We start from the raw sequence: 67,749 nt of genomic DNA, 5'->3' as shown, positions 1-67,749 counted from the left end.
ATTTAGAGCACAAAAAAGTTATTTTGATAGCAAATGAATTACGTCCCTTTTTCTTTCCTTTTAACTAAAGTAGAACATTAGAGTGAATATTTGGCAGTAAAAGCTCTTGAGAGCTTTCTGTAACACTTTAGGTGGAAAATGTTATCAATAGTGGCAAGTGAGTTGGAGATAAAAAAGGTGGTAGTTGCTCGATGAGGTCTAGTTAAATATTTAAACTTCCAGGAACAGTGTAGGTACCTAAATACCATATACTTCCCTCATCCCCTTTTACCTTTTTACTCAGGAGGGGGTGTGCTTGTCGTACTGTGTACATTTTTGACTATATTATCCCAGACAGGAGCCATCAACTCGTGCCTGGGCTTCTTCCCCTTGCCATTCTCTTGCCCACTCCCATCATTTCTTCACCATCCGTGTGTGGCCCATTTCGAAAGAACATGCACGTAGTCACCCCACTCATGGGAAACGTACCCGTCACCTTCTAGAGATGTTGAAGCTTTCAGGGTTCCACAGAATACAACGGGAGTTGCGTTTTGTGTGTGGTACAACTCTAGAAAACCGGAAGAGAGCGGAAATAGGAAGTTGGAAACGCGATAAAGCGTATGGTTTTCACCACTTTATGACGACTTCATACTAACATTATATATTCACACCTCAAACCACTATATATGTATGTATATCAATTTATACTTTCACATACCTACATATCTATAGGAACTGAACTGTAAGTCGCACGAGAGATGATGAAAATGAAATATTCGAGTTTGGTTGTACATAAAATTGTTCAGAAAAAAATTATTGAATTATTCCTTGTTAAGGCTACGAACTTTTTTAATTGTTTCGTAAGGGTAGTATATGATAAAAAATATTTCTTATATTGGGATTGAGTAAAGGCATTAAAATAACCCACAAAAAGCTCATAAAAACTCATTTCCTTTAGAATTAAGGACAATCGACCTTAAACAGAGTTATTTTATACAAATTGATCAACTTTATCCCATCTTCCCCTATTATTTAAAATCATATTTACTCAATAAACTTGCTCAACAAACAGGATAGTAAGTCAATAGTTTTGTTATTATTATATTCAAAGAGCAATTTATGTTTGTATATTATAATGTAATATGGTCTTTAGAAATCGCAACAGTAACAATACACTTTAATTATTAAAATTCAAATAATATAGTTCGACAGAGACATACATATATGTATATCAAATTGCAAGGAGAGCAAGATAATTCCTAAAATCGTTAAGTTCCCAAAATTATTGCATCATACCATCACACAAACAGAAAGGCTTCAAATAATTGAATATATTAAAAATTAAATAAAATGGATTAAAAAGGTATGGTAGTACTTTAAAAGCTACCCTTATATTTGGTATTGGATCCCTCTTGTATGCCATATTACGTGAACGGTTTTTTTCACATTTATTTTTCCTTGGCTTTGAGTTAGGTAAAAGAGTAGAACATTATTTTCACACAATTTACTAAAGGATAAAAATACTCACTTTTCGGATCTTTCTTCCCCTTCAGAAAAAAAGGTTCCGAAGTGGCAAATGCTAGGTGAATTTGCCACAAAATGTATATTACACGCACATCTCTTATGAGAATTTGCTAAGCCAGCATCTCACCGACAACCGTGGTAAGAACCCATGAAGTTCCATTGAGTCCCTCATCTCCTACCACAAAACGTGTGTGAGATATCGATATTGAGTTGTGTATACTTGCCACCCTTGTGTCTCTATAGAATTCTTGGATCCGTTGCAAAGGTAACATATGATATCATTATATGAATTATTTAACCTGCAAATTGTGTGCTGCTATTTTCCCTTTTCGTGCTCAGTTCTATGTATTTTTATCTTGGGATTGCGTGTAGTTTTCTTCCCCAGCTCCCTTACACATACTAATAGTAGTACAAAGTATAAGGTATTATATTACAGGGTACATACTTATTATGTATACCTACCAATATGTATTTACCTTAAGAAATTATTTTAAAATTTTAGGCCTTTATTTCTTGAATTTTTAAATTAAAAACTTTTTTGCACGGAAGTGCAATTTTTGTGTTAAAATTTAAATATGCAAAAAAATCAAAATACTTAAATTATTAACAGAAAGCTGAAAATCATCTAACACGCAGACAAAAAGAATCACAGGTAAAATTGAACAAAATCGACCACAGATATATTTTTTTTGATAACTGACGCGCGTTAACTTCTCGCCGGAATTGAATTAATGAAATTTTTATCGAATGGATGTCAGTTTGATTTTAAATGCGCTACAGATAGAATGAATACAATATGGTTTGTATTCATCATTGCCGTATAGGTATTTGCTTACCCCACGCTACACTATTACCAATCTTACATTTATGGAAGCATCCGGACTCTGACACTTCCGTTCATTCTGTTCAACAGACATCTACGGGTATTGTATCTTTGAATTTTGTCGTTAACATTTATCTGGCACATAGGATAGGGGAAAATGTTCCAATTTTGATTCAAATATGAGTATGTAACACAAGAATAAAAGTGCATGATAAAAAATATAATTTATTTTTTCAACTAATATTGATATTGAAAGATTCTGAGAATTTGTGCAATTTTTTGTTGTTATTCGAATTTTTGAGTAAATAATTCATATTTATAGATATGATTAATAGATTCAATGAATTTGAAAATGTGAGTTCATGTAAAATAGGAATGTAGGAAGGGAGCTAGCAATTCAAATCATTATTTTTCATCTAAACAGGGCCATAAAAAGAAATTATGTCCATTATCTCCTTACATTCATCTATCGCATTTTTTTTGTGTTAAATGAATAACATTAATTTTCTGTGTTTTGTATCATTCTTCATAAACCAATGAAGCATTAGCAGGAAGATTATAGACCTTATAGACTGAGGTAGGCTAGGTAATTATAGAGAGGAAGTAGATCACAAATGTGGTTAAGGGATGATTCTTAAAGTAGCTTTAAATACTTTAATGTTCTAAAGAAACTAAGACACTATTCCTAAGAGAAGCTATTTCTTTTAGGTAATTTTTTTTTGAATAATTAATACTACTCCAACCAATATAACTCGTCTCTGTCGAAAATGTTATTTACGTGCAAATCAATGAAAGGCAAAATCTCTCTTTATTGAAGCCACCCTAAACATAATATGCATTGCATATACTCTGTCGTCTTACTCTACATGTGGTATTTCCGATACTCATTTCCTGTATTACACAAATAGAAAACCGGAAAGATCTTATTTGACAATTTTATGCTAAAATGATACAGAAACTGTTAAAAATTACTGAAACATTTTTTTTTAAAGTATTTTAAAATACAAAATTTTGAATATTTACCATATTTAGGAATATACATACAATGCAATAGAAGATACTTTTCAGTAATCAATTTTTTGCCAAGTCAGTTTTAATTAATTTTTTCGCTACATGCAATCCTCATAAAATCCTCCCTAATGAGTCACATGAGTCACTACACTGCAATTTGCACATTTTCTGGGTTGACAAATTTTTACCCCATATATTAATATCTCATGATTGCAAAAAAATAAGTAGGTGTACAAATTCTCAGGATTCACATGTGTGATGAAGTCACGAACATTTTAGCTGACAATTTCATTTTGAATTGCGGGGTTATTTAATAAGCAGCAAAAGTGTACAATCAAATGCGCATCATTAGCATATTTTGTCGCATTCAAGGGCTTGATGATAATATTTTGGGTTATTGAAATATATATGAATATAATAGCTAATGATTTCCCGTTGTGGAAGTTGCATTATGTATTATTATTTGCATGTCACCTTATGCGACTTTTTGTATGAAATATATTATTAGCTTGAACACTAATTGATGCTTAGCCTTGGTGAAAGACTTTATATGGGTAATAAAAAAATCTTAAATTTTAAATTAAAGCAAACTAAATTTAATTCCTTACTTATTTTCTGTAAGGACTGAAAGTTAAGTTGGTGCCTAGTATATAAGAACCATGCCCAATTGCTTCAGTTGCTAATGTTTCAGTGCACTTGTCGTCGAACATTTTGATTTATTATTTGCGTGTAAATGACGTCACTCCGATTTGCTTGAATAAACATCCACTACATGCAGGAGTCAGCTCTCTTATTGGAAATGAGCAGGGGGCGGTGATATGTACAACAATACTATGTCCAATATTACATGAAATGGATTGAGAGAAATAAATAAACCAATACAACTTACACCAACACTCTCGTGAGTGATGGCTTTTGAGGTTTTAACCAATCACTAGCACACGGTACAGTAGATAGTTTACATAACAATATATACCAAAGTATGTATATAATATTATGTTCTAGTTGAATATAAGTCGAATTTAGACAATGGATTATAAAGAAAATTTTTCAATATTGATAGAATATTCTTGAAAATTGATAACCTTTTACCTTTTATGTCAAAGCCCGTTGAGTTGATGTATAACTTAAGAATTCTTGATTGACTTAAAAAAAATCAAAAAGATATTTAATAAAATGAAAAGTATATGAGAAAAATCAAGATCAATCCGGTAGATGAAAACCAATTACAAACCCGATAAAACCGTTAAACATCATTAAGTCATGCAATACAAGATTAGAAAAAAGTGTTGATTAAAAAAAGATCGAAGGAGATTGATTTATGAGATCGATATGCACATCACATCCCATTTTCTTTGTTGGAGATCATCTGATTTTCATATACGAAAAATTTCAATAAGAAATATTAACTGAAGTAGGTAAGAGAAGCATATTTTTCAATCACCCTATTATTGTACCTTACAATGGCATTCCTTCTAGAGTCCTACAACATATCCTCACCCCCATATTTTTTTTGCTCTATAGAAATTTACGTTTACCTATATAAAATTTAAAATGAAAGCACATACATACAACCCTTAAAATGGGAGTAGGGTGGTATGTGAGGGGTGAGACTTCTGTGAGTGAGGGACATAAAGATTCGCAAACGGCAGTCGTTTACCTGGGGAGAACATAATCTTTTCGCTATTATCAACTATTACACGTTTTTAGCTAAGTGGTTTCTTGGGTACAGCGATGCCATATGGAAAGAGGCTGATGCTGGTGGAAACAACGTTTGTGTGACGCTCGAGTCTTCACATGTCGTTTATATGCGCCTTGAATGGCATGTGACACAATAAATTTGTGAGTTGCGCCAAAAAGTCACGATTCTTGCTCATGAAGCTTGAGAGATCCAGTCAAGAATTAATGCTACATATCTACATTTACGCATATGCGATAAGAAATTGATTGTATGCAAAAAGTGTTAAACAATATCAAGCAAAGTAAAAAAATATATATAATACATAATATAATTTTTTGATAGCTCAAGGAGATAGGTAGTATACGGTAAAGTTACAGTGTTTTGTAAACATATCTTGTGAATATGCGGAATGGAATTTTCGTGTGGGAATTTCTATTAGCAATCACGATTGGCATCCGCAGATAAGGGGATGAATTGGCATACAGGGGTTGAATGGGTGGTGTAATAGGAAAAAATGGCATATGATAGTTTGGGATATGACTCTTAATTTTGGATTTCACATCATTTGCTATCTTCACCACAAAATCCTTCCCCATACCCAATTTAATCCCTGAACAAATAACAGCAGAAAAACTATACATTATCGAAGATTTCTGTAAGCACTGCCAAGGTTGGGTGGCATTCCAGGAGCCGGTAATCCGTAGCAGATGGAAAGCAAATCCCTGTGCAGGAATTTAGCGACATCTCTTCGGATTTCATTTTTATATCTTTGTTGTTTTGCCTTTCCGATTGGAAAGGAGTCAATAGACATGAGGGTGGCATATGCTGAGTTTTATGGTTGGATATTGACTCCAGATTTTCACTATGCCGATGCTTCAGTCGCACCGCAACTCCTTCTTACCATTGCACCCCAAAAGTCAAGGTGCCTATATTTTATATACTTACATTTGGATTTTATATATAAGTTGAAAATATGGTGAAGTATTTTTTTTAATGTAATTTAAAAATCGCAAGAATTAATAGGTGGGTGACTTATCTATAAAAAAAAAGATAAAATAAAAAAAATGTATGGGGTAATTAATTCTATATAATTTCATATTCTTTGTTTTAATGAGAATTACAAAAAATCTCAAATTGCTATTCAAAGAAACTATTTAAATTTTAAAATCGTTATCTGTATACCTTTGTAACTCACTTTTATTATATACATTCCTACCATTCTTACCATGTAAGGTGTATATATTATATGTGATGTAATATTCGGAATACACAACCATCAACAACCTTAGAGTGATTCTTGGTTTTAGCGAAGGAGGGGTATGGACCTGGGGTTAAAGTTGTTTTTTTTTTTTTTTTAATCCCCCCTACCCTGTAGGTCTTTGGTCAATCATGACCATTTTGACCAAGAGACTTTTTTTTTAACATGTAAGACCAACTAATCTCCTTCTCTGGGAAGGAGACAGTGGAAGAATGACCCAAAATCACAAAGTAATTGTATGGCGTCGAAGAAACCCTGCAATTGCTTGTAGGGGCTCGACGCGTCGACTTTCAATAGCAATGGCTACAATGTCTCTGGTGATTCTATTCGAACAAATAGAATCACAAGACCTCAACAACTCCGTTCTACCATCACCGTACAATGGACAAACAAACAAAACATGATCAATATCATCAAACATATTACACGTCTCACAATATGGACTATCAACCATTGAAAACCTGTACAAGTGCCCCTTGAGGCGTAGATGGTTTACAATAATTCTGTTTATATAATAAATGGCTTCTCTCGTGAGATCTTCATTTTTATGGAACCAAGGGTGCCTTTTACATTCCGGAAGAATGGAAAAGGCATGTCTTCCTCTAGATTCTCCTTGCCATATAGATTGCCATTGCAGCAATGACCATCTGTTAATACATGCAAAAATGTCCTCCTTCCTATACATTCTTTCCTCAGTGTTTGACGACGATGCCCCTCTTCTCGCTAAGCTGTCTGCGCGATCATTTCCTAGTATCCCTACATGAGAGGGTACCCATAGAAAAGTGACTGGTTTTCCTGCGCTGTCTAAAACAGCAATAAGTTTAATAATTTCAGAGAAGATAGAGGGAGGAACATCACTGTAGGGTCTGAAATTTTTAAGAGCTTCGATCGAGGATAGAGAGTCTGTTATAATGAGTACACTATTATGATTAGATGTTATGGAGATCGCCCTAGTCAAACCCATTTCTATTGCCTTAATTTCAGCTGTGTAACTGGACGACAGCTTATTCAAAGTGCACCATTCCTCATGATTTAGCGATTCGTCCCAGAAAGCTGCCCCAACTCCCTCTGAAGTTTTGGAACCATCGGTAAAAATCCTGTGGTGATTCTGAGTACTTTGAGCTTGTAGTACCTCCGCTGTAACAGAAGGTGCAAAAGATGCCCACATGTCCTTGGGGATTCCTCGTAGCCGCTCCCATATGTCCAAGCACACATTAAAATGTGGCTTCTCAAAGTTTTCCGGGGGATCATATTGCACTAAGGCATTATTGTTCCAACCAATTTCATCCACTATTTGAAGAATCTTGCAAATAGCATTCCCAGGATCTACGCTTTGTAGCATTCTCATCTCACCAATTAACGCGCTGTCTCTATAAGAACACCTTATTAGAAATCGGGCAGACAATTCCATGTATCTAACTTCCAATGGGCAACAACCAGAGAGAACTTCCAAGCATCCCGTGTGGCTAGACGTCATCACTCCCAAACATATTCTTAAAGCACGCCACTGAATACGCTGAAGCTTGATCAAGTGAGTCTGAGCGGCACCTCGAAAAACGAAGGACCCATATTCTAACACCGATCGAATTGTAGTTACATACAATGTCTTAAGGATAGAAGGGTGAGCACCCCATTTGAGGCCACAGACAGCACGAAGGAAATTAATCCTCTTACTGCAAATATCCGTAGTCTTTCGGACATGGGCGGCCCAGGTTCCTCTGGCGTCAAACACCACACCTAGATACCTGAAAGAAAACTCTCTTTGTATAAATTGTCCTGCACAAGAGATAAATGTATCCAGGATTTTCCTTTTGGTGAAAAGAACGAATGCCGATTTCCCTACAGAAATTGATAGACCTTTTCCATGCAGGAATTTCTGAATTGAACTACATGCCAAGGACAGGGTATCCCGTATAACATCAGAATCCTTATGCGAAATTCCAATGGCTATGTCGTCGGCATACTGAAAAATAAAACACCCTTCGGGGATTACATTTTCTATTTCCCTGACATATAGATTGTAGAAGATCGGAGAGAGTACCGATCCCTGTGGTAGTCCAACAAACCCCGTCCTTGTCAACACCTTATCTCTTCCGCTGTAAAAATCAAGACGACGCTCTCCCAACAAATTGCTAAGAAGCACACAGACATGAGCCGGTAGCCCAGCAACTTGCATATCTTGACAAAGAAGATTTACTAAAACTCCATCATAAGCCGAAGCTACATCTAAGAAAACACAGCCTAGAATTTTCTCTGCCTTTTTTGCAATTTGGATTTTAGTTTGTAGACCTGCTAAACAATTCAAAGTACCCATACCCTTTCGAAATCCCATTTGTGATTGAGGAACAAGTTGATTTGCATCAACCCATAACTCAATTCGATGTAAGATCATCTTTTCAAAGACTTTCCTAACTGATGACAGAATGCAAATGGGCCTGAAATGTTCAACCAAAGTTCCATTTTTCCCGGGTTTCTTTACTGCAATTACTTTGGAGGTACGCCACGCGATGGGGACTTCAGAGGAGTTCAGAAATTCATTGAAAATTCTTAATAGACTATCAATACCTACACTGGGAAGATTCTTTAGGAGACTGACCCTGACCAAATCATCTCCGGCGGCTTTATTCTTGGTGTCTTCAATTGCATTATTAAGTTCACATAAAGAAAAGTCATCCCATCTGCCAGCTGTAGCAGTGGAACTGCTATTACCTATAATCTCAGAAGGAACGAAGGGTTCATATACAAATGGTGGTGCCAATTTATCCGCAAATGCACTGTATTCGGTAGTGCTCATTGTACTCTTTTGACTTCTAGATTGACCTCTATAAGCTCTAGCCATATTCCATAATTCCGCTAATGATGTTGAATTGGAAAAACCTTCACACCTAGTTCTCCAACTTTCAGTCTTTTTCCTTCTAAAGAGTCGCCTCGTTCTTGCATCTATCCTTTTGTACGCCAAGAAGTTCTCTCTGGTGCCATGTTCTAAAAAGGCTCTGCTAGCAAGGTCTCTTTCTACCCATGCAGTAGCGCATTCAGCATCAAACCAAATTTCATCTCTTCTTTGCATACGGGTCTCCGAACTTCTTCTTCCTGACCTTTGGGAGATTTGGGCATTGGCCACAGAACTCAACATCATTTTATTAAATTTTTCCAAACGGATTTCTGGAGATGGGTGGCTAATCCTGTCAATATTTTCAATTACCAATTCTCTGTACCTTTTCCAGTTAGTGTGGGCCTCTCTGAAATATCCTTCTTCAGGTTCAGATATCTGGTTATTATGCTGTCTGGGATTAAGCCAAGTGGCCATAATTGGGATATGATCACTCCCTAACATATCGCTATGTAGGTCCCATGACCAATCGAGGGCATCATCACTCGTAACAAGCGAAATATCAATGGCGCTACTAGTAGCGGGTGGACATGCTACCCTAGTTGCCCTACCATCATTAAGGATTACTAGATCCTTTTCTTCTAGCCAATTGGCAAGGGTGGTTCCCCTACCGTTGGTTTGAGAACATCCCCACAACACATTGTGAGCATTAAAATCACCCCCTATAAAACGTTTATCAGTATTATCTGTCCATATTCTGTTTAAATCAGAAAATCTAATATCCGCTGTGTTTGGGATATAAATAGACCAAAATGCCCATGAACTATCGTTTACACTGACTTTTACACCCACCATTTCCGCCGATGTACGCTCTTCATCGAGTATACTCAGTCGAGTTGCTCGATATTTAGTACGAACTCCTATTATAACTCCTCCACCTCTATCTGTTCTATCCCGTCTGAAAAGATTAAACCCTGGTATTCTCAAATGGCAACGAGGTGTAACTTTAGTTTCCTGAAGAAGAAAAACATCAACATTCTCACGATTGCACACAACACACAGATCCTGGAGTTTCGACCTAATTCCATTTAGGTTCCATTGAATGACCTTTAAATTATTAACAATCGGCTCCATCATCATCATCATCTTCATCATACATCATAGGCATATTCTTTTCCAAAAGACCCTCTATCCAAGGAAACATAAGGTCTTCAATGAAGCTTAGAAAGCCATCACCGAAGCCAAAATTTTTCAACATGAACAAAATCATCTCTTTCCATCCAAAACCACTGAAAAAGGAGAAATGTCCTCTTTCGTTCGATCTCCCTTGGGGACCTTTCTTTGCTTTTTTCCCCTGAGCCCTTGGAGGGCTTTTTGTCCGAGGTGCCTTATTTGCCCTTGCTTTATCATATTCAGTAGCCCATTGGAAGAATCTCTCTTCTTCCCTTCCCGCATTTTCAGGGTTCTTCCTCTTACCAGCCCTTCTACGAGGTCTCTCCAAACCCAACGCCTCGTACTCGCAATCTGACAGATCTGAGATCTCATCGTTTTCACCTTCATTTTCCAATCCTTTAAATCGATTTTCTGTTAATGGAGGGAATTCACTTGGCACCTTCCTTCTTGCTCCACCTCGAGGCGGATTATTTTGACTGTTCGAGTTTCTTGGCAATCCTTGACGACGCTCATCATTGTTTTGCGTACTCGAATTTCTCGGCAATCCTTGACGACGCTCAACATTATTTTGACTGCTCGAATTCAAAGGCAATCCTTGGCGAATATCATCACGCGCTTTATCTCTTCGATTGAGAGCTTTTTCTACTGCATTGTCCTTCATCTCCTTAATCTTATTGCATTTATGAGTCTTCTTATCACGAACCAGGAGCTTGCAATTAGGGCACTGATAGGCACCCTCACCAGTGCATGCCAGAGAATTTCCACCTTCTTCATGGAATAAACCGCACTTTTCACACCTCTGACGATTTCCACAGTGTGTTTCAGTGTGTCCAAGTCTAAAACAGATCTTGCATTCCATAATTCTCGGTGCATATGCTTTCACTGGGATTCTCAGTCTGTTCATGACAAGATAATCTGGGAGAATAGTGCCCTCAAAAACAATACGCACAAAAGGAGTGCGCACCAATTTTGCCTCAGATCCCTCACCAACCTTCTTGTTGAGACGTTTAGCGTCCAACACCTTAATCTTCTCCTGAGAACCATCAATAATCCCATATGCTTCCGATTTGAATTCCGCATCATCTTCGCATTCATTCACGAAAATTTTTCCAAATACTTCAGTTTCCTTAGCTGGGATGTAGGTGAAGAAATCCTTACAGAAAACTTCATCCTTTACCAACTTATTCGCATCTTCCTTATTCTTCATCAACACCTTGAGCTTGTCCCTATTTACAGGTAAAATCGACTCAACATCAGCATACTTCTTAAAGATCGCTCCCGAAGTCTTCATTAATGCCAAAGAGTGCTTCTTTTTCGCACGCAAATAAACAATAAACGGTCCATCTGCTCTCTCTCCATACTGCCTAATTCTTATCTCCGGGGGATCTCCACCATGGGCTCCCTGTTCCTCATTCCCTTGCTCATTCTCTTGCTGAAAATCCATTTCCTCGCTCACACCACCTTCATCAGGCGGCTGATGCCCGCTAGTCTTCTCACTCCTCGGCATTTCGCTTAGCTCAGTGTGTGAGACACACACGAGCACAGCTCCACACGCTTAACACGTACTAATACGACGTGCTAATGTAGTGGACACAACCACCAATGCGCTAGCCACGGAAAAGAGCTCCGCGAGCTCCGTGAAAATTCAAGAAAATCCAATAAATCCTTAAATATTAAATGCCAAAAAATCTATAAATAAATAAATAAACCTAATATTGATCCCAAGATATGCAAATAAATAAGAAATAATCAAAAATAAAGGAAAAAATCCAAATATTTTGTCTGGAGCGGCACAACCTTCTCGTGTGAGAATCAAATAGCCAATGGGTTAAAGTTGTATTATACGACGGATTTGTGGGTATGGAAGATTTCGAATTTCATTAGACTGGATCAATTTTACGAGGTGACTTCCATACGTAACATACGAAGTTTGACTTGAGAAAAGAACAAGGATGACACTCATAAATAAAGTGAAAGAGGCAGGGTGATGCTGTGGATAAATTGATATCCGTCAACCTCAACGGGTGAAGGAAGTATTGTGTACTATAGGGAGCAAGCTAGAACTTATGGAATGTTTCATAAGAGAGGCGCATATGTGCACAAATAACACCCTATGTGTGCAACTTATGTTACTCCACGTGATTTTTATAGATTTGTTGTTTGCTTTTAAGACACACCCTTTTTATATTCTTTTCAACTCGAACCATTGAAATATTTCCCCATTTGTCCAGAAAATTACAAAAGCTCCCAAACTTGGTGCACTCTGTATACTATACATAGCTATTTGTATATTGTATGTGCCTGTTTCAGACATATCAAAAGAAAGTTAATTTTCTTCCGCAATAGTGAAACTTCTTTTAACCCATGAAAATACTTCCCCTATACAATACATTTAGGAATGACACGATAATGATAATATTCCATGTGAATTTGCTATTGACCACGAATTTTCCACTTGAGGTGATTGCAACATAATTCTATTTTTCTCATATCCTATACATTGCGCAATATTTCCTTTCTCGAACAGGAGTTTATAAATATTTGTTGACCATGATCCTTATCTGTGATTTTTGCGACATTTTCCACATTAACCAGTCTTACGTGGTGGGTATGGCGTAAACAAAACTTTTTACGCTTTTACTATTTCTTACATTTCCTTTTAGTGAATTCTGCAAAATTTTCCATTTATTTTTTTTCGTAAAAAATAGAAAGTTTTACTTCCATTAACTCCGAACAAATTTTTGGAAATAATGCCTATATAATTGTTTGGGGGGAACTTGGGTAAGATTTTGTTGCTGAAAAGCTTATTTTTTAGCTAACCAAATAATACAGCAGAAATGTATTGTGTGGCTATTATAAAAGGAATTTAGTAAAATTCCAAACAGCTAAAGTTTACAGAACACAAATATAATGCCACTGTTTAAGCCTCAAAACTCTTTTGCGGACTAACTCACCCCTTCGTCTCTCTTCCACTAATATGTTCTCTCTCCCACCCACCCCCAACTGCCATTTATAATGTCGAAGAGCCTAAATATATATATAGAATTATGTATACTGCGTATGTATATGTCTCATTTCTATTTGTAAAAGACGATGTTATACCTTTACCTATACAAAATTGATGATATTTCCTTCTACCAGGAGAGTGTTGCTCTTCTTCTTTTATATATATCTTTCCTTCGTGATTTCTCCTCTCTGGCGTGTTCAAAACTACCACATTGTACCAGCATCCGGCTACACATTTAGTGGTCCCTCTTTCTCTTCCCCTGATAAATTTCAAAGGGGAAGCTGTGCTTTTCTAGAGAAGTACGACAGGGTGCATCAAAGTTCCCCTTGAAATATTTACAGTGAAACTTTTCAAGCTCATGTGTAAAATATCTATATGAAAGTAGAATCATAAGTAATTTTAACATTTTATATTTTACTTTGTACATACAATTACGCAATTTTAAAAGTTAAAAGAAAGTTTATTTTATTTTGAAATATATTACATTTACTTTTTCATGCAAAATTGTTTCCGGAAAATTATGTTTTATGCGAATTTGTGAAAACCTAACAACATCCCCCTCAAATGGGGAGTATGCTTTTCTGCGCAACTCTGCATCCAATCTATCTATCTCACGCAAAATTGTAATGGTAAAATGTCATTCCTCAGCACCCCCACCGTATTCTCGCGTCTCAGCCAGACTATAAAAGCCTGGGAAAATAGATTTTTACGAAAGTCGTCTGTGTACCGTGACAACCTTCTCAAACATCTTGTGAAAAGTTTTGTTGGTTCACATTCTACACAACTTGAACTTTTAGTTTATATTTTTTTGGTATAAAGATGTTAGTTACAACACTTATAACTTTGCCAAAATTTTAAAGTTTCTTCTATACCCGATAGTTATCCTGATTGAAAAGTAAAATTAAACATTAAACTTACATGTTATTTTCTTCAGTTATAAAATGTAAGTTAGATAAATTTATACAACACAATACCTTAAATAAAATATCAGTTTTTAAAGTGAATTTCACAATACGAAGAATTAAAAAAAAAATAGTAAAGGCAACTAATTCGGAATTATTGTTTAGTGCCTGTTGCTGTCTATGCTTCCACCTACATATTCCCTTGTTCCTTGTCCATATAATCTCTCTTAATTTCGTTGCGTCACTATTTTGTCTGAAAGGTTGGCAAAGTTTTTTTTTATTTTGTGAAAATATTCTTAACACTTTTGTAGTGATTTGTAGCTATGTGCACAGTGCACACCAAGAATATAATTATAATAAAAATAATTAGATGGTAGTTTTATTTCCATTTAATTCTTTTGTCTCTCAGTTGTAGTTTCTTCGATTTCTGTTCCATTCTTCAACTGTTAAAAACTTACTATTTCCCTAAAAGTAGTATCTCATGCGTAGAAATATAAATATTGACCTTGTTTATGAAAAATTTTTAACAGCACATTTTACCATATCGTCTTAAGCGCTGAAATGTCGAAGAAGGTAAGTGGAGTTTTTTTTTTATTATAACATCATGAAAATTTTAAGGGTGGTTTGTGTTAAAAAAGAAGCTCTGCGAAGTGCATAAAATCGTGCGCGGATAATGTCAGTGAACTTGTTGACATTAAAGCGAATATATAAAACACCAATGTTCTTTTTCCACATTGCTTTTGCCATTTTTGACATTTAGTAGTAATCTGATCTATAACATAATTATATAGCTCGTGTTCTATGTAGATTGAAGAGCTGAAAATGTTTTCCATAAAAGAATTTTGTCTGTAACTTTTTATCACTTTTTTCTTCGTGGAATTTTTTAAGCTACTTTGTAGGAGAAATTTAAGCGAAAGAATTGAATTACAATTTATCGTAGTACCAATACTACTCATACTACGCATGCTGCATGACGTAAGTATTGGTACCTACTATGAACGTATTACGCAACAAAATAGTACATTTTAACGTGAATTCCTTAATATGTAGTATGTTTTCCAGATAAATAATATAGAAAAGAATAATTCAGTTTGAAAAAGAATAAGAACTTAAACTTTAATAAAATTATCCAAATCGAAAATTATTCAATAATTTTACGAGAGGCTGAGAAATTCTTTCCATTTCAAGATGTTGAAAATATTAATGGAGAGAAAATTCCGAAAATGCTAAATCGAGATTTATGTTCACTAAGGCAGTAAGGAGCATAAATCGATGACATTTTGCTAAAAAAGGAGAGAGACATACATATACTGTATGACCTCTATCTCTATAATTTATTGCATATAATCCCCACGAAAATTTTATACAATGAATAGAATTTTTTACGATGTAATTAAAAAATACAAAATTTCAAAAGAGCAACATTGGAGATGTTTAATTTATCTTTTTGAATATAAAACAAGGCATTAAGCTTAATTTAGATAAATGGATGTAAGATGTAATTGAATTAATTACGTGAGCCGACACTTTATACCAACTCGAAAATGAAAGACTAGACCACCATCGTTAAGGTGCGATGTTAAAAATGACGGAAATAATGATGGGAGAGCAATTATGTTAAAAATCATGGTATTTGACGAGATTGATCGATTTACGGGAAATCTAATTAAAATTTTCATTAAACATTTATTACCATGTTCAGGTTAAAGTAGAGAGGACCGCCCCTCCCACAAGAGGAGCATAACGAAGAATTTGGTTCACCCATAGGGTTAATGTATAAATTTGTCATACCTTCATAATTATCATAATTATGTATAAAATGCTAGGAAAATAGTTTATGGTAAATGCAAAATATTGATGGAAAATATAAAATTAGCCAACATGTACAGTACATTCTAGGTAAATATGTATTGTACATATTCATGTAAAGAACAGAATGATTGAGATTTAGGTCAAAATTGCATAAATTTTCATTTTTTAATCTTTTCTTTTCTCAATCATCCCCTAAAGTTTTTTTTTGGCTTTTCTGTGGTCTTAAGCTGTATGTAGCTTATCAGAATAGATAACACCGTAGGTATTTTAAAATAATATTTGGCGCTGTTTCCATACATTTAAAACAGAAAAAATTATTTGAATCGGACTTGAAAATTGACTTTGCTGTATATCATTTTGTTTTATGCAACGTTCAATATTTGGCTAATTGCCAACACCCCATTTCCGACATAAGGGTACCTACCTATACACTTTTCCGACTCTTATCACCTAATGAAATTTCATAAAATCCAATAAATAAAGACAAAATAATAAATCTTTTATAAAAAAATAATGAAAAATTCTATCGCTATAGAAACTTAAACAATATTTTAAATTAATTTTTCTATTTTTCTTTGACCTCGTATCATGCAATGCGAGTTTAGAAATATTTTTTAGTCGTCAAAGACTTCTTATATTCTTTAGACTTTGAACAAAAAAAACATACTTTTAGCTGTGGCTGTGATTTTTCTTAATGCACAAAAAGCTTCGAGAGGCACAGAGCTTTTGTTTAAATATACCGTTCTATACGCTTCAGCTTTCATCTGAAGTAAACTTTGTGAAACGGAGAATTGGGCGGCAGAAGAGTGTGTATATCTGGTGTTTAAATTAAAAGATGCAAGATTATACGAAAAAGAAATACAGAGAAGAACGTGATGTGTCCATTTCCCCTAACATAATTTTCTTTCATGTTACTCCTATTGTAGAGTGTCTCACATTTTAAAATTGCTATCATCATTCAGATGGCAAAGTATACACATCAGCACACAAGAATGAATGAGAATATGGATAATACGTGCTTGCAATCATGTCTTGAAATTATGCAGAAAATCGAGAAAATCCCTAGATTAGTATAACATGACAGAAAAAAAATTCTAGAGAATAAAGAGACTGAAAAAAAGAACTCTACTCTTGTAATTATTGAGATTCATCGAAATTAAAGAAAGCAGAAGGATTTGCAATATTATATTCTAAATCCTCAATTTTTTACATGCTGACTTTAATGCTCATAAAATGATTTGTTGAAAGGATTTCTTAAATAGTTTCTAAGAGAAGAATTGTGGGTTATGCTACGACTCTATTACCAGAAAATATGATTAAATAGAAAAAGATCTGAAATCACCTTGAAAGATCACTAGTTTTTACATAAAAAATCAATAAATAAATTTCTTTTTGCTATGTATAATTCCATTTCATAGATATACATATATACTTTTAGATACAAAATTAGAATTGTGTATATAATATTGCAAATAGAGCAAACTTTGTCCTTTCACAAAAAATGTATATAATTTCAATGACTAAACCACATAATGAAGGAAATGTGTGAAAATTTGTCTTATCTTAGTTATCGGTAATAAGTAAACAAGAATTTTGAGAAAGGCAATCTGTTTGCTTATAAGGGTTCAGTGAGTAATACGAAAAGGGAAGGGGACTTCTAACTCTCAGTCAGGCCATAATGTTAAATGGTACGAACGTCGAATGTTGTTTCGGTGCGGAGAATGAGCCCAAGGAGAAATGGAGAGTACAGAGGCATATCGTATTAAATTCAATTGCAGTGCGAGAAAGAAAGAGATCGCAACGCAAGTTCTTCTCTTTGATTACAGTCAAGTTTCGCTTGAAAATCATTTTTGTATCAAGAATGTCTCATATAAGGATCAGATGGCATCAGTGGCCTAAGAGCGTTTCTACCACTAGATTGTTCTTGTACTCCTAACTTCACCTAGAATCGTTTCTGAGGAAGAAATTCATTATATACACAATTTAAAAAAAAAATCTTAAGTTTAAAAAAAATCAAAGCCAACTAGGATTTATGAAAAAAAATGCCTGAACGTCGTTTCTATTATACCGAGACTAGGGAGTTAGCAGTAGGACAACTTCGTTCAACCCTAATATAGTCTTTGACCGGGACTTGACTGTAAATCTTTTCATACGCACACTATGCAAAAGTATATTTGTGTTTGGCACTTCCTGTTTCAATAGAAATTTTTATAATGTCACAGGCATGCCCTAAGTATGAGTAGCTTACTTAACCAGAGTGGTGTATGTGTTAAAATACAACTTCTAGCGAATCATTTTGTTCGACTTGGGAGAGTTAAATTTTTCCGCCATGTATTTGAGAAATATGACAAAGGGGGGAAAAGTTCTCTCTCACATGAAATAGCAATATAGTTAGCTAAATGATGTTCAGAAAATGGGAAAGAGGGAGAGATAGACAGAAAAGTTCAAGTAACGCATGCCCAGTGTTGGTTGAAATGTAGAATCTCATGGTGAAATCCTACCACCAACAAATATTTGGTACGAAACCTTCTCCCAGTTTGCTGGACTGGACTCCCTCCGGTCTTTGCAGATGAGAGCCTGCAAGAGATATTTCAGTGTGATTCTTCTCCGTGACATTTTACCTGACTATTATAGATATAAATGGCGTCATATTAAGTGAGTTGTTTTTTTTTGCAATATTTTATCAGTTATGTCCTATTTTTCAAGTGTGTGATTTATACCGATACTAAAGTTACAATATTGTGGTAAGCATCATTCTGTGAATAACTGAAGCATCAGTATCACATCCATTCCCCTGAAAAAAAAAATTTACCATATGCCATTTTTTTCTATAAAGAAACCCAATGTCAGATAGTTTAATTTAGAAGTGCATACTCACAGAGGAAAAGAAAAAACGCGATATCTGTGCTAAATGGGAGCGGAAATTCTCATCGGGATATGTATATTATTACCTACAATATGTTATATATAATTTTCTAACAGTATTTAACGCGTGGACTATGCAGTAATAAGTGTACAGAAAAATTGTGTAAACGATTTGTAAATAACTTCCGGCCTATATATTGGATCGTACTCCGCACTACAAGCAGGGAGTATATTTCGCAAACATATAGTGTAGTAGATAAAATTTATTAGATTATTTTTTCTCATCAAGCTGTGAATGAAGCTTTATACTATGAAAAATTGTCACAGCATAAACATAAAAAAATCCTTTTCATCCTAAAATATAACATTTTTTTTGCGTAATAATTGTAAGTTATTTTACATAAATTTTTATGTTTTTAGCTTGATAACCTTTTCGAACTGTCTCGTCTTATCTGTATAGTCTGCGCAACAATTCAAAATCACATTCCCAACAAAGCATATGGGTACTAACTCTGTGTTATATTCTTTTCCTCTTTATTCTCTGTCACTTAAATCTTTTCTTCTTCCTACATATGGGATATAGATATGTATACTATGCGATCCAGTATACTTAAAAATTTTCTAAATACATGTGCTGTATACACGCCATTTTCTACCATCTGCACATGGTATGGTGTGGACGGGTGTGACGATGAATACACTCACTTGAAAATACAATAAAGGCAGAAAAAATGATTTTTAGTGGCAATATTCGGTGTTAGGGGCAAGAAAGGAAATGTGGTATATTGTGAATTGCGGGAACTTGGGAAGAAGGATGAAGAATTTGTATTAGCAACAGCATATACAGCCACTTTTACTCAAATACTGTTAAAGATGTGCTTCTATTCAAGGGGAAGAAAAAAGGAGATACGAAGGACTCCCTTTGTGCATGACTCTCACACATTCGCGTGAACACATTTTCTATCCTTGCGTGGTACTTTCTGCTTATTGCACGGATAAGGGATGGAATGGGATGCTAAGAAAAGTTTTCACAGTACTGTGTGTAGGTATATAATTCCAAAGCATCTCGATCAGGGGTATTCAACCATTTAGAACCACAAATTTGACATTTTATTTTGGCAAAAACCACATGCACGTACTAAACAAGTGGTTTTGCCATACCAGAATATAATCTCCATTCCTCCAACCTTCCCACTCTGGATGCTGAGGACCCATATGAATGCCATACAACACGATATCCCGCATATTTTGGACGCTGTTGCTTTTTCAGACATAGTCTCACTCGACAAATCTAAATTGATATATAGGGTGGTATTCTAGGATAGAGACACCTTTCAAGATCAAGATAAAAATCAAAATAAAGACCAAGACTGTCGGTATTCTACTTTACGACGAATTATCCAGGAAAGTAAAATCAAAATTTGCGTTATCCTACTTGTCAGTTTCTTGGTTTCAGCTTCGTGCCAAAGAAACTTTAGCGATATCTCTTTCTAACGCATTTAATTTTTCTATTGCGCTTTCTCGTTCGCTCTCGGATGACAATTCAACGAAATTTAAACACTTCATGGGAATTTCTTCCTTATGACCATTACATCCAGGAGCCCTGATTGTATAATCTCGGCTATTATTCCCAGGCATTATTGCTCCGGGAATAGAATGAATATTGTCGGAGAGGTGCTTTCTGCCTCCAGATTATGATGGGTATGCTACTGCAAAATTTTGATTTTTTCTTAGGAATCGTGGTCACTTCTTCTTGCTATTGATGGAGTGACCTCCGGATTAAGGATCTCATCCCAGGATTGTCATATCCTGGACAATCCTAGGATTCTGGGGCAATTTTTTAAATTTTTTCCAGGATTAGTGGTCACTTCTCATTGGTAATGATAAAGTGATCTCCGGATTGAGGATCTCATCTCCGGATTGTCACATCCTGGACAATCCTGGGATGCTGGTGCAAAAATGTTTGTTTTTCGCCGGAATTGTGGTCACTTCTCATTGGTAATGATAAAGTGACCTCCGGACTAAGGATTTCATCTCAGAACTATCAAGCCCTGGACAATTAGGGAATGCTGGTGCAAAATTGTGGTTTTTTCGCCAGAGTAGTGGTCACTCCAACATTACTAATAGGAAGTGACCATAAATCCGTCGAAAACCCACAATTTTGCACCAGCATCCCCTAATTGTCCAGGACTTGATAATCCTGGGATGAGAGCCTCAATCTGGAGGTCACTCCATCATTACCAATTAGGAGTGACCACAATTCCGTCGAAAAACCCACAATTTTGCACCAGCATCCCAGGATTGTCCAGGATGTGACAATCCGGGGATGAGATCCCCAATCCGGAGGTCACTCCACCATTACAAAGGAGAAGTGACCACAATTCCAGTGAAAAACAAAAAATTTTGCACCAGCATACCAGGATTGTCCAGAATGTGACAATCCGGGGATGAGATCCCCAATCCGGAGGTCACTTTATCATTACCAATGAGAAGTGACCACTAATCCTGGAAAAAAATTTAAAAAATTGCCCCAGAATCCTAGGATTGTCCAGGATATGACAATCCGGGGGTGAGATCCCCAATCCGGAGGTCACTCCACCATTGCAAAGGAGAAGTGACCACAATTCTAGTGAAAACCAAAATAATTGCACGAACATCCCCTATTTGTCCAAGATTCGACAATCCTGGTACAACCCGGAGGTCACTCTATCATTAGCAAGATGGAGTGAACACAAATCCGGCAAAAACCCGTCATTTTGCATCTGCATTCCCTATTTGTTCAAGAGTTTTCATATCTCCCATTCTGAATTTACTTTGCCTTTACCTCATTTGAAAACCAATTTTTCAAAGGATCCCAAAACCGTCTTGGAATTTTACATAAATCCAAGACAATTTACGTTATAATAAGACCGTAAATCTCTATCGTAGAATACAGAATCTTGGAATATTTTTATCCAAGCCTCTTTTGACAACTCATTTTGTAAATCTTTATTTTGATTTTGATTCGTATCTCAGAATACTAAAAGTCTTGGAAGTTGTATGAAGAAACAAGATTTTTAGGTTATGGTTCGACCGTAAATCTCTATCTTAGAATACCAAATCTTGAAATATTTTGAATTTCCAAGATTATCATGAAAATTTCTTGGAATTTTAAACTAGAATACCAAATCTTGGTTTTTTTCTTTATTTTGATCTTTATATTTATCCCAGAATACCGCCAATATTTATGTATATATAATCTATATAGTATGTACATAGTTTGTCTTTTGTACATATACAACAATTTAGTTTTTTGTTATGTGCGTATAAATGTTCATCTTAATTTTATTTCCATCGACGTATTGTATGTGTATGTATAAGGATGTAAATATGCGTTAACCGGGACAACAAAAAAAGCAAAATGCCACAGAAGGGGCTTATAGGCAAAATTTATTCTCATGCTAATCACGTGGCAGCACAACCACGAACTGTCGCTATCTTTTCTTGGCAAACATAATGCCTAGTATAAAGTTTTTTTTTAATGTAATTTTTGAAACTAATTTGACTATCAGTATTAGCTTTATGTTACCAAATGCAGATTAAGTTTGCAATCCTGAGAAGTCCATATATCTATGAATTAACAATTAAGAGATTATACCTACCTATTAAGATCAATTCGAAATTATTTAACGAGAGACATCATTTTCCCCCATATCACATAATTCGACTTAAGCTCCTGACTATTGTTTAATTATTCATTTAATTTATTAAAGAAATGCTAACTAATTGATCATTTTCAATGTAAGTTAATCAATAAAATAAATTTCTTGAAACTATACTTTTGACAAAATAAAATTTTCAATTGAAGGTTTCAGAGTAAAGACGTAAAAGAGTTCCGCAGGCTTTGGCGTCTTTCTCAATCATGAAATCAATCAAGATTTTAGTGCGATATCACAGAAATTTCCGTTAATGTTTGGGATCTTGTGAAAACTCAAATGTGATTCAATGATATTTGAGACTTCTGATAACATAAATATTGAATTACAAATTCGATCAATACCAAGCTTAATTCATCGCATTTAGTTGTATTTTCAGATTTAATAAATTTAAAAGTTTTTTGTTGTATGTACAACATTTTTAATGCTTTTCACTCCAGTACAAAGTACTTTTCTGAATTACATTGCTTGTCATTGATTTTATTTTTTTTTATCTCTGCCCGCATGTGTTAATGTGGAAAAAGAGATTTCGTGTCATGTTAGTCATATAAAACTCACATACTCACATTTTCATCTTCAGTTCTCTGGTTAGTTGCCATCCTTGTTATATCGTGTGACTTTACATATGGTGTGGCAGATAAGAAATGCAAATATTCATTTTGATTTCCCCCATAAATTGCCCATGTGTGTTAAAATTTTATCATACCTTTTATCTGGTGACCAAGCAAACTTACAAACTCTCAAGCAAACTCAGCGTACCTACTTATTATAATCTATTTATGATTTTGTGAGTCTAAAAATTTTAATTCTTCTTTGTTGAAATTCGTCTTTGTTGCCGGAATTGTGAAGAGCCCAAAATATTCCTTTGCTTTTATTCTACCCATTCTCTTATTTCGCAATAAAGAGAAAAGCCACATTATGCTAACCACCCTATAATATAAAATGATTTTACATAATGATTTTGTGTTGGGTATTATGGTGGAAGTGTTATAGTGTTTGATGGTATTTTATCGTTCAAAGATTGTGTTATCAATTTTGGTTTTGGCTTATCTCGAACAAACAAAAAGTATATATTTTTTTTCTGATTCTGGTTTATTCATTCCAAAAGCCGAAAAAAGCACATTTAGCTTGTTGTATTCACGTCATTTTTCGTGCAATGTTTCCCAGAAATTCATTGTTTTCCAGTGAATAAAATCACATTGGTACTACATATATGACGAGTGAAAGCTGGAGTTCCGGTAGCAAGATGACGGAAATTGGAGATAGACTCACAATGTGACCGCACTGTTTTTACACGAGAGAGGGTGTATTTTCATATCATTCGATTCACAAAGTTATTGCATTGTGTGTACATATTTTCTGTGCTATATGAAAGAGTGAATAGACATGATGTGTATTGTTTTATGAGTTTTAATCGACCTTAATAGTTGCGTAACACAAACTAACCAATTCAAATGTGCCCAGTCGAATAAATTGAAGTTGATTAGTTCAATAAATGCGTACATAATTCATTGGCACTGCTTATAAATGGGCATGTTGTATATAACAGAATGCACTCACTATAATTTCATCTATATGCATTTTCTGTATAAAAATTTTACGAAAAATATTAAATGAAGAAAAATATATTTACCACATAATTTCTTTTAAAAAGAATTTTTCCTTTGAGATAAAAATTTTAGAAATCTAAATTTAATTTAATGACTAAATTCTCAAACTACTTTGTCCATTTTAATGCTTGTTTTATCAATTTTGTATCCAAAAACTATTTCCGGTGAATATGTAATACTTTTGATAAATAACCATAATCAGAAATTTTCATATTAAATGATCTTTGGTTAGTAATTATTTTAGGTGTCGTTTATTCTGTAACAAAATCCCTAAATCCTAATTATTACAATGAACAAAGATAACAAAACTTTGGTTCGTGTTAACAATTTGTTATCAAATTGACAATCGTGATTTTTCCCAGAAGGCACATAATGGTATTTTGGAAAGCATCCAAATGAACATATATCTGTTCATCCCTTTTTTATTTTCCCATTTCCCTAATTGCCATATTTACTTCTCAAATTACCTTAAAACGTAGCAGAAAAGTTAAATATACACACTGCTTTGTAAATATGATTTGGAAAGTATGTATAGTTATAACTTTTTGTGCTAAACGTGTAAAGAAAAAATTATGAAAGTGAATAACCTTTTATTTTGCATAATTCTTTTTTGTTTTGCGTAAATATTGAAATTTTCGAAAGAACAACAAATTAACGAGCATTAATTATTTTAAAACTATATACCAACAGCACTAACAACAGCAACTAAAAAATAATTAAGGTATAGGTTCTTCTTTTTTTTAATTGCTTGTTTGAAATGATAGTTATTTTGTACCATAGTCTCTGTCCAAGTGTCGTATAAATTAATGGAATATGTTATTTCATACAAACATTTATTACATATACATACTACTATGTAAAAATACATATATTTATTTATATATACATACATTTTTTCAAGTAAAATATTGCATTTTATTTGTGTTTCGTAGATTAATTAAAAAAAAAATACAAAATTGCTTGAGCGCAATTTAAATTCATGAAATATTGTTATATTTAAATTTATATTAAAATACGAAATATTGGTTATTAAATCATTCTTTTTAATAAAATCACAAAAGAAGAACAAAAAAAACTACGGTTTCAATTTCTGTGAGAAATTAAGAAAGGCATGAGAAAGGAAAGGAAATTTATTCCGTGAAGGGTGTTGGGGGTCAACTGCTATATTTTATTTAGCTGGTGTGTTTAATAATGTATTTTTTCAAGCCAACACATTACTATGCAATCGTCTACTGAAGATAATTTGAATTTGTAATTTAAACCATCAGACCCGTCGATTCTTGGAGTAATTTTAATTCCATGCAAATACAATATCAGACTTTTTGAAACACAAAATATTGCTTATTTAAAAAAAATGTATTTATATTCTATATCTATATAAATTAACTGAATTTTCATATATTTTATTCTGGCATTGAAATGAATATTAATTATGATTTATGATACCAACAAAATATTTCATGTAAAGGATTTAATTAAAATCCTTACGAAGTAATTGTTCAATTTAATAGACTTTTTTTTATTCTCCTGTTTTGATATGTTTTTGTGTAATTTTTTCTTTTAATTTAAAAAGGGGCGAAAAACTAATATTTTGCTAGAGGAGATATATTGTTTTCTAGAATTGAATGTTATATGTTAAAAAAAACAATTTTAATAAATACGTTAAAAAGTTAAGATTTTACCACGTATGTGGAATCTAATTAATATTATAAAGTGTTTCTGGTGAATTCGAACCCTTATCATTCTCTCGCCCCGTGTATATTTTAACTACTGGACGGAGAACTGATAAGGGCCCGTGTCACCTTATCACAGCATCATGAAGTCAACCACCATTGGAGGAACCAAATAAATCTAATCAATATTCTTTGATTTTCAATCATTTTAATAATAAAAATTAATCGATCATATTAAGATGTTAAATAAATGTGATTTTTTATGTATTTTCCTCCACAAAACAAAAGAAAACAGATACCTGTTTTATGTACATTAAATTGATTATTTTCCATAAATGAGGCTGTTGACTTTTGCAATTATGATTTGCAATGGTTGGTACTCAAATAAAAACAAATCATTTACGTGAGATATTAGAGTCATGAACTCTCTTAAAAAAATGAAGATTTTTGATAACTGAATGTAGTATATGAAGGAAAGCATTTAAACAACGCGAAAATTGGAAAAGACATACACAACATACCTGTACTTTAGCATTCTTGTATGGGAAACACAATTTTCGGTTTAATTTATGTGAATTGAATTTTGCCCAAATGAACGTAAATTGATATGAAATGAAAATGATAAACCAGTTAATCTCGTTGTATTTGACAGGGTCTGATTCCATTCATATTCGCAATTTCAACTGTCACCAATCAATATATGAGGAGTATAAATTCACAGTAGAACAATGCGTTGCGGATATTACATATTTACCAAACATGGAAATAGCCAGAAATGGAAGATTCCCGCAGACACACCATCATACTAATCGACCGCCGTCTATCGCCATTGCTGGCTGATGCTATTTCCAGAATTGTATGCGATTACATAATTCCATTGCTACATTTGAATGCTGGAAGGGTGAATATGAGTTGGGTGGGTGTAGGAGGCTCAATAGTGTAATTTTGTGCGGTTACCCTCCCTCATTTTCTGAGCGACAGGAGATCCCGTTGTCACAGGGTGAACGATTTTGTATACAGTATGGGGAGAATTTCATACATTTTGCGGACAGTTTTCCAAATCCGGAACTAAATGGAATATAAACCGACAGGGATCATTCGATTAGGATATTTCAATTCGCTATCACTCACATTTTTTTTTCTAAACAATTTTCAGTAACTTCTCCTCCCAATTGTGTTCCTGTTCGTTCCCTTGTGCCACATATATAAGTCAGTTGAGATATCCTTGCGCTCAAATGGTATCTTACGTCGTCACACATAACATTTATTCACGAATTTCGCGAAATGTGTGTTGTAGAAAATTAGTTTAAAGTTGAATCGTGTCCCATCTTTCTTTTTAAAGGTGTTCACAGTGAGAGAAATGAGATTGACGTAGGATAAAATAAATGTGGGTGTGTAAATAGATATAATACGTAAAGTAGAGTAACGGTTATTGTTATTTTTAATAACCATGAATGAACCACGCAATTTTCCTGGTGATATCTGGAGAAGATTCTGCAAAATTTCACTTAAAAGATAACAGATAAAAACCCATGCGGATAAAAATCCATTACATTTATATATTTATACGTACATACCTATATAAGTATAATATCACACAATAGCCAAGGATGAAATTTAGAGGAAGTCCTTAATTAAAATTCTTTTATAGTGGTACGGAGCCTTATACAGTGTGCAGTTTCATTAAAATCCTTAATGAGAAAAAGCCGAGAGGTTGAAACATACATAATAAACGTATAAATATACACATTATCTATATTCACATATATAAAAGAAAAAGATAAAATTTACACTTGTGCAATTATAATATTAGATATGAATACGCATTATTTTCTTTTTTTTTTTTTTCATTTTCGTGCTAACATTAATAGAATTAATTTTTTGTTTCTATTTTGTTTCATTTATTCTGCTACGAAGAGATAACTTTTGTTTATTTACTACCAAAAAAATAACAATTTGTAGGTACATCGTATTTACAAAACATTTTGTACGTTTATATCAGAACATACATATTTATTGTTATGGTAATTACAGAAAAGTTGCATGATGGATTACGGCGGTGGTGTAATATGATATTAAGATAAATTTTGGTGGGTAAGAAGAAGAAAAACCGTAATCTCAGAATTAACGTTATTTATGTCTTAATATTGTTTCGAAAGTTAATTAATTTTCCTTTTTTTTTGTCTTTTTAGAGAACTTCAGCATTCTGAAAGGTTTCTTTGGTATTTATGAGCTTTGAGTGAATATTTTATCCGTAAAAAGATTGGAATTACAAAGTGACGCTTTAAGGAAAATCTACTTAATTTTCTCTCTATAATTGCAGATTTTTTCTTTATAAGATAAATCTAAATATATTGGTAACATTTAAGCTCGAATGATGTAACATTGCATCTAACAACGAAGTAATTACAGCGTAGAATAATATATCTATTCTTTCAGATAGAATGAGATACTAACACAGGCAAGAGAATTTATAGAAACTATAAAATGCCAATAAATAGTTCAGTAAAATCCTCAACGAACAGACTAATTTTGCGACAATTTTACAAATGCAGACCAGGACATTTTACATAAGCTACGATGTATTGAACGATAGGATAGCAGCCCCTCCTAAAGATTACCCTCATCAACAGACACATTTTGAGGATAAAGTCAATGTTGATTCATTTTGATTGTGTCACAAGATTACAACTCTGTCGTGCTACGTTTTCAAACTGGACACACATTTCACGAAGATCGGGATGGACGGATTCAAAACCACAACATGACAGCTATTCTACTAGTACAAGGAGTTTAAACATTTTGGATTCATACCATTCATACCCAAAAAGATAAATATTAAAAAAATAAATGACAAGGACTAAAAAAAATTTTTTGTATTTTCATTGTAGATTTTGCTTAAATGGTATAAAAGTTGAGTTTATGGGACTTCTAGTAAAAATAAAATTTTTTTTTATTAGAGTTTTCCATGTGCTGTTTTGACAAATTTGTAACACATGATATTGTTTTACAATTATTTGCATATATTATAAATATACCTATACATACATATTTCGCTACATAGTATTTTTGTGGAGACTGAAAAGCTCAGCATCAAAAGTCAGGAAAACACAATAGTGTAGGTCATCAATCAATTTCGAATATGGTGACACTGATGGTGCAATGATATTAAAGGATTTTTAATATCTCTTCAAAAATGCATAAATATCTCGAGCAAGGCATTTGTGGGATGGGCTGTAAAATGAAAAATAAATGCATTTATAAAATCTAACGAATTCTTCATGTCATGTGTTAAAAAATAGCAGCAAAAAAACAAAGAACATTCTCCCAGATATTCTAAATTTAGTGCATTTTGCTCTTTTTTATCAAATCAATTTACAACAATAATTAAATTCCTCATCTTTCCTCGTCTTCTCTGTTCTCTTTACCTTTATAACTAATTTCATGATTACATTGCTCTGTAAATTGACTTTACATAAAATCACTGAGATTGGTAATAAATTTTAGTACCTGTACAATACTAAACAATTTTGTATTTTACACTTATGAGAAATAAATTTATATCTATTTCCGATATCTCAACTACAATCATGTTTTTTTTTTAACAAGATTCCATGCAATCTTTTAAGGAACTGGATGCTTTAAGAAAAAAAAAGTATTGTGTTGCTAGAAACAAAAAAATAGGTACCTGTGGCTACTATTTAGTACATCTACCTAGTGGAAAAAATGATGTGTAATTATTTAAAGTAAAGTCTTATTATGAGTTCTTCTTCTTTCGCATTATATATCAGCATACAAAAGGAAAGAACATCATGCTATACTTACGATGGTTTTAGTCTGAAAGGACGATGATGATGGTTGCTGAGGCAATGTGAGAGATGCAAATTAACGTTGGCTGCTAAATGGAAATGGTCGAATCAAATTAGGAGGAAAATTGTGATGTAATTCCAGCACGAAAGAAACAGACAGCCACTAAGTCTCTTAAACTTTTCTAATCTAATTGGAGTGGTAGTAAATACATGGAAGTAAATTAAATCCTAAAGCATCTCATCTCAGGTGTATTCAACCCTTTAATATTTTCCAACGATACAAAGCTGTTATTTTATCTTAATTTCTTATGCCCTTAATCACATTTCTTCTCTGGATCTTTTAACATGCGGACACCGCTATTTACAATGGCGGATAAAGAAGTGAGACAAGTGTGTGTATAAAAATTGATCTCTTCTAGCTTAGACCCACAAGCACCAGTCAGGTGAACATGCAGCTAAAAAGGTGGGGAATCAACTCGAATTAAACGTCCACACTTGAGTGACTCTGTCGACTCTCAACCACACAAAATACACACGTTCTTCCATCCAATCACCGTCCAAGACAAACAATGTTGAAAATGGTGACTGGACAACACCTCCACTTTATTGCTGTACACGCAACAGAATTTAATTTGATTACTCGCATTGTTCTCCTTCACACGGCGATATTAACGAGCATATACCTCTCAGATCCGTGCCGCCTTCTTTCCATGTTCTTACATTTAGTTTACATGGTGGGCAGGATAACATAAGACGACCTAAGTCCGTTGCATTGATCTATGTTTATTTACCCATGTGTTTGTTTTTCAATGTTTCTTATAATAAAATTTTGTTATAATCAATTGAATTTCTCCAACCTGGATATGCCCATATTCGGCAATTTTTCTTTCTTGACTTTGAATCCATAAAAACTTTTTATTTTCACAAATGTGGAATAGATTTGGTTAAAGGAAAAGTTTTAGATTCTTTTTGGCAAATTTTCAAAATAAAAAAAAAAAAAGATTTTAGGTTGCTATTTTTCACACAATTTTGAAGTCGAACTTCGCGAAAATATCAAAAATTTCCTGGACTGGATATAATGTTTTCAAGTTTAAAGGTTTACCGTTAAACAATAAAATAAATTTAAAATCGATTATTGTCCTACAAAATAAATTTTCAGAAAAACGTAAAGTAAATTAAGCTTAGGTATAGGTACTTCTTGTGATTATATTTAGCTTTCATACAAATTAGCCAAAATAATTAATCAGCATAAAACTAATCGACTAACTTTCATTAGTTTTTTTCTCGAAAATTTTTAAAACACCAAGATTTTATCATCATCACTATGGGCACTTTTCACAGCGCGCAACATCTAGGGCTATATGCGCCCAAGATTTTAAATAAGTTCAAAAATACTTCCATTAAATAGTGAAAATGCGGTAGTCAAAGAAAATGTTGAAAGCAGATTTTTTTTATTGGGATAACCTATTTAAAACATTTTACTTTTTTTCTCCTGAAATTCCAGTGATATCGTTTTATGCAAATTGACAAGAATAGCTTCATTTCCTCCTAATACTAACAAGTCTTAAGAGCTATGTAGGTACAATAAAGGAAGCAAAAAAACGAGATAAAAGTGATTCACTGAGTCAGAGCATAAAAGAAAGGGTCTCCAATTAGTCTGCCATTTTTCCTTACTTTGGGACTAATAGCACACTGATTAGTTAATTTGATTCTTTGCCTTCCTCTATACGGCCATGGATGCAGAGCATGGAAAGTTATATACACATGGTGTAATAAATAAATAAATATCTTATATAAATAAGTCACTTCTGCATTTGCAAACATTGGTGCTGGAATTGAATTAATGAAAGGCAAGAACGTATTGTTGGATGAATGTGTTCGTGTGTGCCTATCTCCATGATATCCATATACACAACGTATTATTGAGGTAATTTGAAATTAAGCTTCCAAATGATACTGGAATAGCAAAAACATTCGCTAAAGTGATCACATTCATCTATTTGTGCCCCTCCTTGCAAAGTGAAGTGCCTCCATGATGAGAAGTACAAACTTGTCTGTCTATTCAGGACAACGGAAGGACTTGAGTAAAGTTGGGGAGGCTCTTGTGAGTGAGAATTTATCAACCAGTCTGAAAATCTCTTCTTGAGTTGTGAACCGTGAGAGAATCTGCAGAAATCCACATTCCCTGGTGGCACATTAGTACAAACACAACACAGAAAGTTGTCACAGAGGAGTCGAACTTCATTTGGTATATAGCGTTAAAATGCCTCCTCAACCGCACTCATTTGGAGATTTCTCTCTTTTGGGAATGGTGGACATGGCATATGGGGGCATAGTTCAACAAAGAAAATAGGAGGTTACACAGGGAAATGGTTAAATTACCAAGTATGAGAATTTTCTCATTCACAGCAAATATACTCGATATGCGAGATGGTCCTGTTTAATTAACTATTTGATAGAAAGACCATTCAATGGATTACAATAACGTGAGCTGTGAGTGTGTCTTGATATGAGGATTGAGTTCTCTCTGCCTATAGAAGCGGAACTGAACCAAATATTCGGTATATATACCTAATATTTTGAAAGGTTAAGGGAGGGAAAGAGTCACATACTGCAGCATTCGCATTAGAAACGACAGAGATGTAAAAACCAGCGTATAAGTGTGTACGACGTTCGTTATTGATTGGAAAATACCAATTTACGATACTTTTCCTTTATTTTGGGTCGTAAGATTATATTACATAATATATATAGAAAATTGATGCAATCTAGACGGTGAAATGATCTGCAAAAAAGTATACAAACATGCTATATACATACATTTTCAATTTTGTTTATATATAGTACGCTGAAAATATTCCGATTCCCTACTAGCATTAAAGTTTATGTTTTAACTTTAGGTGTAGGTGGTTTATTGGAATATTAACCTCGTAATTGGGTAACCACAGAGGTGAAACCAACTGATTTGCCCATCTCATCTGCGAAAGTTGAGGTAATACTGGTCTTTTTGAAAGCTTCCAAATGGTCTATCCAGGATGTACTGTGTAGCTTCGTGGATTTATCCATACAAAAAACTTTTCATTAAAACTTTACATAAAAAGTAGACAAAGTCGAAAGACTTTTTTTTTTTTAAATTTTCAGGTCTTCATTGTTATAAAGCGAAACATTATTGTACATAACAATTGCACAGACTAGATGTACATATTTTTAAAATATAAAAATTAAAATTTAACCCTACGGATTGCGCACTTTAGAAACTTATGTAGATTATCAAATTACAATTAATTTCTTCATTTTAAAGTTTTGCATAATGAAAAAGTATAATAATAATAAAAGATTAAAAAATTTTGGGGAAAAAATAATAAAACAGAAATTATGTAACAAAAACAAAAAAAAATTGTATGTAAATGTGTTAACAATTTTGTATTACAAAACGCGGTTTTATTTTGAAGATTTCTAAAAATACATGAGATCACAAATAACCCCACTTGGTTTGTAGAGGGTTAAAAACGTGCTGTTATATACATATTTGCTATTTTTCTATACTTATCAGTGTTTCCATACACTAATGTAGCCCAATTCCAGCAAATAGGCTAACTAAAAGTTTTCATCATTATCATCATCACTGTCTTTCCACAGAGAGATTGGTGAAAATATGTAGTATATGGTGGTTTTCATAAACTAGCAAAAGGATGCGAAACTTCCCTTATATTCATTCCCTCCGCTTTTGCGCCCATGTATACACAGATTGAGGTGAAAATTGACTGCCGCATATAGACCATATATAGTTTCCACTTTGGGGTGGATGGAAAATGTTTGAGGAACAACGAGACATGAATTTAGTACCAATCTTAGACAAGGTGAAGTGAAATTGCAAGAGGTAAAAGTTTTCCCAGACATTTTACACTATATCTACAAATAGCTAAAATAGAGCGACGAGCAAGAAATCCATCTTATGGGATTCTTAAGAGCTTCTATAATATCTTCGTCCTTTTATACCAATACTAGCAGCTTTTTCCTGCCATTCCGACTTAGTCTTTGGCTATATATACACAAGGAGAAAACATGTGTGGAACTTTAATCAAAATCGAACACTCTCGGATTGTTTTTCCGCAAATATTGACTATAGGTTATAAAGGCTCGAAAACAATATCTTCGCGCACTATAATATCCATTTACATGGAATCGCTGCGATGACGTGGCCAAGATAAATATTTTCACAGAGTTTAGTTTTATTTATTAGTACTATCTCCCTATGATAGATCTCATGTACAATATGTTTTTATGTATGTATAGAGGTCTAGTGATGATTTTTCCGTCGCCCTTTTGTAATACTTATTTTATCTGTACAATCACCATTCTACAGTGACCATTCGTGTAACGCGCCATCTCAATCGATTCACCGATTGGCGCCACATGATCAGGTGAATGGGTGTTGGGAGGAAAAACTATGTGAAGTGAGGTGATTGTTCGTGGTAGTATTGACAACATAAAAATTTCAACATTGCTAAAAGAAAGCACTAGAGAAAGAAAAGTGCAGGAAAAACATTTCTGTAAAAGCTTAAAAGTTATCACTTGTATTTTTTTTAAGTGATTCTATATAAAACTATAAAACTTAATTATTCTTTTAGTTTCTCTAAATGTGTTCAAAAGTCATTTATATATTTTAGTGAGATATTATATCTTTTAAACAATGATATTTTAAAAATAGAAAACAATTTGTAGGAGGAAATCAAAAAAGTTCTGATTAAACGGCTCTCTGCTGTGTACATATTTCGTTCTTTTTTTTAACGAAATTGAAGGTAAAAAAATTGTCGTATTTTTATGGTTTGCTCACCCCCACCCTCAATCTACATACACCATCAGTGTGCCAAACGCTTTTGCTTACTTCAAAAGCTCTTTCCAAATGCGTTTTGGTGTTTCATCACGAAAGAAATATTTATGTAAAATACCTTAAAAGTGTTTTGCTTGAGCAAAAGAGATGCTTGAAGCACACACATACAATTATAATATTATAATATTTTTCTCGCATCTACTCCCCCAAAGAAACCACGTAAACCTACATATATATATATATATATATTTTATGGTACTCTAAACACAAAATTACAGTATCATCATCATCACAGAAGACGCAAGGTGAATGTGACGAAGAGCGAAGACAAGAATTATATAGGTACAGGTATAAAAGGATATGTACCTACCTACTACCTATAGAATGTATATATGGAATTTAATAGGAATCTTCACTTACGTGTTATAAATTTTTCTTATCCAATTAGTTTGAGTAAATATACTTTGAAAGAAAAATGACTAAACTGATAAAACGGATACAGACAGTAAAGATGTAATATTTTGTAGCCAAATAAATCACAGCAAATCTTAACCTCTGAAATTATATTACAAAGTTTGTAAATTTTCAATTTTTATCTCCCAAGATCCTTTTTACTGACAAAAACTTAAAATTTGAGTTCGATTTGAATATTTAGAGAGAACATTTTATTAAAGAGTTTTCGTATTAGTTTATTAATAAAATTTCATTAATTCGTTCTAGTTTTACGATTATGGAAATAGAACTAAACTCTTAAAGATTTACTTAGGCTATTTTTACAAATTTAGTTTTTAGACTAAAACTAAAATTAATGGATACGTTCACAACAGTGCAAATTTCTCAAAACACTTTAATTCATTACTTATACGGTAGTTAAGTAAAGTTATATTCTTTACGTATTAATGTACATATTAGCATTATTGAGCAGGAAAGAAAGTTTTAAAAGCAATAAAGTAAATTTTTCTTGCTATTAAATCTCAGGAATCATATATTTGTAAGTTAATACAGCGGAAATAATGTAAGAAAAAAGGTTACGTTCTATATAGTGGTAAGTGGTGCCGGAAGTTTGCAATTTAATCATGATCATCAAACTGTAAAAAAAATCTAGAGTAATTCATCAATTTGCAAGAATAACGTAAGAATTTTATGGAAAAAATTGATGACTTTTTCGATTTTGTAAAAATAGTTTAAAAGTTGTTAAGTACATTCTTCAATCTTCTATGTTTTCTCTTCTTAAATAAAGTTTGAAACGTTTCATTTAAAATATTCATTGCAATAAAATGCATATATTTATTGGAAGAGTATACCTACTGTGAATAACCTTTCTATATTTATTTATGATACATCGCAATGGAAATATGTAGTGTACTTGCTACAAATTGTGTCCAGTCAACGTGTTTCAAATTCACGTAATTTTAATCAATATTAATTATTAAATTCAATACATTCCAAACTCTATTTCGATATGTATGGCACGGTCGATGGTTGCCCATACTTCAACGAATCAGGCGCAAACAGCGGGGTCAGGGGAGGCTGCCGCCGTCGACGTCGATGGACCGTAATGTGTGAACTAGGTAAGTGGAATGTTGTGGCATTCCTCTTGCTCATCGTTCTCCACATTCGCAGCACGGACGACCCTTCCCAACTCCATGGGAAGTTTTTGGCACGCAGACAACTAAATCGACGCACGTTACGTAATTCGTCGCATCAAGAATTTGCGTAAAACATAAAATGAGTGCTAAAAAGTCTTGTGAATGCCCCAAAAATGTATTTTGCGCAATATTTAACAGATTTTACTACAGCGGGAACATGCGGGGGTGTAGTATCGTTAAAACAAGATTAAATTGTGGGCTTTGTGAATAATTCACATACACAAACTATCATGTCTGCCACTATATGTAGTGTGCTTTCTCCCTGTGGATACATGAATTTGTGCGGGTGAAGTAGTGAATGTATTATGGATTTGTGCTCTCGAGGGCGACTCATGGTAGCTTAGCAACGCATTCGCAGTCGCTGTGCCACCCCACCCGATGGAGCTTTCGCTCGATTTCTCCGCCAACATGAGCACACCAGTTTGCACCGTCATCAGGTGGTGGAGTTATTAGGCTCCCTCCAAGCACGGTTATTTACCCTTAGCGGCCAACGGCGGGGAAATTTATGGGTGGCTCCCCACTTTTGACGTTACTAGGTGACTTCTGTGTGCCACAGTAATTGATGAAAAAATACACGCAGTTAGCACCCCTTTTATACTGCAACATTATCAATTTTCTCTTCTTATATACAGGACCATCCCAATTTCTTTGCAATGCACTAAATACGATATTTTTGGGGCAACTGCACAAGTCAATAATTTCAAGTTCCAGTTGGCTTTATAATAGGTAGTATACGTAACCATCTTATGGTGTGTTCATGGCAATAAATTGTGTTTTAGAAAATTTAATTTTCTACCTTTTCTACTACCAAGAATTTAGTGTAGTAATCAGGTTTCTATGTCCCTCGTTGTGGCAAAATTGTGGGATTGCATTTTACCACAGATAAGGTGAACCACAGCAAATTGATTTACCATTATTCAGAATGTTGCAATGCAATTGAAAATATGCACAATGCAATCTATCCACAAAAAATAATATTATTGTAAATCATTACTAACTAACATATAATCAATTTTTTGGTTTGTGATTATGTAAAGGTATATGGTTGTACGAAAAAATTATATGGGCATACCCTATACCTACTTATTTTTTTTATATAACCTGTAAATATGCCATTAAAAATAGACTCTTAAAACTTTAGACCTCTTGAATGAATTGGGTTTCTTAATGAAATGTTGCCCTAGTGAGTCTGTAAAATGTACCTATACATAGCTAAAAATGAAATGTTACTCAGGGGGTGTTGATTTCAACCCCCATCAATGACTTGACGGGTTTGCGGTATGGATGGCGATCGAAAGATTAATTTGTGAAATTCAATATAGGAAAATGTTTGTTACATAAATTAACAGCTAAGGCTCTGTTCTGTATACTGACCGGGATTGTGAATGGGTTTCACGAGGGTACCCCTTCGAAATCGGGTCGATACATCAGTTAGGCTGCATCCGTGTCCATGACACGACACACATATATGTGGAATCCATGTAGATTTGCGCAGATGATAGAGAGGCTTTCCGTGATAAACACGTTGTAATTAAAATAGCGTATGGATTCATCAAAATTTCACAGCGTATGTCCTCTCAAATATGGAAATTATCACATCCTTATCACTGATTGTAATTTCCTATGAATCAGGATGACGGAAAATAAGACTGAAATCGTCATTATTTGAGTTGTATATTACCCGAAAGGATAAAAATATAGTTGAAATTTTGATTATTATATAAATAATTAATTTTTCTTTTTTTTAGGGTAGCGTGTATGAATTTTCAATCTCTCGATAATTTATTTTTAAATCTTGATGATTTAATTCAATATTGTTTTATGTTTTTTTTTTCAATTTGTAATTTATTATTTCTTTTATTTTTATTTATCACTAGCAGAATCTAAAGATAAAGGTTATGTAAAAAAAATCGCAAACGATGCTAAAAAAATTTATTCATTAAACTAATATTTCTAAGATTTTTTTCTGCATTCTTTTGAAGTCTGAGAAACAATATTCCTCTCGCTATAAAAAGCTAAAAACAAATTATAATGAAGCATAAGTTGCTAAGATAAGCCTGATAAGGCGACGAATTAATCTTCCCTAAAAGCGGGGTTATAAGTTCCACCAACAAGGAGGGAAAATACAAAATAATAATAAAAAAATCTTTTGGCTTCCCTTGCGTCCGTTTTCCGGAAAAAATAGATGAGCAGACGAGTACAGGGATGATAAGTGACGGTACGTCATTTCCCAAAAACATTACACACTCATATAATTTGACCTAATGCCTGAGAAATATTCTATAGGGTACCTCCAAAATAAACTGATTGTATTATATAGCAGAGATTATATAATGTTGAGGAGTTTCGAGTGGTTGCTATAAAAAAAATTGTGTTTTAAATTGAGTAGGTACATTCAATCCGCACTGTTACCTAAAATGGTGGACGACAATATGGGATCATAAAAATTCTGTGCACACAATTCAGGTGTAAAGTGGAATACCGAGTAACGTTTTTTTTTAAATGTATGGGGGAGGACTTATAAAATCTTTTCATGCTACATTTATTTCAAGCTCGATGAAATTTCCATGAAAAGTGACGATAAAGGAGTGGTTATGAAAATAATATAAAACGGAAGAGGGGCCACCATAGAGGGAAAATACCCCAATATGACGTGGGAACTTAAGATATAACCAGCCATTTATTTGGTTTTACCTTGTAGTCTACTCCCGGCTAAAAAAAATAGCTGGGCGATTGTCTCCAATTGATAAGAGTTTGACTTTAATTCATCAGAGATAATATTTAAAAATTAAAAAAAAAAACATTTTATTACAGAAGCTATGTCTATAGATGGAGAAGAGATTTTATCCTGTTGTATGTATGTATAAGAAAGCCGATTGAATGAAAATTCAATTTTGGGCAGCTTAGCATCAGAAGAATTTTGTTCATTGCTCCATTTTGTATAAATTGAGCGTCAAAATTTCCCTCGAGATTTACGGTATAAGCATGGGATTCTACAAGACATAAGCATAAGAAATTAAATTAGTGTAATGTAATATTTTGTTTTCCATTCTATACTAAAATTAGTAGATAAGCAGCAATGTTTATTCGTAGTCAAAATATTTGTTCAGCCATACAAAATTATTTTATATTATTTTACTGTACAATTGTTGTTTATTCTAGTTGGATTTAATAAATAATAATATTGAAAAAAAAGTTATTTCGTCATTCATAAATTTAATATTTAATTATAATAATTAGTAATTGATATTTAAATTAGTAATTTTTGGCTAAAACATGAAATTGAGCTAAATTTTGATTTTGTGTACGTATGTTGGGTGTATATGTATGTATATAGGTAAATATACGAAGGGCACAGTGGATGTTCAATTTATTTAATTACTTGACAATTTGGTGTAGGATGAGTACTTGATTGATTAATGCCGCGTTAATTACACTTTAAAGACTTTCATGAAAATTTCCAAAAAACACCACGGAAGAAATTGTAGGTAGCCGCTTATGCCTGAATATCTCGATTGAATAGGAGGGGGTATAAGAACATTTGGAAAAATCCACTTCATCTTATAGACAGAGATGTAAACATTTGTATGTGAATATATATTTTATTAGGATTTTAGATATGTATGATATACATTGCGTAGCTATATATTTCTACCAAATTATACATATGTATGTATATATATTTCTGCTAAAAAGTGCTCAATCCATCATTTTTGTATAAATCTTAAGGGGGAGAGTTGTATGAGCGGCACACGAAGGCGGAGAGAAATCGTTTAACTGATTTGATAGCTCATCCGAAATCCAATTTCTGGTCGTTGGGAGTCGTACAGCGAGTCGCTGTTGAAGTGAATGACGAATGGGCCTGATTGGGTGGCTGCACGAATGAGCACCATGAAAAGAAATGGAAAAAAAAGATAAATTATAGCCAAGGAATAGGTTGGATAATTTGATGTTGTTTTTGATCACGTGTGATGACCTATTGATACAAATTTTGTCGTCATAGGCGCTCTCACCAGTTTTCATTGCACACTGTATGTATTTCTGAAATGACTTTATGATGAATAAATGAAAATTGATTACCAATAACAGAAGTGTTTGCTAAACTCTGGGCGCAGAAATAGCTAGCACGTACATTGGGGAAGCTCTGTCGTACCGCTTGAGGGATGAAGAGGTAATCTTCCGAACGTCCCGGTGACTCAATTTGGGTGAAGCAAATATTATCGTAGCCCTCGTTATCCGCCGAGAGAATTGTGAAGCCCAATTGGAAGAAGTGAGATGTGAATCTTTAAATGGGAAAATGGGAAAATAATAGGATATTGAACAGTGCAAGCAGACCAAAAAGTAATACAACTCACGAGATTCTCTTGTCATTTGGTCGTCTTCTAAAGCAAATAGCATAGTTCATATTTCCTGGATATGTGCCTCTGCCATTTTGAAAATTGAATGATTCAATTATTCCACTGGGATTTGGGAAATACTGCAAACATCCCCGAGGCGCCAGAATAGCCTGATCGAGGACATAGGCCGGTGGTGCTGTATGGTACACTTTGGGCTCCCTCGTGATTTCTGGAATATACTGCTCATATGGAACACTCTCATCAATTAAATTTCTTCCATCCCTCAATGTGGCAACTGCTGGTGGACACTCAATTTGTGTCACAAGGATTCTCCACCGTGGATTCACTAAACCAGGATTTACCATGCGATCCGTTAAAGTGAACGTTAACTCCACATTTAGCTGTGTCCCAGGCGTTACATCAACATACACTGCATACAAGAAAAATTTATTTTAATCATTCTTTCTTGTAAAATAAAATATTTTAAAAATCTTACCATGTTGTCCATCATTCACACCACATAGTTGGAAATCTTTCACCTGGAAGTTATCAAAAATACACGTAGGGGTACCTCCGACATCAAATGGTGGAGCTAGTTCAAATTCTTCAAAATCAAGTCTCAACTGTGGAAAAAAGTAGAATTCCTTTATGGTTTGATCCATAATTAACATGTTGCATTTGTAATACAACAAACCTGGCAGATATTTTCATTAATCATAATGATGTTGTGATTGCAAGACGTTTCGAAAACCTCAGGCCGTTCAATGTATACTCTCTTCAAGTGAGCTGAGCCACCGCATCCCAGGAAAGCTGTTTTATTGTTCAATTGAGAAAAATCAAAGATATATTACATTGGAAACCAATGCTTTCAATGAAAAAAAAAAACAATTATTACCAGTACAGCAGTAAGTTCCTTTTCTATCGCAATCCCCTGGTGGAGTTTCTCCACCATCTCTCAAGCAATCTGCTCGTCTCATGCATGTTCCATAACCTACCGTACTGGTACATACGCCGTAGGTAGCTTGAGAGAAATATTATTAAAAATTATTATTCATATTGTAAAATTTGTTTGAATCGTTCTAATTTACAATGTCTTTCTCTTTTTAAATTAACTGACTTAGAAAGCCAAAAAATATTATATAAAGTAAAAATAACTTTTATAAAAACAAATTACAAAAAAAGATTATTGATTTTTAAAAATTTTGTAGTATTTCAGAATGGTGTATTACCTACATTCTTTTAAAAAATAAACGAAAGCAAAAGCTCAATCTTATAAATCTCAATAAAATAGAACCGTGTATTATTTATCAGGAGTCGGCTACAAATTTATGTGCACTGAATTGGAATAACATTTTTAGTGTTCTATCACGTGTATGAACTTTTAAATATTGCACGAAGGCACATCCTCTTGATGAAATAAAACTCACCTCGATTGGCGTTATTTTGAAATGGATTTACTCCATTATTGGGTGTATGGGTCCCAGTGCCACTGGTATGTTGCAAAAATCCCAGAAAAATGGTCACAAGGGTGAAAACTTCAAGATCAAGTAGATTTCTCATTATTTTAGATGGGGTTTTGCACAACTTCCACACAGCAGCTTTTTCACTCGTTGAATGTTCTCTTGGATCAAAAGATGAGGAAACAGTAGGGTTGAAAATATACGACTGACAACACCATAGTTCTTCCTCTCACTTTTTATATCCACCCACGCCGATAGGATTTTTTTTAGCAGGGAGCAAACACCGACAATAAAACTTGTAAATTTGCAGCACTTAATTGATAAGCCAATTTTAGGGGAATTTCGAAAGACTTAATTGTGAGTTACTTTGTACTTTCTCACACTATTTCTAGAGCAATTCAATATTTGAGCTTCACTTTTGTTCCAATTTCTAATAACTTCACAAAGTTTACACTTCTTGTACATACAAATATTTTTCAACTACTGCATCATCATTCACAAAGTGATTTTCGATGTTTGATAGCAATCTTGCGTTTAAACGTGCTTTTTACGCAAATTCACATGTTCGTTTTATCAGGGAAAAGAAGCGAGTAATTCGATAAATTTCAAAAGTTTGGATAAACTGGTTGAGGTATGAAGCTGTGCTTTCCACCGTTGTCTTGGCTAGTCCGGTATGATAAAAACATAGAAAGTAGAGAAAATTCAAAGAACAATTCGTTAACATTTTCTAAAGAACATCTGGGTTCTATCGACCGTTTTCTTTTATTTCTCAGAAGGAAATAATTATAATACATACCTACTGTGAAAATATTACAAATTCTGTGGAGTGAAGAAAATTAATTCAATTAAAAATGTATGGGGAAACCTATAAATCCTTAAGAAAATAACAAATAAAACAGATAAACCAAATTACGTTTTCGTAAAAAAAAAACTTAAGAAGAAATTTTTTTTCCAAGAATTCCTAGACATTGAGCGTAGACTGAAATATTTCAAGTTTTCTAATAATAGGGTCCTAATAGAGACTTAACACAAGCCCCATTAAAAAATTATATATTATATTGACTTCTACCAGAGCTTTGAGTTTCTTTTTCCAAGTTCTGCAGTGTTAATTAAATATCTTATTAGAATTATTAGGATTCTTAGAAAAATTAAATTTTCCTACGTCACATCTCTGGAAGATGTATGAAATTCGTTTAGTCAGTGTATATGGCATGAGAGGTAAAAGAAATGTCAAATACCTTTGTCTCGTACAATTCTTCAATGATAATTTTATGAAGTAAGAGAGATGAAGGAGATAAATTAAATCAAATAAATCACTGCAACTGACTTTGGCTTGTCTTCCAAAATGAGTGTATTTTTCGAGGAAATTGTTTAAATAGTGCAAATATACATTTCTCAAACGCACAAGTACATGATGGCTTTTATGGCTTTCCATTTCCTCGGATTTTTCTCGTTTTTACTCTTCTCGTGGATGGAAATAAAATAAACTGACCCAAATTTAGAAAAGAACTCACGAAATACATGAGAAGACTTCTATTTGAGCAGGTATCCAAATGAAAATTCCATAATTGAAAAGATGTCGGTAGCAGGAGATTCATGAGCAAAAAAATCATGTGGGGGAGACGATTTAAGATTGTTAAGGAGATATGCAAAAGAAAGGAGGACTTCTTTCCCCTTCCACGTACTTTTAATGGGCATGCTGGGGCATGCTGATGAAAATGAAACCCACCGCTAAAAAGTTTGTTCAAGGCATATATATTACTGAAATATTGTGCGTAGGTATTTGTACTTCTTTAACGTCGACACAAAACAAATTTATAAAAGTCATCAAGATTTGAGCAAACCGATTTATTGATTGTCGTGGCACGCCGAGCACCACAGGATAAATCGTACATTTTATTGTGTATAGAATAGAATAATTTATTCTTTTATTATGTGGAGTACTATAAAGAAGAAAATTATATTATCACCGGCACTAAATAAAGGAACTAATGAATATATCAAAATTTCTCGTTTAGTGTTTTTTTTTTATTAAGCTTGATCCTTTTTTTATTTAGACCGAACAATACATACATTGTGTGTAGTATCTAATAATCATAATTCATAAATTTCATTATGAATAGGTTGCGCGGGATGAAACTTTTCAGTGTGAGTTTCATTATATTTATTTCCTGACTATAGGGATGTTTTTAATTAGCAATAAGGCAGCATAGGACAAAGTTTTAAAAATTTTCCATGCTCCCTGATCCTATGTTATTATGTTGTTAAATTAAATCTGATAAAAATAGGACTGAGATAACTTTTCACTCTCAAGGAAGCGAACGTGTCAGAAATTTGCAATGCTCTGGTTGCTCTGGTGGTAAATAAGAAAGTCCCTATTGTATGAGGAAAAGGGAAAGGAGTTCCGGGTATGATTAATTTATTTACTTTTCGTCAAGACAAGGGGGACCAACTTTTTTTTTCTATAAATGAAATGTAGGTCCATTTTATAAATTCCCGTCTTGTTCTACATTTTCATTTAGCAAAGATTTACGTAGCACCGGATGGAGGAGAAGGATGAAAAATTTATGTCATCCTTACGACGCAATAGAAAATGTGTGGATTTATTTATTTGGTGATTTCCCTTTAATTCCAAATTGATAAATCGTTTTTATTTCACTTAGAAAAGCTACCTAAATTACCCAGTAGTAGGTATATGCATTCCAATTGCCACTGGAATGGAATTTATGACAAAAGGATTATACTGCAGTAGGTATTTAATATTGATGATATAAACCCATGCAGAATTGCATATCTTTAGAGTTATGCATAATATTTCCGATGCTGTGTATTAAAAATATTACGTGATGAAACATTAAAGCAGTATTTATGACAATATTTATGCTGAAAGATGTTTGGAATGCGCTTTCAGATTCCTTTCAAAGAGGAAATTCAATCAGCAAGTTCCAAAATGAATAAATTGAATGGAAATATGTGTGCGTATTAAACTTTTTACAATTTCCTGCAAAAATTTACTTTTTACAAATTTAATTACTGAAAAATGAATGATTTATTGGATATTGCGCAAAATTCGTAATTCATTATATAACCATCGTACCTTTGTAAGCAATATAACTTGCTCAAAAAAACAACAGTAAAACCTTCCTAGTGGATAATGTCTTTTTTAATTATGTGTAAAATCTTAGTGATTTCTCTTATTGTTAGTTAACATTTTTGACATGAGATGCTTTAAAGATATAATTAAATAATATTTAATTTGTCAGACCGAAACTTATTTAAGCTCAGAGTCAACGTTTAATATAGTCTTTTATGTTGCATATTTTGTTAACTGTATATATACACAAAATGTAAATTAACCACGTATGGTTAAATTAAATTAAGAAGTTTTATTTATATACAACGACATACCTACACTTTGTTCCACGATCCCTTGCAATGTGTTCTTTTTTTCGTTGAAGATTCTGTGATGTGTAATTCATTTTGTGGGAAATCTCCGGAATTAATTACATTTATCGCTTCAACAACCACCAGTTATAAAATACGAGCAATTTGAGGGATCTCATGGCAATTTGCCTGACTAAATTTGCTTTCACAAGCAAATCCTTAGCCTATAGCTGTATACATTGGTGTATAATAGATCCCAAAATTCTTAACACTAGCATATTACACAATGAAAGAATGATTCTCATGAGCATAGCTTTCAAATCAATCAATCACATTACAAACCACAGGAGAGCATTTTGTTAATGATTGATTCTCAAGTTATATTGAGAAGTTTTCTCATTTGAGACCACGACAACATACTTATAGAAGAGAGCTATGATGCGTTGGAGGGAAAATCCCAACTCAGCATATCCTTCTCAAATATGCCCCTATGATTATATATTTAGTTTATATACAGTACACATACTTTTGGACACAATTCAAGTATAAATGATGGAGCAAAGAAAATCCCAAAATTTAACCATTGAATTTTTAGGTCAAAAATAAGGGTAGATTAATTAATTTATACTCGAGGTTAATAAATATCTTTTCTCATTCTGACACTTATTTCGCTTTCAAAAAGCAAGAGATATTTAAAAGACCAAAGCAACATGATACAATTCCTAAAAGCTTTCTCTCGAAAGGATATTTTAACAGACCTTTTCTATTGTGTGTTCGAAAACGTGCAAATTATGTAGGCAATATGTTTTTTTTGCATACTTCCACTTGAGAGATAAATTAAATTCTTCTCCCAAGTTTAATTTCTACAAACCGTACAAGTCACTTCTCAAACCTGCGTTCTCGAGAATTTTATTATTGCTTCTCACTCCAGTCACATTCACACATTATTTTAATTCTTTAACTCGATTTATCGGTATTCTTCCGGTATGAGAAAGTTATAGGTAGGTATAAAATATGAGAATTATCTTCATGTTCGCTATATTGTATTTATTTAATTTAATAGAAAAAAATTTTTTTTGAAAAAAAATTGTAAAGCTATATGCAGCCGTTTTCGTGTGTAATGTACAGTAGAAGAGAATTTCTCTTAATGTTCATCTTTATGTGGTTGAAAAGATTGAATTGGAATTCTTTTCTAAAACATTTACCAATTACGAACAGACCTCAATTTAACCATTTAATTGCTGTGCTTTTTCTATATGCAATGTGAACGTATCTATATAACTGTGAAGTAATAAGAACATAATATACATACGTATGTACATGTACTTAAGTAAATACACAAATTTCAGAGAATTTTATCCATAAGTACCATACCAAGATTTTCTACCCAGAACCTGACTGATGTAAGTACTAAAATGCTTGTTATGATGCACTAAAAATTTAAATTCAAATGATAATATACTCTCTTTTTCTGCTTTATATTTTACTTGGTGTTATGGCTTTGTAATGCTTCGTTTCAATTTATATGATAGAAACAAAAAAAATCCAATAAATTAAGTTAATGAAAATGCAACGCAAACGAGCTTTTCTCCGTGCAGAGGTACCTACTTTGGTATTCCAGTGAGCTTTTTTGCCTTAAGTATATAATAAAAAATGTGCGTTGCACTTATATATACCCAACAGCGAATTCTCTCATATTCTCAACCTTTTAACATTTAATTGAGTGTGTTCTCTCTTAAATAACTCTCGCGTATTATTCTCTTGTCAAGAGAGTAATATTGTGGGTGAATGTAATGCAATATTTGAGAAAAAAGAATTCTCTCCAATGCTTACAATACACATTTCACTCTCTTCGCGCCGGTTTAGGGAGAAGTTCAAAAAGCTCAACGGCTCCCGCAACACTTTGCTTTGCCAGTGTCTCGGGAGTTCACATCACCAGCTTGTGGATATCAGTACGCGGGCGTTTGTGATACTGTAGAGTTCATTGTGGAGCCGCAGAGTCGCAAATTTACACAGCACACCAGAATAAATTGGGTTTTGAGAGGGAACTTCATTTGACTCTTGCAATCTTAATTCTCAGTCACTCAGCAACCGTCGCCGGGGTTAATCGTGTGCCATTTCGCAAGAAATTACAAAAATAAAGACCAAAAAAAAACCCTCAAGAAGAGGGGTCTGCTCCATTGATTGTGAAGAGACTCTCGAAAATATCGCAAACTCGGTATTGACATTTAAAATTATACCTCTGTGTCGTACATCTCTTATTCGTATATTTTTCATCACTGTGAGAATCAAAACAAATAAGACGACGAAACTGATAAAAGACATAAAAGTGGTAGTGTTGCAGGTGAGGCGACATTTAACAGCAAGTTAATCCGTGATAGTGTTAATTATGCTACATGGAATATAGTGGATGTAAAATAGCCATCAGCAATCGATTGTATTGGCATTGGTGTTAATTGAATTTGAAAGTGTGCTATCTGTTAATTAACTGAAATTACACTCTTGGTGCTTATAGTTTTACTTGGTGAGCATATAAAAAAATTGGGTTCATTTGTGTCAAGTTCAGCTACCCAATTTAGTTGTCATGTGGGTGAAACCGGTGCACTTTTGACGATTACGCCAGCATCTCCAGAGAGAGTCACCAAAGATTCAGTGTTTGCATATTGTCCATCGTAGACATCAAGTAATTTTAAAATACACCTTCTTCGTATATTCCACAGCAAAAATATTTGGATTAAGCGGATTAACACTTTGCCTCTTATAGTAGTGTGTTCCAATCTTTTGGTTGTTGTTCTCCTGTGTGGTTATCGTGATTATATTCTTTTCTATTAAACAAAAAAAATACACACATACACAATTCTTTCCATTTGGTTAAATTATATTTTTCATCCAATTCAAAAAAAAAAGTTGTTTTATAAATCTAAAAATTAGTTAAAGATGTATTGTACAATCTTACCAAATTAATATGTCATAGAACGTATGTTATCGTTTATAAATTATGTGAACTATGTAGTTAATTTAACACATAAACAAGTACGTTGGATTTGTTCTGTGTGATTACCTTAAAATAATTTTCTAAGTAAGTTGATCGATAACATAAATTGACTCTAATTACCCTCCTATTCTAAAGACGTTTGCTATTATTGACTTACTCCCATTCCAAAGATACAATGTGAACCACTTATCAACCATTGAGTGCTGCTATTACGTGCTTATCGTGTAACATTTTGGGATTCCTCTTTCAACATCCTCCTCCTGTAAGTGGTTGTCTCCTTCGTCTAATAGAGGTGCTATATAGAAATACAATTTTCCTCACATTTCTTGCAGGCATCACAACTCATGTTAATCTTAGGCAAAATATTCTTTCTTCATGATACCTATATACCATTCTTTTCTTCTGTACATAATTATGTTTACTTTTTTCATCAAAACGTCACTTAGTTTGCGGATAAATGTGCCTAATCTATTTGAGCTAAAGTATGAAAGAAATTAAACTGATGGTGTTAGACTGCATCGCACGCACATAGCCATAAAAATAAAAGAAGGCAAGAAAGCCTCCATTATTGGTATCTACAATTTTATTTAGTCAATTTAAAACAATTTATATTATGTACATAATATATGTACAAGCTTGTTTGGGATTTGTTTCGAAAGAAAGAATCAAAACATCTATTGTCTATCCCTTGTACGAAAAAAGGGAAAATCAAGGAATGAGATCTTAAATGAAATGCAAATTACATGAATTTCAATGGGATATCTGTTTTTTTTTCTTAAAAGGGATAAAGTATAGACGTTTTATTAAAGTAACCTTTAAGTAAAGGAGAATAAATTATTATTTTGAAAAAAATTGAGCAGAAAAATTGTTCAAAAAAAAAGTTTTAAAATGTTCTAAAGTCTAAAGTTTACGTTAAATCGGAAGTGATCAATTTTTATCGGAACTCTAATAATTGTGTAGTTGACCATATTAATTCTCATAGATTCATTGCAATATTAAGCATAGTCTATGAACGAATACTAATGGCTTACTTCACACAAAAAGGCACTTTATATGACCAATCTCTGCTGATACATGAAAGCCATTTCATTAAATTTCATGTAAATTTGCAACCAGCGTCCTCAAAAGGGAGGTGTGAAGTGATATTTTTACTTTTTTAAGTCCCATGTGAACAATAAATATGGGTATAGGTACATAGCTTAATATTCATGAAGATACAAAGTTTTGTCACAGACCACTGCCTTGCCTTTTCCCATATATCTCATTACATACATACACAAGTAAGTTATGAACGGGTAGTATCTCCAGGAAAATGTCAACCACTTTTAGTTTAAAATTATCAATGATTTCTGGTTAATCTTTTCATTAGTGGCAGTAAAGTAAACTTACGGAAATTATTAAATCATCGTTGAACTTCTTATATTTTTTGATAAATTCACAATTTGCCTAACGATGTATTAGGTAATGTTTTGTTAAAGAAGAATGTGCTATTTATCGTTTGGGCGTTACCTTTATTATTTATACATACCTTTTCAATTGACCTCAATTTAAAACATCAAAAGGAAAAAAAAGTACACATCCACCATAGTACATAAGAATGAAATTGAGAACATTAAAAGCAACATGTAACGAAAAAAAACACGTACAAAATAATTATTCATAATACCCAGCATTTACAATATTATGGGAAAATTGAAAGAATCAATATTGGTTCTGAGATTGATATGTCAACCACCCATTAACATGAAATGCTTCCTAAAGTAATTTATGTATAGTTTGAAATTTGCATCTATCTATACGTGTGTAAACTATATCTATATTTAAAGAAGCCATTAAAGTTTAATCCATTCGTCTGGTGTTCGCCGATATTTAAGTGTCCACTCGGCAATGTTCTTAAGCGTAATTCCCGTCCCCAACTGTGAAGCTCGTCGTGCAAAATGTAGGACTAATTTAAAAGTTACTCCTCTCCACAAAATTCTACCTGATGGTATGGTACGACTATACACATTCAACAGGTTGAGGATGCCACAGAGTTTTAGAGGGGCTTCACCGCGAACAACACCTGCTGTGCCTTTGGCTTGGGGTTGCGGATGGGTGGAAATAATCAATAATATCCAGTAGGAGTTCCAGGTCATCCCCTTTATCCCCATTTATACCACACAAGCACCCAACACCCCTGTGTGTATAGTATCTGCGTATTATACTCTCTAATTGAATCAATTTAAATTAGAGAAAGATTGAAGCTTTTATGTGATAAACTGTGAAATTTATACATCCTGTTTCAACCTGCCTTTTCTCCTTTTCCTCTTGATGATTGTTGTAGCTACCATTTAATTTTACATTCTTTATTTATATATCGTAAATTTATTTTTATTTATTTTATTTATTTTTTATTTTATTAAATATTATCCAAATGTATTTTGTGTGACTAATCATTTATTTTTGCCTAGTATCTGTATGTACTTAAAGGTACATACATAATATGCATTTCAATAAGCACATAGAATAAATAGCACCGAAAAAATATCCAACATGGCTGGAGATTTTGAGCTCATTGTGCATTCGGAATTAAGAAGGGAGTGCAACGAAATTGCATCATGAATATTAAATGACGCGACAGAATGAATAAATTTCACACAATAAATCCATTGTGTTTAAATTCAATTTTGCTTGATTAATTTTTTCATGTAAAAAGACTATAAAATTGCATAAATTTCTACTCGAAAGGAAAAAAAAAGCATATCCAAACCATACTATCTTTGTCCATATAATGATGAGCAACCGGGGGTAAAAGCTATATTGGAAGCTGTAAGACATATTTTGTGAGATTTTCAGGTAAACAAATCGCCGACAAGGCTTTATAAATATTTTCCTTTTGAAAAGCTACCATTCACGTCGTGTAATGTGATTGACAACAAAAAAGAGCTGACACGTGAGAAAGGCAATCTCTTTTATACCCGGAATATGGCGTAGTCGTAAGAATGTGGTGGAAAAGTTTAAAGTTCCTCATTTATAAGATTTTCCGTAATTTAATACTTTGTAATATGAACGTGAGAAAATCATGAGGCAAAAGTTGTTTGATGTTTGACTTCATCATCCGTTCTTATCTCCGTCATTTCGCATTATGATTTTATAAGGTGTGAAATTCAGCCGTTTTCATCTACGAAAGAAATGACACACATGCGTATAACAAATGCTTTGGAAAAATATGTACCTATCATGGCACCAACTTTTATGAGTTGATGACACTCTTTTATACACACAAAAAAATTTTAGCAGTGAATACTAAAAAAATGCTGTTTTGTTTTTAAAATGTGTAAAAATTTTGATTCAATCACGAAAATTCGCGATTATTGTAAAGTATATTATGAAAAGCTTTTGATTCAAAAATAAGAACGATTGAAACAAAAGTTAAGCAATTTAAAAACTACTATACCCAAATTATTGATTCATATAGTAATATTTACTACGTAAAATATTGAAAGTATATTTTTAGGTTTAGATTCAATTTCTTCCATATTCAAAGTCAATCATAACGCGTCCAGTTATTAGAGTTGGTATACCACAACGCGGATGGGTCAGTCTATGCGTTGTAATTTAATTTGTAAGTAGGATTAGTAGGCAAAGTTGATTTTTTTTATGAAATTCATCAATATGAAAGATAAAAATGCTCATATCTGAAGTTCTATAAGACCTATAGAAAATTCTTGACTAGTTTTGGAAAGGTATTAAAATAGGCTATAAATTGACATAAATTTCAATAATTTTCAAAGTCACATCTAGAACAAAAATGGCGGTTTTTTGTTTCACCAAAACAGTTTTTTGCACTTTTTGTCCTCAAGAAATGGTTCTAGAGGTTTCTGATGTTCTAGAAAGTTGTAGAGAATTGCAAAACCTTTAATTTAATACCAAGATGAGCAAAATCGGGCAAGCGGTTCAGGAGATATGGCTCTTACAACTTTTCAAATTCAAGAATTTTTCAAATGGCTATATCTTCTAAACGGCGACATAGATTTTCTTCATTTTCGGACTGGTGAAAGATATTGACTTAGGCTACAACATATCAAAATTTAAAAGAAATCGATGATGGGGATTCGGAGATATTGCCCTTTAAAGTTAGGCAATTTTTGTTTTTGATTTTAGCGCCTCTTGCGGATATTTTTGGAACTAGGAATGTTTTAGACAGTTGTAGAGCTTCTTGAAACCTTTCATTTGATACCAAGACGGTCAAAATCGGTCAAGCCGTTCTCGAGTTATATCGAAAAAACACTTTTTGCTTTAGACCGCCATATTTGCTTAACCGCTTGACCGATTTTCAAGTATGAGTTATCGATGAAAACATCTCACTGAGCACTACAACATACTAAAGTTTCAGACCTCTAGCTATAAGGAAACTGGTTGACAGTATTTCAAAATGGCGGATGGCGGCCATCTTGGATTTTGAAAATGCAAAAAAATTAAATTTTACACCCACATTTCTATAGAAAACTTCAAACCTGAAGGCTCTATCTCTCACCGTTCTCGAGATATAAGGCAAAGTTTAGAGTCCCGGACGGCAGGACGGCAGGACGGCAGGCCGGCCGGATCAAAAATTTTCCACCACCATTTTCATAATGTGGGATGTCTAAAACGTGCTCATACCAAGTTTGAGCCCGATCTGAAGTGGTCGGTTTTTCCGACGATTACAATACTTGGTATGCCACGATTGTGGTATACCAACTAATAATAATCTACTATGTAAAATATTTAAAAGTATAATTCTTCGTAGATAGATTCAAAATATTTGTTTTTGATCCTAATTCTGAATATTAACTGTTAAATTTTTTCGGTATTGAAATCCCTTTTTCTCATACGCAAAATTAATTCGACTCAATACGAAGACAAGTTAAAAGAAAACAGTTTAAAAAATGGAAAATAAAAGTATAAAGTGGATTGGGGCGTCTCGGGCGTCTCCATTGTAAAAAATGTTCAATCTTTTTAATTTGATAAAAAGGTAAGACTTTCCATATACAACATAAATGCTCTCCAGTTCAGTATATTAAACGAATTTGTTTTTCAGAAATTTTTCAATAGCCAGGATGATGGAGAAAAAAGTTTTCCGGAAAAGTGAGCGATCTGTGAATCAACAAGGATAGCGGTGTCGACAAACTATTACTGAAAAATCTATCCTGGAATGACGTGGATCGTATGTATTATAATTAATATTTTATTTTCATTTGATCAATCATTTGATTAAAACATTGTTTCTTTTTTTTTTTCAGGAAAAAATGCTGCAATTTCCCCCCAAATCATCAAGCTGGAAAGGCTGAAGAAGGAAGATACAGAAATGAGCACAAGTCCTGGCAGCAAGGAACCAAAAAGGATGTGTTTAATTACGTGTGTGTAGAAAAAAGTGTATTAAAAAATGAGGTGGAAATAAAATAAATGAAATGAAATGAAAAACAATGTATTTTAATACCTAAAGCAACACGAAATAATATCAATATGGTACACGCAATGTATGTAACATTGTACGTAGTTAAATTAAAAATGCTTGTGATTGATTTGACCTGTGCATAGTACAAACTACATTATGCATTATTGGCGCGTTTTCAAAAGCTAACATAGTAGATTCTAAAATGCAATAGCTTTTGAAGCTACAATATGCATTATAGGCGCGTATTCAAAAGCTAACGTAGTAGAATCTAATGGAATTTTGTATGGGAACAGTATTTATTACTACGCGCATTTTTTTGTGTGTACATTTTCTTTTATCAATCTGTTTATATTCAATCCATATAGCAAGCACATACAGAGAAGAATTCTTTTATAAACCACTTTTCTGAAATTTTAAAAATTTTAAAGAGAAAACGAATCAGTCTAAACTGATTTATTTGAACGAGAATAATATAAAAATGTTATCATTCCAACAACAACATAAACCCATGTGAGACTTCATATGTACATTTATGGGATGAGTTTACTGGAGATTCTGAAAAGACGGATATTAGCATATATATGTCGAAAAGCCCCAAGAGGAAAAATATAATATTGAAAAAATATATAGGTAGATGAAATGTCAGATATGAAGGAAACAACAGAAGAAAAATATATTAGCATCGTTTCTTACACTACTGTTACTATCAGCTACAATTTTGAGATCAAGTTAAGAGTATACGCAACTTATATTAAGTAGCTTCATACATGTATATGTACCTAGTCTATTAATACAATATTATAATAATATTTGATAATTTTTTATCTTATATTTTTATTTTAACAAATCCATAAGAAAATTTATATGTTTATCATTGATGTCATTATTGTGTATCTACATATGTATGTATGTATATAGAGTCAACATCTTCTAAGCAGTGTAAAAGATTTACCGCAAACAAATTTTCTTATACCTATTTTAACCAAAATTTTAATTAAACAAGTTATTTGTTTTGTAAAGAAACACCAAATTTTGGCTTTACAAACAACAATTTTAAAAGAAAATAAATTCTATTCTATTTCTATACATTCTTTGGTTAACATGAGAGCACAAAGAAAGTCGAGGAACTAGGATTGACCAGTATAATTTTTATTTTCGCATAAATTAAAGAATGATAAAATATATAAATTATAATTCTTCTAATTGTGTTAAAATTTTGATTTCTTGGGTGGCATAAATTATATTAGAAGAAAAAATAATAAGAAGTAGCTCATTCATTTCATTCCAACGCGAGCATTTCTTTCTGAAATACTTGTTGAAATATGATTATTGAAGTAAAAACTGCAAAGACGGACGATGTATGTAAGCGATCGATCTTCCTGGGTCAAAACCACGGTCAAATAGCATTCTTCGTTAATATTTACAATTTGTATACCACACGAAGTTGTTGGCGAAAAAGTAAACATCTATATGTATTTTCGCGCATGCTACATCTAAAACTGTGTGAGGTTCTCTAATAGCACACCCGTAATAGCCAAATTTGTTTTTGGGTCGGTTAATCTTCTTAAGTACTAATTTTATAGGTGGCAACGTGCAAAGAAGATGATAATTCCAATTTCTAAGCGGTGCAAAATGCTCGAGATTGAGCATTAAATATGTAACAACTGACGCATTAATATGTCATTAATAAATATCACACGCCTTTTCGATGTTTCGCTGGAAATTAAATTTCATTTAAACTGAAAACAAGAACATTGCCTCTAACTTATGTCTGTTTAATCAGCCAGGTATGTACGTTGTGAATTCTATCTACATTAAATTTGCCAGATGTGACAAGCAACTAATTCTTTTGATAAATAGCCTGCAAGAGGTTTAGTTTACGTAATAAATTATTTTACATTCTAAATCAATAGGTGTAATAATTATAATTACGGTTAGAGTTGGGAATATGCGGTGAGTAGTATGAGAATAATTCATAAAACATTAATAATATATCTAATCGAAAATTATCCTCAACACTTACCAACATTTTCTATTTATTAACTTTTCCTACACAATACACTTTGCTCCCTGTCATAGGGGGAGAGAAATAAATGGTTTTTAATTAAACTTCTCTGAACTCTTGCACATTGTCTCAAGTGTCCTATCTTTGTGGCTACTGCTGCATCACATTTACAACGTAGCGTCAAGGATAACGTTAGTCACCTGAAGAGATATAAATTTACCTGCTTTACATTATGTATTCACTTCATAATTTTTACTTCACTCCGGAATTTTCTAACTGCGAATATTGTTGATAAGCTGAAGAAGTTTTTCAATGCATAGAACACAAAGATATAGTTCCTGTTGAGTTTACATTTTAATTTATAACATGACTGACATACTATATGATATAGGTAGGTACATATTATTATGATGTACTCACATTACCCAAAATAGAATTTTATTTATGTTTTTGATTAGAGATACACTGAGAATGGTTAGTTGAATGTGTTATAAAAGCTTTTATGTGAACTTAACATCATTATAAAATCAGAATAAATTTAATTAATATAAAGAATTATTAATGGAAATAATAATCGAAAAGAACAATTTACATAAAGATATAAACAAATAAACTTTAATCATAAAATGATAATGATTACTGTAATAACTTTTATGATAAATTACCTTAAATTGTTTTCTCAAATAGAAGGAAGTAAAGTATGATGGAGGAAAAACATTTCTGTTCTGTTGGAAGAAAACAATTTCCAGCCCAAAGAATCAAATAAAAGAAATCTAAGATGTAATAAAAAAAACACTAATCATCTTCAGATGATGCTTGCAGGGGTTTCTTTTCATTCCAAAGTTTTCAAATAGAATGTTAATTCCATTCCAGACTTCCGTGTTTCTTCTACTTCTACGACTTCTGCTAATACATAATGAAAAAGAATTTATTTTTTATTTTTTTATATTTTTATATTTACAAAGAAAAACAAAATCTAATCATACCTAATCGTTTGAATTCTTCTAAATAAGTTAGAGAAATTACAAAACTCTTCTAGCAGTCTCGTGACTTTTATTCTGCATTACCCAATTTTATTACGTTGACTGTCCACAACTTTGCACTTTTTTTCTGTAAAACAAAATAGCTATATAGAATTCCATTTGGACGTGCAACGTTAAACGATTGAAGCGATTGAAACCAATATCAGTATATATCTCTATTCTTTCACTACAATTTACTGTAATCGATTTCACATAATTCGTTTTCAATCCCAGGCTTTTTTCATTGAAATCCCATCTACTTGTATGCTTGCTCACACATTTATTTCAATCACTGAAGTGTATATAAATCCTTTAGTTCTGCCTCAAAGCGAATGAAAACGGCTTTTCAGGATTTTCAATTTATGTAAAGTTATCTATACCCCGGTATGAGCACAACACAGACTATTCCCAATGTGTTCTATGTACTCGTTCAAAAGCAAAAGTCTCATGTAAAATAATGCAAAATATAAAACTAAGGTGGTTTGTAGATACCTGTATGTAGCGTATTTATGAGTAAGCAAATTTGTAAAAAAAAAAAAAAAGATATACGATACTTTAATATGCAACTTTTTTTTGAGATAGTTCCTTATTATTTTTTAAATCATGTGAACAACATTACAATATTAACCCAATTAGCATAGAAAATCTACTAATTTATACCTCATCATTATAATTTAAATTAGTGACTCTTACCCTATATTTATTCCTTTGTATGTACTTTTTTTTCTAGACGCGCCCATTTAGAATAGTGGCACAACAAAATAATGACTCCCAGTTCCATGTCGACAACGACAACGGAACACCCTTTGATTCAAAAGCGCCTTGAGTGTTTGGAGGAACTCAACAAATCCATTAGCTCTATAGAAGATGGTGAGGATATTTTTTATTATAAAATACTATATTCATTCTAAGTTCAAAGGTTACATTCACTTTTTTTTTACCTGTACACCACCTCTTTATGGTACATTTCCATAAGGAATAATTAGTAATTGTTATTTAGCCTTCAAGTTTGAATGAACTTTACTTTATTATAAAAGTGACTATAGATTTTTGTTACCTACATTAATACATAGTAGGTACTTGAGAATTACTGTCTTTCATTAACAATAATTGCGATTAAAAGAGCTTTAAGATTATTTTGAGGTCGATTGATTCTCGCACAAAATTCTGAAGCACTGTGGTCGGAGAGCTTTGCAAACATTCGAAGTCTCTAGCATAATTCTATCAGATAACAGACTAATTGACCTCGATTGTTTAACAGGTACCTATTGTCCAGGAACGTTCGACGGATGGCTTTGTTGGCCGAATACACAAGCAGGAACTGCAGCATTTGCACCATGTCCAGAATTCGTCACTGGTTTTGACCCCACCCGTGAGTTAAATAGTAATCTAGGCAATTTTCATTCCCAATTTTAAAAAAAATCAAAATATGACATGAATTTAAAATTAAAAAAAAAAACAGGATATGCTCATAAAGAATGTGGAATAGATGGAGTGTGGTTCAAACATCCCCTTACTAACAAAACGTGGTCCAACTACACAACATGTGTTAATTTGGCTGATTTTGAAGTGAGTTCTTTTGTATTATAAAATTCTATTTTAATTTATAGTTTTTAATTAAATTCAGAAACTTAGTCATTTTGTCTTACTTATATTTCAGTGGAGGCAGCAAGTCAATTTAATATACGAAACAGGATATTCGATATCCTTGATAGCCATTTTATTATCCTTAGTCATTCTAGGTTATTTTAGGTAAGTTTCCTTTTTATTGCATAAATTTCATTATCTTTTCGGGGAGCTTGATTTTCATGGTGTATAGAACAAGTCCGCCTCTGTTAAGTTTTCAAGAGCTATCGTAAATTTGAAATATGGTGGAAAGATTTAATTTTCTTCATATTCTACTGAAATATTAAAAATGTAAAATGATACATACAAACGCAGCGCAGGCATTTCGAGAAAGTCATATGTAAAGTCATAAAATTTTGGGGGATTGGTACAGAATTCTATGGGGTACACCAAATAGCTTTCATACTTGAAGTCAAATCTGCAAAAATACTATTAAAACAAGAACTAACATAGTATAGCTATATATATGTACGTATTCTTTAGTACAGGAAAGTCAATTTATGAAACATTACATACACGTTCCCAAAAGGGATATATTTGCATGTAAAAGTTACATAAAATGTCTTATATAAAAGTCTATGTACAAGATATAGTAGGTACATGCTCGTGTAATATGTGTATGTTTGCTTTTATATACCTACATATAATGATGAAAATTCACAGGATATTTCCAAAAATGGCCATTCTCCTCATTGCTGACTTTTTCGGCACTTTATTTATTATGCAGTCTTGAAAATAAATAATATGAAAAGAATTTCTGAGCACGTATATCACGAAAGTTGAGGATTTCCTCACCATGAATGAAATATTATACGACTCCCATATAACCATTTCACAGTATAATTCAGAGAATCAGATTATAATCGTAAAATAATTCCATTTCATCGTGACGATGTGGGTTAATAAATATTAATGAGATCTTATTTTTATCCATTTTCCCAACATTACAATTCGTTAGAATAGTATATGGTTTTATTGTCAAAAGGGATATGTTCCTATTCCTCTTTTATGTGGTATCCAAACCGACAAGGGTGTGCTTTCTCGGCAGCTCTTCCGACAACCGTAAATGTTAAAATTTATTCAACAGGTCCCTCAAGTGTTCCAGAATTACATTACATATGAATCTGTTTTCATCATTTGCCGCCAACAATTCCCTCTGGCTGCTCTGGTATCGAGTTGTACTAGGATCGCCTGAGGTTCTAGAGAGAAATGAAGTTAGTTAGACTATCTATATATTTAAATATTCTAAGTACAGAGGGTAATATTTTGTATTCATAAATGTACCAACCCAGGTTGGCTGTGTTGTTCTCCACCTGGTGCTCCACTATTTCCTTCTCACAAATTATGCCTGGATGCTATGTGAGGGCTTTTATCTCCACACCGTTCTCGTGGCTGCTTTTGTGTCTGAGAAAAAGCTCGTCAAGTGGTTAATTTGGTTAGGATGGGGTGCTCCTGCCATTGTAATCGTGCAATATGGACTACTCAGAGGATTACATGGAGATGAAACAGACACAATGCAGTAAGTTTCACTGTTTCTTCCTTTTAATTATTTACTTCAACTAATTAGTCCTTGTTAAAATATTTTTTATTCATTATTTTTTAATGAATTTTATAATATAAAAACATGGAAATTCAAAATTTTTGAACGTCTCTTTTTCTCTTTTAGGTGTTGGGCGAATGAAACCTCATATACGAACATACTTGTTGCTCCAGTGGTTATATCAATGCTACTTAATCTTTTATTCCTGTGTAATATTGTACGAGTGCTATTGCTGAAACTGAAAGCTCCAGCAGGACCACACGGTGGTGGTCCATCTAGAACCGTTCTGCAGGCATTCAGGTTAGTTTATACAAAAAGAAAATGTTTATTTTCCATGAATTTTATATGTAAACTTAACGAAATGTTCTTGCAGAGCATAACAATTTATTACATACAATAGAAAAGGGAAAATAACAATGAACAAAAATAAGCTCTCAAAATTTGATTTTCATCTCAATTTTTTTTTAAATGTGTAGTCTCATTTTATTGTTTAATTTTAAGTAGATTATAAACTTTTTTAATTTATTAGACTGAAAGTATAACGAAAGCTTGAAATGTGTGAAAATGAATGGACCAGGGGTTGGGGTAATTTAGTTTGTTCATTTGTTTCGAAGAGCTAGAAAGCTTTAAGACCATGGAAAAAGAGAGAGAGAGAGAAATATGAATACATGAAAAAAAATGATAATAAAGAAAAAAAAATATATATAAGTTTTAGGGGTGGTAGCAATAGAAAATATGTACAAGTCTTAAAGTATTCTCCAGCTAAACAATACAATTTGCCTCTGATCCTGTTCATAAGAAATGATGATATTTTGTCTCGTCTTTCACCTTTTAAACATATGTACGTTGCATTTCATTGAGGTATAGATACATATATATATAAAGCATATGAGCTTTATTACGGTGCACTAACGTAACACCAATCCCTATTTATGTATATATTTATATAAATAACAGAATGAGAGTTGCAGTCTACCCTCAATTGCTGCAAAATTCTACAAAATCACGTATAAAGTATGAGATTTGATATTTTGTTGGTTGATGTTGGATTTCAGAATTTAGCTCGAAAATCAATGACTTTTAAAACATCAAAAAAATATTTTTGAGAGTGTGAATTAAATAAACTCTTTGAGAGCTAATAACATTTCTTTCAACCTTATTTTATTACTTTTTTGAAGATTTGCATGCAATATTCAAAATTTTTGAATGGATTAAAACTTTCTGTTCTGAAAAATTTAGGCTACTTAATTAATAAGATAAATTGTCTTTTTAGAGCGACTCTTCTTCTCGTTCCTCTTCTTGGTCTGCAATATATTTTAACACCATTCAGACCGGCGCCAGGACATCCATGGGAGCGCGTTTATGAGACAGTATCAGCTTTTACAGCTTCATTTCAGGTATATACTCTTGAAAGCTTGTTTTTGTGCAGACACTTGTGTAAAAAATTTAATCACCCACCGAAAGGCTTAGCATTTTTAATGATATATTATCGTAATTATTTAAGAAGCAACCCTAAAATTCTTCATTATAACACCTCAATAAAAAATGATCCTGATAAATTGATATAGGGTTGCTTTTTTAGCTGTGATTCTTTTTTTTGTCAATTTCCAGGGACTTTGTGTTGCTTCACTATTTTGCTTTTTTAATGGTGAAGTTATGGCTCAGGTTAAGAGAAAATGGAGAACCCTCTTTTTTCGTCCACGAGCGAATTCCTACACGGCAACTCAAGTTTCGGTAAGTGGAGTTTAATTAATGCTTACAAAGCAATAATGTTTTGCTCAAGTTAGGGCCCGGAAACAAATCACACAAAGCACAATAGAATGAAAAAAAAAAAAGTAAAACGATTTATAAATTGGAATTTCTTCTCTTTGTTGTCCACTTTGTGCCTTAAAAATGTTCTACACCTTTATGTACAACATACCTCGAATGGGAAGCTCTATAGGATTTATGTAGAAGAATTTTATAAAATGTAGCTATCTTTCATATCAATATTGTTTGTATATGGTTTCTTTGTTGAATCAGAGAGAAGATGCTGCTTTCATAGACATTTCTGCATATTGCATTTTGTCAAGAAATGCATAAGAGTTACTTATATTTCTGTATTTTCAATTTAAAATTATTTTGCCGGTACGTCTTATAAATCAATCTGAAAATACACAGAAAAGTATGCGAGCATTACTAAACTTTTCCTATATTTTCGAAGTAAGTAGGTACCTCGTTTAAAGTTTCTTAATAAAAAAACAGCATGACAAAAGTTTATGCACAAGATAAATGTTCAAAAAGAGTAGGTAGAGAAGATAATAATGTAGTATAGGTATTATGGTAAAATAAATAACAAACAAAAACGTATAAACTGTTTCTTCTCATAAATGCATTATTATTTATGAAATGAAACTCGTTGTTTTATTTCTGAAAGTATTGCATTATTAAATTGGCAGGCACAAAATCCTAAATCAAATATGGAGCCACAAAGAGACCATAGAGGAAGGATAATTTTAATGTAGCTATTTAGAGTTAACCATCGCGTAAAGTGGATTTAGTTAATTTCAATGTAGCCGCTCGGCTTGCAGTTTGTGCGATGTGCTCCACAAGTGCCCGGTGAGGAGAAGGTCTGACTAACAGAGTTGAATAAGAGCGCAGGTAATGGCAGCACCGTGGACGACGATAATCACAATGAGCGTCTCGAATTGGTGACAAGAGTAAACGAAGTGACCCAGCATGTGGATGCCAAAGAAACACTGATTCAACATGGAGCAAATGCCGAGAATACGTACCCATCTACAAGCAACACAACCAATGGGAGCAGCCACAAAGTAACATTTATCAGCAACACCAATCTTTTGCCACCCTCATCGAAGGATGACAGCCTGTAGAAGGGGAGCTATCATCGATGATAAATCAATAAAATGGTAATATCTTGCGGCTCTAAACATCCAACAGGGGACCACACAAGGTAAATTGTGCGGTCGTTTTTTGAAAAAAAAAGAGGGAAACTAAATCTCCAAAAGTGCCATAGAAAACGTATAGGCATAATGTACATTAGGAAATACCTACATACATATATACCTACATACTTTACCACCGAAACTTTGAACAATAAATTTTAGGAATTAGTTTACTCGTAGACACCTTGAAGGAAAACATTGCAAAACGAATCTGGAATAAATTATTTTTAATTGAAAATTCCTGATTTTTTACTACTTTAATGCCAAAAAATTTCATGCTGTCGCACAAAATGAGAAAATTTAATGAAATTCAAATATGCCACTTTAATGTATCACGGGTGTCAACTAGTAAACTTTCCTAATAAATATTGAAAAAAATCATCCTTATTTTATTTGGATTATGCTATTATTTTTTCTATTCCATCATCCAAATATTTTTTTTTATTTGCGATAGTATTTAATTCTCTGAATAAGTATTTTCTATATTTTTTTAGCTTTATCGTGGCCTATATTTTGAATAGATAAATCCTCAAAAATTTAACAGAATAGCTGAACAAAAGAGAAATCAATAAATTGTATATTCAATATATTCCTTCACTACCCGTGAAGTTCTATCTAAAATGGAGATTTTTCAAAATATATCAGATGTCAATGTAATTAAATAATAATAGTAATCGTGTTGGGTACTAAAATCTAAAAAAAAAATGCCTCATGAAAATTTTCAAAATGAAACGAATTTAATGTCACTACTGTAAAAAAACAAACTTCACTCATCACAATAAAAATGTGAAACAGGATGATATTTATTATGTATAGGTACATTATGTACCTTTGAGTACTCAGAATCGCATTTGAATTTCGTTTATATTTTATACAACATATGTTTTGTATATACATAAATGTATTTTAAATTATTTACATATAAACTTAATATTTAATAAATGTATAGAAAAATATGAAATTGTTTATATAGTGGCAAATAAAATCTTATTGTGCCGATTAAGATTTATCAAATGTTGATAGGCAAAAGAAATGAATATATTAGGGGCAGATTTATGTAGAGTATCTATTCTAAAATAAAATTTGCCTGCGTTTTGTATGTTTTTCTAAACATCTTTGGTTTTACTAACTTTCTCAAAGCTTTACTCACCTTCTTCGCTTTTCTTCCAAACGGACGAACCCCTTCAAAATGGAAGATAAACTGACGATATTCACTTATATGAGATTAGTTGGACGTAAATTGCTACTGGATTGGGGGTAATTGCTGGTTGATTTGATATTGGGGGATTCCTTCTTCTCTGATATTTTTCAAACTTCCTTCTCTTTCTTTTCACATTCGATCTGACTTTTATTAAATTTATTGGTATAAATAAACATTACATGGTTCAAATATGCAGCTAAACACGAAATGAAGAGAGGTATGGAGAAGTTGAAATTTTGCACAAAAATATTCCCATAGTAAACCTTCACGTTAACGACCCTCAAATTTCAGCAAATAAATGTGTGAATAAAAGAAAATGTGAACTCGGAAATAATCTTCTCATGGCTAGAGATCACATTAATTAGATTTGTTCCGTGTATGGGAAACATCTTTACAAATTATCAAATTAAATATTTAATGGTGAAATATGGGAATTTGTCCAAAAATAGATTTCCTCCAGAGGTCAATCTTCTGCTTTACATCATACGAAATGGGCAATAAGTTGCAGGTGTTTGCTTCATAAAAAATTATGTTTACTGCATAATCACTTAAGATTTATTGATGGTTTATAAATAATTTTTCAAGAAAGTTCATCGACAAGAAAACTCTCGATGATCTGATAGTTTCTAACACACCCACTTTCTTTAATGCTAAAATTAAGAGTCATCAGGACAGGTGAGTAAAATCAATAACCACTCTGAAGTACGTGTATTAAAATAAACTACCTAATTAAAGTTCCCAAAGGCACTTTTGGGACTAGAATGAATTAAATTTAAATTTATCTTACACTGTTCAAGGTAAGATAGCGCTACTTGGAGGACAAATCATTTTACTCTTCATTAATCTTTTCAGTTTTAGTAGCATTCTTCTTAAATCATCCTTAATTCCATTCGAATCCCCCCAGTTACTAATCGCTATAACACCTCTGTTTTATATGTACAACGATAGTATGTATATGGTGAAAATTGATTTTTAATGAGACAATCGAGGAGAATACCTCACACTGCTCATCTAAATGCGATACCATTTCTCATAAAAAAGACCGAATAGGAAGGAAATAAATTTCTTTCTTACATAAAGAAATAGAACAAGAAAAAACATAATGGGATGTCACATATTGTTGGATGAAAGCGATGAAGGATGGGATCTAGGATTGAGATAGACCTCTAACATATCATATACATAGTTGAGGTACATCGTATTGAGAAGGGTGAAGAAATATGCCGGAGGAGACCCAATTGATTTTGTGAATTGCTGTGCTATCAGATGGTGCGTGGAACATCTCCTGGCTTTTATCTTACTAATTATATTTACAATTCACAATGGCATTTTCTCCTAACTTCATGAATAAGTTAAGTCTCAGGGAAAAGGCCGAGATGAATGCTGGTTTGTTGAGCAATTAAATAGGTCATAGTCTTGTATAGAGGCTTATTCTATACTTACACGAGATGACTATAAAAAATTAATGAAGAAAATTATGCATGACACGAAAGCTCCTGGTTAACCATAATGCCTTGATTGGTGTGCTTTTCTTAATATTGAAAAGCTTCCTAGAGAAAGTATTTTCCTGTTGTACACGGCTCTTAAAAAAGATGTTTTGTTTATTGTTCTATTCATACGCGATTCGTCGTACAGAGGGATTTCAAAATTAGTGAATATACGTTCCTGCGGCTATTTGCGCAATAAAGGTATATTTTGTGGATTTCTTTACAAATTACTATTACATTGAAAATTCTTTTAGACCATCTAACATTTTTATTGTAAGAAGAAGCTTCTTTTGTACCACCTGAGACAAAATTTAAAGTTTCTTCCTCATTCACAAACTAAAGTATTTTGTACCATTCAGTTGAATATTGAAGACCGGAAAAATTGAAAGCCTTTCCCCTATATATAGTTCTGTTTTTGTAGTCTGAATATGCTGCAGAATATTTTGTTCTCGCTTGTGCTTTTTTATGTTTGCGAAAAAACATTTACGCGCGCGCTTACATTGCGTGTATCTTGTTAATATAATGATATTTATGCAAATTTGACTCCTACAGCGAGACCCTCGGTGCGTGTGTTTGCATTATATAATATATATTTTTTATGTATACATTGGGAGGTGGTAGAAAAAAAGATTGCACTAGTTTGTTGTTTAGCACTCTCATAGGATTTAATTCAATAAGTGTCTAATTTTAGAAAATATCGCACATCCTCCTCAGAGATCTGCGTCTCTGACAAAACACATACCCAAGCCAAATAATACCAAGTATACGATGTAGCATTAGGGGGAGAGAAGGATTCAAAAGTCCCACATTTTATCTGTTCTAAACAACTCATATGTACATTTTGTGGAATTGCAGTGGAAATGGTATATGACCAACTCCATTGTTTGCATGTTGTGTATGTACAAATGGATCGTAATTCAATGCAACTATTTGAGGAACATATTGTGCTATGGAAACTAGATCCAACGTCGAAGTCATAAATCACAGGAATCATCGCTGTTAACGTAAAGTAGGTTGAAGATGGGACTGGGATTATCTCTTATTTTGTGTGACGACTTATGATGAGTATGATGAATATATTCTAAGGCAACCCACCCATTTTTTTACAACTCAGCGCAAAGATTTAATCCAATCCATCTAATCTCTGTAAGAATAGGAAAAACTTCGCAGTATACACGTACTCATAAAGCTATACATGGATGTGATGTGGGTGGGCTAAATTTGAAGCTTTGAAAAATGTGGCTTATGGAAAATTCGGAACATTATGTATATGTGGCCTATTTACCTAATATTGATTAACTTCATAGAAAGATGGAATAAAATCCTCTATATAAATATTAGCCATTACATAAATAGAATACCTAAATATGCAATATTTCCTCTGAAAAATGGTAAAAACAAGGAATTGCATAAATTCCATTATATTGGATTTTTTGTCACAATTTTCAATTTTCACAATAGGGTAACTAGGGGTAATGGCAATATCTCTACTTTTTGGAGATAAAACAACTCTTTTAAAAAATTTTGCCATATAATTCTCATTCAGCAGCCAACTCGATACAGTTTTGATGACAATTGAGGCTTATTTTAATTTTACATGAATATGACTAACGCACGCCAGTCTCCCGTAATGCAAAAACAAACCCACCATTGAAATAATAAGAGGGAAAGCGTTGATGGCATAAACGGGGGGGTTCGAAACCTATTCATATTAATCAATAATGTTTATAAAAACCCCCATCATGATGATAGATTGATTGTCTCTTGTTAAAACAAGGAGGGATATGACTAAAAATAACTCAAGCTCCTCTTCAATATCACGCCAAAAAATTATATACAATGAAGATTGTATAAGTATTTACATACATATATGTTCATGAAAATCACCCGTGTAATAAACTCAAAACCAAAAATGAATTGATGGAAGAGATTTTGCTTTGTCTCCTTCACATCTCTGTGTATCAAATTCACCTGCAGATGATTTTTCAACAAAGAATGTTGACTTTGTCGCACAAAAGTATACACTCGATTGAGAATTTTTGATATGGGTTTGCTTAGAAGACAAAGTCGGGGCGTTTAAAAAGATAAAAGCTCAGAAAAAAGAGGAATTTATAAAGTCTCTTTTGGAAAATTACATAAACGCTACACTCTTGTACATAATTTTATGTTCCGCTGTATCTTGCCGCTGCCAAACCC

The 67,749-nt window shown here is 32.9% G+C and overlaps 2 protein-coding genes across 10 annotated transcripts; one reads left to right on the top strand and one right to left on the bottom strand.

The window, feature by feature from the left end:
• Nucleotides 1-39,651: 39,651 nt before the first annotated feature.
• LOC129785866 (uncharacterized) lies at nt 39,652-42,357 on the bottom strand. The gene is made up of 7 exons (XM_055820524.1): nt 41,900-42,357; nt 41,368-41,493; nt 41,167-41,282; nt 40,969-41,095; nt 40,491-40,902; nt 40,216-40,418; nt 39,652-40,009 (listed from the first exon to the last, which is right to left on the bottom strand). The coding sequence occupies exons 1-7, from the start codon at nt 42,030-42,032 to the stop codon at nt 39,909-39,911; spliced, it is 1,218 nt and encodes a 405-aa protein (XP_055676499.1). The 5' UTR covers nt 42,033-42,357; the 3' UTR covers nt 39,652-39,908.
• Nucleotides 42,358-47,267: 4,910 nt separating this feature from the next.
• Nucleotides 47,268-63,976, top strand: LOC129785852 (calcitonin gene-related peptide type 1 receptor). Of its 9 annotated transcripts, XM_055820502.1 has the most exons (12): nt 48,380-48,395; nt 48,482-48,573; nt 57,485-57,624; nt 58,016-58,126; nt 58,217-58,323; nt 58,415-58,506; nt 59,468-59,594; nt 59,673-59,899; nt 60,047-60,220; nt 61,194-61,317; nt 61,532-61,654; nt 62,554-63,976. In XM_055820502.1, exons 3-12 carry the CDS (start codon nt 57,519-57,521, stop codon nt 62,791-62,793), a joined length of 1,431 nt encoding a protein of 476 aa, XP_055676477.1. In that variant the 5' UTR covers nt 48,380-48,395; nt 48,482-48,573; nt 57,485-57,518; the 3' UTR covers nt 62,794-63,976. The 9 variants fall into 9 exon arrangements, with proteins under 9 accessions (XP_055676474.1, XP_055676473.1, XP_055676481.1 ...); XM_055820499.1 differs by lacking the exons at nt 48,380-48,395; nt 48,482-48,573 and adding an exon at nt 47,268-47,840; XM_055820498.1 differs by lacking the exons at nt 48,380-48,395; nt 48,482-48,573 and adding an exon at nt 47,268-47,999.
• The last annotated feature ends 3,773 nt before the right edge of the window (nt 63,977-67,749 follow it).

Source organism: Lutzomyia longipalpis, chromosome 1 (assembly GCF_024334085.1).
Source record: "Lutzomyia longipalpis isolate SR_M1_2022 chromosome 1, ASM2433408v1".
NCBI classification, from domain to species: domain Eukaryota; kingdom Metazoa; phylum Arthropoda; class Insecta; order Diptera; family Psychodidae; genus Lutzomyia; species Lutzomyia longipalpis.
Note: the sequence above shows the minus strand (reverse complement) of the source record. Positions and strands in the feature narration are given on the sequence as shown.

Bases quoted from the DNA above. Each gene is read 5' to 3' on its own strand.
- LOC129785866 (XM_055820524.1), bottom strand. From the start codon at position 42,032: ATGAGAAATCTACTTGATCTTGAAGTTTTCACCCTTGTGACCATTTTT. The intron at 41,494-41,899 runs GTGAGTTTTATT...ATTTCTCTCAAG, and splicing joins TCAAAATAACGCCAATCGAG to CTACCTACGGCGTATGTACC. The intron at 41,096-41,166 runs GTTTGTTGTATT...TTTTTTCCACAG, and splicing joins TTAATGAAAATATCTGCCAG to TTGAGACTTGATTTTGAAGA.
- LOC129785852 (XM_055820499.1), top strand. From the start codon at position 57,519: ATGACTCCCAGTTCCATGTCGACAACGACAACGGAACACCCTTTGATT. The intron at 60,221-61,193 runs GTTAGTTTATAC...TTGTCTTTTTAG, and splicing joins ACCGTTCTGCAGGCATTCAG to AGCGACTCTTCTTCTCGTTC. The intron at 61,655-62,553 runs GTAAGTGGAGTT...GAGTTGAATAAG, and splicing joins ACACGGCAACTCAAGTTTCG to AGCGCAGGTAATGGCAGCAC.